Source organism: Wolffia australiana, chromosome 6, assembly GCF_029677425.1.
Source record: "Wolffia australiana isolate 7733 chromosome 6, ASM2967742v1".
Taxonomy (NCBI): domain Eukaryota; kingdom Viridiplantae; phylum Streptophyta; class Magnoliopsida; order Alismatales; family Araceae; genus Wolffia; species Wolffia australiana.
In genome coordinates, this window is record NC_135840.1 from 5,517,191 (window position 1) to 5,578,138 (window position 60,948).

A 60,948-nucleotide genomic window follows, 5' to 3' on the forward strand; every position below is an offset into this window, starting at 1 on the left:
ACGAAGACAAGAAAGTTCAATTTTTTAAATTATGAGTAAGAATAGTGCCTACACGTGGACCGTTAGCTCACATTAGATCATATTTTTGTATAGGACATAAGCTATCATTTTATTCGTTTATATTAATTTGTTTATTATACTATTTCATTCTTCAAAAAAGTAACATTGGTGCAACTAATCTATAAATTGTGTGTTTAGACTAACAAAAAAACTGCCCAAGTGTTATGGACTTTCCCAAATGAAAACCAAGTCACATTGTTCAAATTTCAAATCTGAACATCATGAAATTATACAAATCCCTCCCCCCTATTAGACTCCATTTTTCACGTAAAAATGAAACATATACTATTCCTTGGAAAATAAAAAATGTTTAATAAAAAAAAATTATGGAGCAATGTAGAAGTTCAAGTTTAGATGTGTTTCATCACAATACTCATTGTCGTCAAAAAACCCTTTGTCAGCACCAGCATTGCAACCTCATGCATTATTGGCATACAATCAAAACATCACAATGACAAGAAGCTCAATGCTTTTTGCACTGAGGTACGCCCTCTTGTATGTGATGACTGCACACCCATTAGAACGAGCACTTGGATGGGATACTCATAGCTTGTACAAAAATAAGCTCCTGCACAAGTCCAGGTATTTTAGGGTAAGTATGTGTGCCAAGGTATAACTACCAAATACATGCCCAAGTAGTTTGCGGTGATCAAATCCCTAAACTACATTTTGTATTTCAATAAGACCATTCATGCCAGCATTAGACAGACTACAAGTAATGTTGTTGCCATGTCTAAACCATGTGCACGAGATGATGATCATGGTCCTAAGTTCAACCACACAAAGTTATACTTGATGTGATATCCACACCACGTGTTTATTCATCCAACCAACTAGCATACATTTTCACCAAAAGTCTTGTTGGGTGCATTATGATGTCTTATATATCAATATTCCCTTGTTTGGTTTACGTGCTTCGTCTTGAGGGGGAGTATTTAGAAGCTCTCTTCAATTGGGCCCATTGGGCCTATGACATTTCACCTCTCCTCTAAGAAAATACTTTTATTATTTTTATCTTCCTTTAGGGGATCAGGGTCTGCATTACTTTTCATCTAGAATGTCAACAATATAAGAATTATCTTATAATCGGAGTATTAATGGGGACATCCATTGATTTCATTAATAATAATGTGCATGAGTAATTGCCAGTACTGTCAACAATGAATTCAAATTTGGTGCATTGATATGTCATTGATATTTGAGATAATCGATAAAACTTACCAAACATCGAATCACAAAAAAATATGACTACCTAGTGACGCGGAAGTGTTTTCTCCACATCGCATGTATATTAGGGTCCAGACATTTTCTTAGATGGCAATTTGAGGAAGAGAGGACATATTCTCTAAATTAAAAATGCGGAGATATGAGAACTAATGTGTGTACACAGTAATAATGAAATAAGTTAGCTCATTGCTGAAACACGATGGATAAATCAACTAATGATCGATGACATGTGTCGATGATATGGATCTATGTGGATGGTAGAGGTAGACAGATAGATGTGGATGGATGGGTAAGAATTGACGAATAATAGTACACTGTAAGCGCATGGAGACTCTCTATTGATCCTTATATCTTTCCAGGAGAAAGGTCATTCGTGACAATGGGAGAAACCCTTTACCTTTCTCTTATCATTAAACTTTGGCCAACAACAGGCATTGGGAAAAATTGATAGATGCTGAAATCACTTTATCTCCCTCAGCCACTAAAGTAGATGAAATTCAAATATTGTTTTTCACAAGATAGAGGGGTATATTTATAGTTCAGAGGTCGGAATGGATAAAGGAGAGATATACAAAGGTGTCATCAAAATGTCAGCCAAAAACTCTTCCTAGATCACCAAATATCTCACATTGAAATTGAATCCTTTTTAATTATTGGTTTTTTCCCCTCCTTAACAATCTACGTGTTGAATTGCTAGCAGTTCACAGAACCTTTGATATATTTCATGTGTTTTAATGATGGACAAACACATGTTTGTCAGCAAAAAGCTCCCTCTCAAATTCTATGGAAATCGTGCATCATAGATTAAACTATTATAATTCTGCAGATGAAAAAGCCCTACATGTCTGCACTTTCTTAGTTATATGAATTCCCACTTCACAAGATTGAACTCTTTTTGCACTTTCCAAGATTGTTTTTTACATTGGTACATGCATCCTTGTGTTTTTTTTTAAATAATGAATGTTAGAAAAGTTTGAGAATTATGCAGCCTTTTAAAATGAATTGGACGGCAATCATTGGTCATAAGCTTAATTGATTTCAATCAGTGATTAGCCACCGTACAAATTTGTCATGCGGGAAACTCAAATTATAACCATAAAAATTCGTAAATAATTTAAAATAATTCATAAAGATGTTAATTTTTGACTCTGGGTAATAAAACATCTTATTTCAACATTTAATGACAAAAAATATTTAAAATTATAGTCTGAGTCAAAAACTATATTCTTTATGAATACCATGTCAAAATATCCAAAAACCCTTAAATTCAGAATATTATCATAAATCATGGATTTAATGGTTTTAAGCTCGATAACACACATATATAATCATTTTTATAACAATACACATTGAAACTTTTCCAATTAATGTAATAACTGGTGATATAAAATTATGATACATGTATAAATAAAATGCTACCAGATTATAACATTCACATATGTATAAAAAAAGCACATATCTATGTGCATCTTACAACACTCTCGATGCATCTCTTCTGTGGTTGATATCAATCACAACTCAGGTAGACTTCACGAGTTCCCCTTTCCTCTCCCTGATTTATTTAGACAATCCTTCATCCCAGATCTCCCTTTAAGTTGACTATTTGATATAAAAATTTATTTTTATCATTTATGAATATAATTTTCACTTAAATAATGTTTATCATTGACCTTGAAGTAAAAATATGTTTACATGGCTCTAGAAATATATTAAATACTGTGAAAATTATGGTTTATGTGGTCACTATTAAGTTAGTTTTGCTTTTAATTCTTATAGTCCATTCTAAATCTATCCTAGCAGTATATTTTATTGTTTACTATAAATTTATTTTTATTATTTTCAATATTTTTAAGTTAAAAATTTGTTATCAGCAATTGGTCTAGACTCACATGGTCAAAACTAACTCAATAATGGCTAGGATATCTGGAAGGGTGAATAACAAACATCAAAATCGAAGGTTGAAGTAATATTTTACTAAGTAGAGTGTTGAGTGAAAACCCTTATCATACCACTTTCTTCTCGTCAATCATGCCTTGTTGTTTTGGATCTCCATCATGTTGAATATTACTTGGGGTAAGGGTGGTCAATTTTCAAAGTCTTAAGTATATAATCACTTTTATTTGAGCTATATTAAATTATATTTGAAATAGAGATAGCGATGGAGATGTGACATCATCCTGTATTTCCTAGCATAGCTTGACCATTTCATCCATTGTTGCTTATTCTAATATAAATTCGTCTCTATTTTGTTAACCCTAACTACTTATGGTATCCTTTACTCCAAAGTTTTTATCTTCTTCCTCTTCGTGATACCATTCTTTTGTGAAATATTTTATTGACTTTATTCTTTTATTTTTTTTCTACATCTTCTTATTCCACTTCATCTTTTTCACACTATTATGGCTTCCATTTTATAAAGAGATATATGTTTGATCCACACTTCATTTTTTCTCATAATAAATATTCCATGTTATTCGAATAACCCTTTTAAATAATAAATAAATGATAATAGAAAAAGATAAAAAGAATATCACGGGGTTTTTTTTTAGAAGCATGTATTGTACATATTGTAAGGACCTGTTGATCATTGTATTCACCATCTCTTTATTTTGGTGGACATATGCCTATATCATCAAACATTTGGTAAAATATTTTACATCCTTATTTTCATCTATAAACGTCTGGTGCATTTTTTTTCTCTTCCATGTCTTCTTTGGAGCAAACTATCTAAGTATTATTTATCTACCCATTATTATTTAGCTATCGTAACATTGTCTTTTGATCCATCCATCGTTCTCTTCTTTCTCTAATCATAAATATATAGGAGCACAATCACTGACATTTTTTGGTACATATTTGATATTTAGTGCCTGAATAAGTGGAAACAAATCCTGACATTTTACTTTTAGTTAGGAGAAAGATTAGCGGGGAACCCAAAGTGCTATATTCCCAAATCTGGGATATTTAGCTAGAGAGGGAGAAATGTCAGAGCATCTCCTATATTATAGTATCATTCACGTCAAGAAGTAGGCTTCACTCCTCATGGCCAACGGTAATTTTCAAAGCCATGAGAGAGTTTATCACAAGTATTCTAGTACTTCATAGGGAACTTTATACTTAGAGGTGTAATTGACACTTTTAAAAAATTCATGCACATTCTTTAGGTTTCCAAGGTGAATGGACAATCCAACAAAAATTAAATGGTATTATATAGAGATTTCAATGAATTGTGCAAGGGGGATAGATAACAACCTGATCATTTCATTATATTATAAAATTTCTATGTTAATTTAATACATAATGATTCTATATGCATCCTATCGAGCTTAAATGGGTAAAATGTATTTTATAATGGTATTTTATCATTTCTATATTTTTGGGTAATTTTGAGGGATTTTTTTCACTTCATATCCATGATGGATACAACTTTTTATGTCAATAAATATATATCTGATAAATTTATGAAACTTATATATTTTAGAGGTATTTATTTTTTATGTCATGATATATTTTGAAGGACTTTTCTGAAATAGAATAATATTATAAAATTTATCAAAGAGGTTTCTAATTTTTTATTTCCTTGATTTATCTCGATGATTAGTTTCATTAATCATTGTAAAAAGATGTCCTCGTGGCTACACAATTTGTGATGCCTGATAAGCACAAAATAAGGGTAAATTTTATGCAATTTTAAACCCTTGTCATTGTCAATTTTAGCTTATACAATAAAATTTATAAAAACTCTACTTAGGATGCGTAGTGGTAAGTACGAGTATCGCCCAAGGGAAGCTAGTAAGGAATCTAATTGATGTTCTTCTTGAATAATTTGGACCTAATTGGGTTAATTAAATCTTCAACAGAGATCAAATGACCCTAATTAGAGGATAAATTTAGAAAGGGGGGTAGAATAGACGAGAGGAGTAGAAGAAATAAGGGGCTCTAAATAGAATTAATTGATCCAATTGAAAGGATCAAATAATTCAATTAGAGAGATTAAGAAGAAAATTTAGATTCATTTTGGTTGGTTCTGTAGGTTTGATAATTCAGGATTACTACTCTATTGGATAATGAAAATGGGAAATTTAATTTCCTAGAAAGTTAACCCTTTTTATACATTTTTTTACAGTTTTCTTGATATGCACTTGGAATAGCTAGATAAATCTCTCAATTTCTCCTCTCAATCCTAGTCAGGGCTTGTACATGCTGCTCAAGCCAAGCGATTTAGAAGTTCAGACAAAAATCAAGACGAACGATTAAGAGATTCAACTAACAACATCCAAAATACACCAAAAAATACAAATACAAATAAGGGAAAAGTACCAAACAGGTTGATCCAAGCTGGAGCTCCTCTATGTCTTGCAGTTGTGATAGAGCACCATCAAGAATGACTTTTACCCCTAATTAGTATTTGATAGAGCACCATCTCGAAATTCGGCTTTTATACTTAGTTTAAATGGTAAAATTACCATTTTACCCCTAATTAGTAATTAATTTTTATCCATCAATGTAGGCTGATCTAAATAATCCATATACACAGATAGAAAGAGAAAATTGAGACGAGCAAATTCATAAAAAATCATCTCAATCGGACTTTAGGATCAAAAGTTATTAATAAATGAATTTAAACCAATTTTAACCATTGGATTTAAATCCATTTATTTAATTATTTTCTTTTGAAACACGGAATGACGTGTCGATTCCTCACTGGATGAAGAATTTTAAACTTTGAATGGCCGGCTCATTCTCGTTGCGCCACATACCTCTTTCCTGAAGTCAGAATAAAGAGAAAAATAGAAAAAAATAAACATCGTACAAAGCACTTTGCACGTGTATGTGCGCTTGGACTAGTGTCTCCCAACCCCAAGGTGCCACATCATCAACAGTACATGCGCTGTGTATGCATTACAAGGGAGGGAGAATTCCCTGGAAATTTGTAGAAAAGTCCCCTAAAAATATTTATGTATATGTCCTTTTCGCTTTCTCCCTCCTCTTTTTTCTCATAAAAACCATTAACAAATACTAAGTAATTGCAATAAAACCATGTAACTGTTTAAATAATAGTTTTACACTATTTTTGAGGGCATAATTGCAACTAAATTTTTCAAAAAGCCCCTCCAACTTTAGAAATTGCTATAAACTCATATTTTTCATATAAATATATCCTTTTCCTATTAAAAAATTCATTTCTTCCTTGAATAAATTCCCAAAAAATCTAATAAAATCCTAGAAAAAATCTAGAAGATTCTGGAACATTATAGAAAATTCAGTAATTCATCCCCATACTAATTTACTTCGAAATTAAATTTAAGCATACCTTTTAATTTAAAAATAATTATTTCAAGCTCAAATAAATCCCTAAAAATTCATAAAATTAACAGCAAATTAGGAGAAAATCAGAAATCACTTGAAAACATTAATTTCATGTAAATATGTGATAAAAATCCATATTAATCTCGTTAAATGCATAAAATTGTGCTAAATTTCTTGAAATAAAGACCAAATTTAGGGTGTTATCAATGCCATAATGTCTAGTCAATAAATACAACTACCTTTTTTAATGCACAGGGTTATGCGGTGTTAAGAAAAATGGTTCATTTGATTCATAATAAATGAGATGGATGCACCTAATACATGTCACGACTACTAAAATTGAAAAATAAATTTTAATCAAGTTGGTGCTTTTGGATTTGCTATTAGGATTTTGGGTTTTTCTTAAAAAATCTAGGGATTTTATCACAATGAATGTGATTTTGAAGGTAAAGTAAGCATTTATATGTGATAACTTTTTAGTTGTCAAAATATAATCATTGTGGATCACGAAGCACAGTTTTTGAGGATCTAAGGTCATACCTTTGTTGATAGTTGATAAGCCTGAAAATGTACTTAAAATATGTCATTGTTTAGGCTTTTAGACTTATGCAATAAAATTTATAATTTCCCTTAATCACTAAATATGAATATAGAGCAAGTAAGGGGTCGAACCACAGGGAGGCAACAAACGAGAATTTTTATCCAATTTCAATGAATTAATTCAAAGATGATTTAATTTGCAATTAATAAATCTTAATTATCCTTAATAATATTCTTTAATTAATCAAAATTAAGTAAAACTTAATTTTGATTTTTGATATTTCGGTCAGAAAATTAAAGATATGAATATTTTAATTTTAATCTCAGATTAATTCATATTATTAATTTCCCAATTATTAAAAAATTTTAAAACAATTTTTTATGAATTAAAATTGGGAATTAAATGATCAAGAAAGGGATTTTTAATTTTGACTTCAAGATAGATGAATTTTCGATTCAAATTTTATTTTCAGGTTTTTTATATATTAAGTTAAATTCCTAAACAATAAAAATTGAAATCTAGAGAGAGAAACTAAACAAATTAACCTAGAGAGAGAAAGTGGAGAAATTAGGGAAAAGATGAAATCCGACCCTAAATTAAAAATCTAATGAAGCAGAAATGTTTTAAATTGATGTAGAATTAAGGATCAAAAATCAGATCTTGAATCGGAATCAAAATGAAGCGCTAATTTCATTCTAAACAAACTTCTAGGGCATCTACATTTTTAGAATCGTTCAAGAGGATGATTGAAATACAAATCAGAGACTTACAAATTTGAGTTCAGAAGCAATATCTGTCGACTTCAAGAATCCCTCCTGTGTCCTTCCTGGCCAATTGCTTGGGGGAGAGCATCCAAAAGTGATTTTCGCCCTTTTCCAGACCTCCATTTAAAGATCCAACTGTCTGGATTGTAGAGGGGGAAAAGCCAAACCTACCCTCAAAATTCAGCCCAATCTGACATCTAGATTTCAAGATATCAAGGTTTTAGTGAGGATAAATCTGAACCATTGGATCGTTTTATTTTCTAAAAAATGATTTTTCCTGATTCGTTGAGCTTATTTCTCGTTTTCCGCCTTATGGGATCACGTGTCGGCCTTCGTTGTCCGCGTCGGCCGCCCGCAATGATTGGAGAACAATCATTGTCCACGTCACCCTGAAATAATAAAAAAACAAAAAGTCTCTCTCTCTTTCTCTTTTATATATTTTAAATCATAAGCCGCTTATTTTGACTATTCTTCTCTCTCTCTTCTCTCTTTTATATTTATATAATAATTATGCACTCATTCGCCCAAATTTTGGGTGAATGACGTGGATGCCCCTTAATATATAGATAAATATATTATAAAATGCTAAATAAATTAAATATATGTTATTTAAATATGTAAAAAATCATTTCTTGGCTATATAACGGTCAAAAAATTATAAAAAAAGAAAAATTCCAGAAAAATCATGATAACACTTGCCAACCTTAAGCCAAGTATTTAAAGCCCTGAAAAAAATATTTCTTCACTAAAATGAGGTTAAATTCCATGTAAAAAATGATAAAAAATCAGAAATAATAGTAAAATGAGAGTGTAACTGATTTATCTTTATTTTAATATGATAACATGAAAATATAGTCATTAAAATACATAAATATAATGTAAAACTCATTAATTAATCATGTTAATTTGCAAGTTATCAATAGTGTCTCATCAGATGATCATTAAAAACATTAATTTAAAATAACTTTTAAAAAAATATTTAGATTAAAAAACACAATCACAGTCTAATTAAAAAAAATCCAATGTCTCTACATGATCAAAGTCCAAAATAAAATATTTTCCAAAGGAGTTCTATGAAAAAGATAGTTGAATATCCATGAGTTCTATTCTTAAATTTAAATGAAATTTCCATCTCTACTATACCATTTGTGATGAAAATATATGTGGCTGACAAGCCAATCACACTTCCATATCTTGTTGCGTGTTCATTAATAGAACATATTCATTATAGAGCACATGTGATGCTTATAGTGAAGTTTATGAATACATGATCTGACTTAATGAATTATGATGATATAAAATATGGATATCACTAGTCTTTAATTATGTTTTATAAATATTCCTATTTGAAGGATACTCAAGAATGACATTAAAGTATCCAGATAGAATAGCATGATCTAGCCTCACTTATATGACCAGTCGCGTAACCATTAGTGTGGAGACACTAAGGATAGATAGTGAGTGCTCTTTAATGGAAATAGTTCATTGTATTGATCTTCTAATCCTAGAATGGTATTATACCAAACTTTCAATCAGGTTGATTCACTTTGGACGGCCATTTGTACTTTGACTATGACATATAAGTCTCTAATCATGGGATTCTAAACAATCTTAGCTTAAGTGCATCAGAAGTTCACGAAGATGTTTGAGTGGTCAAGATGGGATCATCCACCCCCGTTACAAGAGGAGACTGCTTAAGGAAGAGATGAAATCCTTGGCCAAGTATGTGAAATAACATAGAAGAGTTCTATGATTTTTGAATACATTAGTACTAACTCGGATGATCGATTAGGGTTTTGGAATTGACCTTAGCCTAAATCATGCTAGGAGCTTCAAGTGGATGAGAGACTATTCATACACAATTAACAATGATAAACACGTTCTATGGGTGAGTCGGTACACACTTCTTTGTATCTTCTAGAGCGCGAGGTGTACCTTGCCGCCCACATGTTGGAGAATCAACTTATCAATCGGGTTAAATCAATTCAAACATTAATTAATATATATGATGATATATTTAATTAATTTGAAAGTCCAATAAAGGTTATTGGGCTACTAGAGTCATTAACTAGACCAATACATGGGCTTAGAGGGTCACACGCAAGTAGTCTTTTAGACGTCAAAATATATACTTAAGTTTGTGGGGGGGTTTTATGAAAAGTACCCTTTTAGCATAAATTGGAAAAGTCTTGCACAAAATTCACCAAAGCCAGGATTTTGCAGGGGCTTTCCCCTTCTTCTCCCTTCTCCCCACAGTTCCACTCCACGCTCGATGCGATCTGGATGGCATAATGACAACAACGAAGGCTAAATGGAGTTTGTTAGGGTGAAGGAGGAGATTCTATGTGCCATGGACTGTGCAAATACATCTAGTGGCTGCACACATGACCAACTTGACTCATCCCACTCAAGGATCTAAGATATCATGGATGCAATTCGTACACAGGTAATTTATTAAATTTTTTTTGATGTCGTTGTGATACCGTTTAAGTCTTCTGCTACATGGAATCCTTATGTTTGTCTAGATCTAGGCCTCTAGAACCCAACTCTTTGAACAATAAATTGACCACTCTATGAATGTAAAAATGATTTTGGAATTCCTCCTACTTAAATAGGACGAGGGAAAGAGTAATTTCAGGATCCATCGAGTTTTATTGGGTTCCATCATTGATAGAAGTTATAAGGCAAATGAGAAGCGGAAGTTGTCTCCTCTTATTCCAAATCACTTTGATCATCGTGAAATACAAGGTGATGTGGTCTCCCTACAATTTATTCTCAATATCCATCCATCTGCATAAATTCACACACATCCAGTTATCTATATTTACTTATCCACACATATTCATATCATCCAAATACCCAATCTATCCATATATAGTTCACATATCCTTGTACCCTCATTTCACTTTTTTAAACATTCATACCCACTATATATTCCATATATATTCTTCACTCATCATCCTTCCCATCTCATCACATTTATTTTTTTATGCAATATCTTTTTTCATCCCCTAATTATAGTTTAAAAGACATTAAATCTTGTATTTTGTATCCCTTCCTTATGGAGGTGATTACTGCTCACTGGTAGCGAGAAATATTCTTTTATGACAGAAGGAATTATTATTTTTATTGCTTAACTCAAATATCAATTATGAATCAATACACCAAATTTTACTTCATTAGTTTTCTCAAGATATGCTTCATGAAATTTAACTGAATTGCCTCGCGATCAAGTCTAACAAAAAAAGATACACATGGGGAAAGCAAAAGAAGAGAGAATAGGGCATGAAAGAATGACTTTGCATGGGAATAAAAAGTGGGCACCTCCCCTTATTTATACTATATGAGACAATTCCACAAAAGTTTTTAAGAAACATTTAAAATGTCTTTGTCCTTCCAAAATATTCATTAAAGTCCCCGAACATAGATTATATCAACTAATGTCCAAAAGTCATATGTGTGTGACCCTCTCGGTCCATGTATCAGTCTAGTTAATAAATCTAAAAAGAATGAAATTTATTGTCCTACATTATTAATTAGATTTATCTGCATAGAGACAAATTAATAAATATGGATTTAACTAATTTGACAGGTTAAGTTTTTAGTATCTGGAACATCAAGATACACTTTGTTCTCTTGAATATAAAAATGAGTATGTCAACTATCTTACGAAACTTTTGCCATCTCCAATTGACATATACGTATAATCCTTGAAACAAATAAGACAATCCAATGATGTGCCATCAAACTCCAAACACCGTTCTGGTGAGTAATAATATACAGGAAAGCCATTAGAGAACACCTTCTCTCTTATTTCCACTACATTGGCCAATGATTTAACTGAATTTTATTATTTGATTCAATATCCTCCCATTACTATACTAGATAATCCCATCTTGCTCGCTCAACCATCTTCATTAGCTATTTTTCACACGAGCAAAGAAAATTTTAAATTCAAAGATTATGAACATTAGCTATTTCCACTACTTTCAAAGATTATGAACTTTTCCCAAATTATACCCAATATTTTTCCTTAGTGTCTCCCCATGAATGGTCACGGATCGGCCATGATATGGAACCCTAAATGTCCATCATATGATATCATCATAAATATCCAAGTTATTTCATGTATTTACGGACTTTGTTGCAAACATCAAACAATAATCATGAATACATATAAATGTCAATTAAAAATGATATGAAAGTGTGATTGGATTGACGATTGAATAATATCATTCAATAGGAGTAAATAAAATACATGATTAGAATAATTAATCATCAGGGTATGACCCCATCCTAATTCACTCATCATTGCACATATCGATGAACTTCATTATAAACACCACATTTGAATATACTTTGAAGCTTAAGAGGGACAAAGGCATGATAACCACATCCATTGAAGATGCACCCTGAGTGTCAATGTATGCTTAGACTCGCACAAGTTATTAAAATGAGTTTCATTAACAGTTAAGACATTTACTAATAAGACTCCAGTTCCTATTTTGGGAATGTTCAGTGGATTTATGAAGACTAAAAAATAAGTGGGCGGTTTTTTTCGTCAACGAGCTAATCTAACTACATATATGAGATAATATGTCTAACTCTCTGCTTGAAGTACTTCGGGACTTTTATCGTGCGGACAAGGTGAGAAATTTACTATGTTTTCATATTTTGATTCCGGCTTTAGCTATAACTGTTACTAATACAAAAAAGATTTGATGTTTAGCTCATTCGTAGAAAGACTGCAATGAAAAGTTTGACAATGTACACCAAATGACATGCATTTAAAATATAATCAATCTTGCTATAAAAAATTTATTGAAGCATTTGCCAATGAACTTGCATGTAGCTAGCTGAGCAACTCCTGAAGGGGTTTCTGGAACAAACTGTGGGGGCCTCTCGTAACACTGCATTGGGAAAGTTTTTGTGCATCTGAGGAAGTCAATCCACACAGTAAATTTTTCACTGCAAAATGTGAAAAATCAACAAGCTCAAGGAGGATTGCCCCACAAGATGAAACTCTATATTGGACATGCTAATCACATCCATTACGAATGAGCAAGTGTTGCTGAACAAGGCTGAAGAGACCTTGAACACTTCAAAAAAATGCTTTTAAATTATAGATGGCTAGTGGAATAATTTGTAAACCCAATAAAGATTCAAAACATAGATGCTCAACACATCCAAAATTATATCCATATGAAGCATTGTCCCTATTGCTGAAGGGTCATTGTATTTTATGAAGGATAGTATCATCTTTTATGAAGGACATTTAATAACAGTTCCTTCCAAATCTGGGACAATATCAGCCCAGGCCTCAAATTCTACACATACTCAAATTCTACACATACACATACTACATAGAGTTCTTGACAGACAAATTCAGAAGGAATAAGGCTCTCAGAGTCCGGGAACGTATCGGACGGGACGAAAGAACTGGGACGATGGACCCCGGCAGGACGTCGGCTATCCGACGGTGGGGATCGAGAGAGAGAGAGAGAGAGAGAGAGAGAGAGAGAGAGAGAGAGAGAGAGAGAGAGAGAGAGTTGGCGTAGGTTAAGGGGTTTGGGGGAGAGAAAAGCTCTGCGAGTTTTGTTCGTCGTTCTTCTCTGTGATTTGACAAAGTCTGAATCTTTGTTGGAGAAGAAGGTCATGGTGGCGGCCTCGGGCAGCAACCCATATGCCAAAGAGATGGCCGTGCGCAGAAGGATCACAAATATGTACCCTTCAAACCCATCTCTCTCTCTATCTATGCATCTCTCTCTCTTCCTCTATCTATCTCTCTTTCTTTGCCTCTCTCTCAATCTCACTGCTCTCTCTCTCGCTGTTCTTGCTTTCTCTCTGATCTTGTGTTCTTGTTCTCTCTTTCCCTGCTCTCTCTCGCTCTTCTCTCTCTCTCTCTTGTTTCCGCTCTCTTTCTCTGTTCTCTGCCTCTTTCTGTCCCTTTTTGATCCCCCCCTGATCCCTTTCTCAAACCCATTTCTCTCTCTTTCTCTTTCTCTCTCTTTGTCTCTCCCTGGTCTCTCTCGAACCCCCTTTCTATCTGCTTTTGCTCTATGTTTATTTCTCTCTGTCTACAAATCAATCAATTCGCCATTCATCCATCCATCTTTCTCTGTCCCCTCTTTGTCTCTTCCTGATATCTCTCTAACCCTCTTTCTATCTGTTTTTGCTCTATGTTTATTTCTCTTTGTGTACAAATCCATCAATTCGCCGTCCATCCATCCATCTCTCTGTCCCCTCTTTGTCTCTTCCTGATATCTCTCTAACTCTCTCTGTATCTGTTTTTCTCTATGTTTCTCTATCTGTCTACATATCTATCAATTCGCCATCCATCCATCCATATCTCTCTCTCTTTCTCTTCTCTGTCTCATCCTGATATCTCTATTACGCTCTCTCTATCTTCCTTTCTCTATGTTTATCTCTCTCTGTCTCCATATCTATCAATTCAGCATCCATCCATCCATCCGTCCGTCCATCCGTCCATCTCTCTCTTTCCCTTCTCTGTCTCTTCCTGATATTTCTATTAAGAGCTCTCTATCTTCCTTTCTCTATGTTTATCTCTCTCTGTCACCATATCTATAAATTCAGCCTTCTTTGTCTCTTCCTGATATCTCTATTACGCTCTCTCTATCTTCCTTTCTCTATGTTTATCTCTCTCTGTCATCATATCTATCAATTCAGCCATCCATCCATCCATCCATCCATCAATCTCTCTCTCTTTCCCTTCTTTGTCTCTTCCTGATATCTCTATTACGCTCTCTCTATCTTCCTTTCTCTATGGTTATCTCTCTCTGTCACCATATCTATCAATTCAGCCATCCATCCATCTCTCTCTCTTTCCCTTCTTTGTCTCTTCCTGATATCTCTATTACGTTCTCTCTATCTTCCTTTCTCTATGGTTATCTCTCTTTCTCACCATATCTACCAATTCAGCCATCCATCCATCTCTCTCTGCCTCTATCTCTATCTATCTATACTTTTCTCTCGCCATATCTATCTCTGCTCTCACTCTCTCTCTAGTAGATGCATTTCTCTAAATTCCAATCCAAATGCAGATTTAACAAAAGGGAAGAAGATTTCCCTTCGCTGAGGGAGTACAACGACTACTTGGAAGAAGTGGAGGATATGAGTATGTATGCAGTAGCTCCTCCCTCTCTCTTTTAGTGTAATTTCAGACCTTCGTCTTGACCCATGTCTTCAATTTCTCTATCTAGCATTCAATTTGATCGAAGGGATAGATGTTCCTGCTATTGAAGCAAAAATTGCCCAGTACCAGATCGAAAACGCAGAGCAAATAATCATTTCTAGAGCACGCAGGGTACCCAAATTCACTGAAATCCCAAACCCTAAATCCCAAATTCCAAACCTTTCTTTATGAAACTCTAATTGCAGGCTGAAGAGCTTGCAGCTTCCTACGCCGCAAGCAAGATGCCAGCTGCTCAGTCCGTTGACTCTGAACCTGTGAGCACCTCTAAATCAAGCATTAATTTTTTGAATTTCCTGAACTTGTGCAATTTTTTTTGAGAAAATATGAACAACTTTTGGAATAATCAAAATGAGCGCTGACCAGAAAGTTGCTGAATTTTCACAGTTTGTCATTTGAGCGGCAGGAAATTTTCATGTTTTTTCAAATGTTTTCAGCAATTAAAACATCAGGTCGATCTTCAGGCAAAATGTGCTGAACTTTAGGATAATGAAAAAACGTTGACCAGAAAATCATTCAATTTTCATGATATATGATTTGAGGTGGTGGAGTTTTCAAATTTTCTGAAATGTTTTCAGCAATTGAGTCAACCTTCAGGCCACTACGCGCCGACTGCTCTGCCTGGCGGTGGATTTGTGCAGCCAAGGCCTATCGGCGGTGCACCGCAGCCGACACCGGTCCATGGTGACATCAACTCCGTCGAAGACGAGGCGGCACAACGGCTTCGAGCCAATCGTGCCGCCAGAGCCGGTGGGTGGACCGCAGAGTTGACCCGGAAGCGTGCTCTGGAAGAAGCCTTCTCCAGCCTCTGCGTGTGATCTTTGAAAGTACACTTGGAAATATAATCATATTTCATCTATGCACACAATTATCGGAAAATGTAAGAAAAACTCAGAATCAACCCTGAATTATGCGGTTCAGGCTATACAGTCACCCCGCATGGATTTCGAAGAAGCCTTTCTGTTGCCTCTGCGTGTGATCTTTGAAAGTACACTTGGAAATATGATAAATTTTCTTCAATGCACAGAGTAATTGAAAAATGTAGGAATAATCCAGAAGTATGGAAACGCATGATCAACCATGAATTATGCGGTTGATCTTGGAAGACTCTGACATAATTGGAAAATGTAATAATTTTCTTCTATGCACAGAGTTCTAGGTAAACGTAGGGAAAGGAGAGAATTAGGGATATTGGGCATGATCAATCCTAGATTATGCGTTTAAAAGTATACAGTCGGCCAATGGATTTAGAGGAAAGTTGAGGCCTTCAAGGGCTGACTGGACAAAAACTTACGACTGGCCTGGTTAATCATCTTCTGGATCGAAATCTCGCACTTTGACGTCGGCATCTTCTCCATACTGAATGCAGTTATCAATGTACGATAGAACATACTGAATGCTGCAAAGTTTGAAACCAAGATAGATATCATGATGTGAACTCTTTCTAAAACGATGAAATAAAGTACTCGAATGTAGAATGGAATCTCTCGACTTTCAGGGTAGAAAATAGAATGGAAATAAAGTACTCGAATGTAGAAGTGTTGAATTATTTATTACCGACCGTTCATAGATAGACTCAAGCATTTTATTTGCATCAGACGCTAGCATTGATTACATAAATTATACCCTTGGCTTGTCATTCATCTTTAAAAGATTGATATTAGTAATGGACGACTGACCTGCTCTGCTTCCTCAAATCCAACGGCAAGAAATTCACCATGCTAAAATCATCAACCTGGCCAAGAGAATGAAGCTATTGATATCGCATCAAGTAATAAACTTTTCAAAAAGATGCCTATATAAAAAGCATGTTTCATGATCTGAAGCATAAAAGGCAAAAAATAATAATTAAGCATAGCCTTGCGTATTGAGTCCAGATAAATACAAATTTGAGACAACTAGTATGAATATATATAAATTTAACTAGCATCTCACCAGCTCTGCCAAGGCTTTATTTAATTTCGCGAACTGAGGTGCCATTCGCTGATTCAACTCTGAGACCAAGACTTTGGCCTCCGGATTTAAGAAGCTGCAAGCGAAGAAAACGAAAACCAGTATAAGAAAAAAAACAACAGCGAAAAATAGCCAAAGAAAATCTAGAAAAAAACATGATCTCCTTTTTTCAACTCACTCTTCAATATCCTTCTTGTTCTTGACAAGGTCCATTTTGGATAAAATATTGACGTGAGGTAATTCGAGCTGAACCATCGCAGAGAGAGAGGCCATGCACCCGCTTATATACTTGGAAACGTCAGTAATGAACTAAAGAAGGAAGAAATAATTAATTAATCAGAATAAAAAAGGAAAAAAAGAGTTCAGTTTTTTCGATACGGATATGATTTTTTCGATAATGCAAAAACAAACCTGAGAATCAAGCAAGAAAACAGCGCAGACATTGAAATTTTTGCGCTTCAGATGGTCCACAAAATTCTTAAGAACTGGAACGTGAGTAAACAGTTCTATTTGACCTGCACACAGCAAGTTGGAGGACGATTCCAAGAAACTCAGTCAAATAATGGGTATGCAGACAGACAATCATAAGACTTAAATCTATACTGTAATTGAAATAAGAGCAAATAAGAGTAGAAACATTAAGTTTCATGACTTGAGGAAGTACCTGGGCAATCGAATACAAGGTAATCATCATCCAAATAATTGGCCAGTTCTTCTTCCAGCCAATCGTCTAAATTCTCCTGTAAATGTCTAAATTACGCTAAGAAAATCCAAGCTAATTGGCCACATTCCATTTGATTTATTATATCTTAAAAAAAACTGAAACAGTATAGCAAAAATACTCAATGCACTAACAAATATGTAAAGTTGGCGATCCTGCGAATCGAAAATCAATTTTACCTCACGGAATAAAATAAATCTTGCATAAAGAAATTAAATCATGGGAAACCACTACGCAAGAACCAATCCGAGAAAGGTAAAATATTTTTATGCTCAAAAGAATGCATTACAAGCAAAAGATACTAGATGTATTAGAATTCCGAGAAAGGTAGAGCATTTCATAGAAAAAGGATACTCCATGCAGTAAATGAGTCCACCATTCGGTCCAAGATCAAGCTCTTCCATCACATCGTCGAGGGATATCAGTTCTCTAATATCTGCACGAATTTGGCTTACAGATTTAAACTTCTGATGGAATGAAATCATCATTAAAACGAATAAAGTCTCTAAATCGAGAAAAATAAGCGGATTTGGGTTCACCAATTGCCACAGGATAGTCAAAACTCTCGGCAGCAGGATCCAGGTTGATAACGTGGATAGTACGCCTCATTGTCTCGCAGTACTGATATAAGCTGGAACAGTATGTAGACTGGGAAATAGAAAATGTAATAAAAAATCAAAGTTCCGTATCCCCGAATGACATTAAAGTTTACGAGAGTATGATTCTTATACATCATCCAATCCTGAACGTCATTACGTCTGGAAATAAGCCAAATTTAGAACCCTCTGAGCCATCCGACCATCCCATGACTTCAATGCAACTCCGTAAACCAACTAGTATAGTAATTATCTTATACATACCGATAGAAATAATACATAAAAAAATCAAAATTTCGCACGCCCGAAATGAAAATAAAGTTTACAAGAGCATGATTATCATCCACATTCCAGTCCTCAATGTCATTACGTCTGAAAAAAACCAAATTTAAGACCCTCTGAGCCATCAGAAAATCCCTTGACTTCAATACACTGCATAAAGCAACTAGTATAGTAATTATCTTACACATACCGATCGAAACACGCTAGTTAAGCTCAAAAAAATTGGAAACCCGGAAGTAATCTGGACAATAAGAGTCTAAAATAAAGAGGGATTGCGACCTTTCCGCATCCAGCAGGGCCGATGACGAGTTGGGCATAACCCATGATGACGAATCCGATTTTTTCCGTCGGCCTCAGCGAGAGACAACGTCGGATCAAACCATTAGTATATGAGTGTAGGTCAGAACTGAGAGAACAGATCAAACGAGGATGAAAGGATCGCGGAATATTTGAAGGGGTTGGAGGCGAAGGACAAAGGCGGAAATTGTGGCGGAAAGCGCGGTCTGATATTTAGTTGCGGAATATTATATAACTTTAATCATGAGAAACTTAAAATTAGTAGAGATAAAGATTATTTCGAATCTACATAACATGGAGATAAAAATTAGTAGATAATAGAATACTTCGTATTTTACAGTTATATTGGTTTCTGGGTACTATCAGAAACCAGATTTTGCAAGTTTTTGATGATAAGTTAGGTAGCCAGTAGCATGTACCAACTGCATAAGGAATGGAGGTAGGACATAAGAATATGGATACAATCTTCTTATATAGGTTTTGGGTTGTACCATTATCCTATGTTGGATAGTATACTTCCTACAGCTCTTAAATTCTCACTTTTCATCTACCAAATATAGACTAAGGGCCTTATGCCAGTGAATGTGGGCAAGCTCCATGACCCATGATTGACATGATATTAATTCTTCCATGATCTTCTCTTCTTCCAGGCTTGGGGACGAATGATGGATGACATAAGCAGACGAGATGAACATCATTTCAGTCATCGGTCACATAGCCTAGTTTAAAACATAAGATATAACAGACTAAGGATGGTTGTAAACTCGTGAGCAGTTCAACCCGTCTCACTAGAGGACCCAAGAAATCACAAATTTGATGTGCTCAGGTGATTTGATCATTCAATTCATACATGCCGTTTCGATTCCATTACAAGTCTTCTGCAGCAGTTATCCAATTTGTTTCATCTAGATCGAGGCCATAAAAACCAATAGTGAATCCGTCAAGTAAGTTTTTACAGAGCAACCTTTGGGGTGCATCACTTAGGGGGAGTTCTCTTGTGTGTGTTTGCTCCTTTGTGGTATCTATAGACTTAAAAGAGATAATGTGCCTTTATTGTGAACTTTAGGTATCTTCTCACCAAACCTAAAGTCGTGATTAATGTCACACGGTATTTCTCGCAGTTTATGTTGATGATATTCTTGCGATGAGAAGTGACGAGGCAGGATTTTTTGCTACTACAGTCTATCTCTAATAACACCTTGCCATAAGATATTTGGGAACACTCACTATTTCCTCAGGATTGAGTTTTCTTATCAAACACTTGATCTCTCTCTGCCTCAAAGGAGATATGGTCTTGATCTTCTTTAGGAAACAGGATTCTAGTATTCAAACTTGAATCACCGCGGATGATTCAAGTACTCAACCACTCTTTGGGAATGATAATTAGTGATTGTTGGGGAAATAAATATATTTACTATTACTCATCTTGTCATTGTGCATTATATCATAGTACTCCACCAGTTTATGTAAGAACCTCGTAAGCCTAACTAGGAGGGTTCACTAGGAGTAGTGGCATAAATCAAATTAACTCCGTTGAAGGGATTTATCTACAAGCGTCATGCTCACCTACATTTTGAAGCATATTTAGACACGGGTTTGTTGGAAACAAGGGAAACCAACGTTTGATGACTAGCTATTACACCTATGTTGGAGGTAACATTGCCACCTTGCATGCTATAAATCATAATGTATTGTCATGCTCTAGTGTAGAAATTGAATATCGTGCCATAACCGAGATGGTTTGACCTTACTCTCTTTTGGATTGATCATATTGATATTGATTTTATTTTGTATGTTATCACTACATCACATGTTTCTTCATCCAACTAACTTAAAAATTTTGAAACTGCTCCATCCAATTAACTAGAAACAAGGGCGACCAAATTGATGGAAATATATGTGGTCGACAAGCCAATCACACATTCCACATCTCGTTCCATGTTCATTAATAAAACATATTCATTATAGCACACATGTGATGCGTATAATGAAGTCCATGAATACATGATCGGACTTGGTGAATTATGATGAGATCACTAGTCTTTAAGCATGTGTTCTAAACATTCCTATTCGAAGGATACGCGAGAAGGACATCGAAGTATCTGGATAGAATAGCACTTTCTAGCCTCACTCATATGATGAGTATGGTTGTTCTCATAGCCATTGGTGTGGGGACACTAAAGATAGACAGTGGGTGCTCTTTAGTGGAAAGATTTCACTAAATTGATCCATATGAATCCCTGAATGGTATTATACCGAACTGTCAATCAGGTTGATTCACGTCACGGTTGTGTAAGTGGTCCTTAGACCTGAGACACCAAAGACGTCTTATGGACGGACGGTTGTACTTTGGCTATGGCCAACGAGTCTCTAATCATGGGATTCTAAACGGTCTTAGTTCGGGTACATCAAGAAGTTTACGAAGATGATTGAGTGGTCAAGATGGGATCGTCCACCCTCGGTATAAGAGGTGAGAGCTCAAGGAAGATGATGCAATGAAGTCCTCGGCCAAGGCAATGAAATATCGGAGAAGAGTTCTCCGATGATTTCTGAATGCATCAGTACTAACTCGGATGATCGATTAGGGTTTGACAGTTGACCATACCCTATGTTGTCCAAGGAGCGTCAAGTGGATGAGGGATTATACATACACGATAACCGATGACGAACAGGTTCCATGAGTGAGTTGATATACACTCCTTTGTATCTTCTAGGACACGAGGTGTAGCTTGGCACCCCACGTGTCGGAATCTCGACCTATCGATTGGGTTGAATCGATCCGACGTTAATTAATCTATATGATGATATAGTTAATTAATTTGGAAGGCCAATAAAGGTTATTGGGCCACTGGAGTCGTTAACTAGACTGATACATTGGCCTAGAGGGTCACACGCAAATGGTCTTTTGGATGTTGGAAGATATACTGAAGTTTTGGGATTTTTTATGAAAAATACCCACTTAGTATAAATAGGGGAAGGCCCTGAACGAAATTCACCCAGGCCAGAATTGTTCAGGGGCCTTTCCCCTTCTTCTCTACTCTCCCCACACCCCTTCTCCATCCATGATGTGATCGGGACAACGTAACGACGTCGACGGAGAAAGAACGGGGCTCGTCAACGAGAAGGAGGAGATCCGACGTGCCGAGGACTGTGTGGATACGTCTAGAGGTGCACACTTGAGCAGTTTGACTCGTCTCGCTCTGGGATCGAAGAAATCACGAATGAGATTCATGTAAAGGTACTTCGTTTAATGTTTTTCGATGACTGTTTGATTCATTCACGGCTTCCTCTGCGAATCTTTTTTCATTTGTTCATCCAGATCTAGGCCTTTAGAACCCAACACAAATCACATGGGTATAGATCAAACATGTGATTTCTTGGATCCTCTAGTGAGACAGGTTGAGATGCTCGTGTGTGTGGTCTATAGATTGCCTTGTTCTATAAAAATTACTTGATGAAGTAATTGTTGGGTTCTATGGCATTGATCTATGAAAGAAATCGGATTCCTGAAGCAGAAGACTTGTAACGGAATTGAAAAGGCACATATGAATTGAGTGATTAAATAACCTGGGCATAGATGTTATTTCTTGGATACTTTAATGAGACGTGTTGAGCTGCTCACATGTGATGTCTCTAGAGCATAAATTTGTCTTGTTCATGGTGGAAGGTAAGGATCTAACTTGAGTTCCAAATACTTACATTGCCATATTATTCTCAACAGTTCTTCATTCCATCGATTCCGTCCATTACATCTATCTCTTCCATTTCCTTAACCTTTGATTATCTCGGTTCTCATCATTCAACTGTGCCTCGTCATCCAAAAATAATACACACACACACATAAATATATATATACTAAATAAGTATATATCCCTACTTATCATCATTCCCATCTGTTCACATTTCTGCACTTTATTCCTTGTATATATACTATCTTTTTAACCCATGTTTTCACAAAATCATTATACATGTTATAATTATTATTAACAACCTTATTATTTCTTTATATATTTTCGTATAATTACCCATTATCATCCCCTAATCGCCATTTAAATAATAAATAGTCCCCACTCTCTGTTCCATTTTGAGATAACACTTACTTTTCATGATCAAATTATATTTTTAAGAGTCAAGTTCATACATAAAATTTATTTATTGACTAAATTATACAAAACAAATTAAACCCCTAAAATTGACTTTATCAGTTAGTATTGGGAGAATGGACAACTTATCATAGAGGTTCATTGGAAAATTGGATTACCAACAATATAGTGAAAATGATGACACTAAGACATTGTAATTCAAACCTAATAAGTTAAAGAGTGTAAATCCACATTCAGGTGTCAATCATCATGTGCCTTTCGTGGCGCATAAGCTGGCCTTATTTTCAAAGATCGCCCCGAGGCATATCTTCCCTAAGAATTCATTTTAAGCTGGTTTAACAAAATATGTACCTGATGGCTTTATCAAGGCAGTCAATAAAATAAACACTATCCAACAGACAGCCACCTTGCTTGAAGAGACGCTGGCACTGGTTTGATGGTTAGTTACACAAATTTTTATGTCAACACAAATATAGGAACAATACATCAATGCATGCAAGTACACATGCCCATGTATAATTGGTCGAGAAAACAGATCGTATGAAAGTGGCATTATAATTCACACTGCCCCATCATCCCTTTGTTATTTTGTTATTAAAGCCTTATTACTTTGATTTTTTTCAGAGTCTATGACAAAGACGAATTTTGAGACAGATAATTACACTCCCAATCATGTCCCCTAGTTTTAGAGGAAAAAGTGATGCATGGGAAAATCTAAGGAGAGAGGGAGAAAAAACTGAAAATCAAAGTAGAAGATTGAACTAACTTCTAGCCTTGATACCGGCCGATCCAGAAAGTGGTTTGTGCTGAAATCTGAAGCGCAAAATTCATGATTATGTCATTTATACATCCAGCCCCTAAGATATATTAGAGTAAGCAAAAACTCTGCACGAAATTTCATGAATGGGGGCAATATTGCCCTCATATTTTTAAAACCCACTAAAGTGCCATTAGGAGGTAGGAGATGGATATGGGGCAACATTGTCCTAAAAAATTAGAACCCCACAAAAGTGCCATAATGAGGTAGGAGGATATGGGGCAACATTGTCCTAACTTTATAATCCCACTAAAGTACCACTAAAGTACCATTAGCAAAAACCTAAGATATATTAGATAAATAGTGCAACACTATTGTAATTTTTTTTACCCCACTAAAGTACCATCAGGAGATAAGAGAGAGATAGAGGGCAACATTTTCCACTAAACATTATTTTTCCTAAAATATTTTGCATCCTAAAACCTTCACATCATCACATCCAAGGCCACGTAATCGTCACCGTCATCCAAACGACGAACACGATGACGGATACTTGGCGCTTTCTAAGCCATATTATCGTCATCCAATATTTTGACCGTTGCGCGAAATTCTTGCTAACGGTATATATTACCAATCAGGCTACCGTTGGCGCCATTCATCATCTTTCCCCGCCAACTTCGCACCTCTTCTTCTTCTTCTTCTTCTTCATCTACTTCTTCTTCTGGTTCTTCGTGCAATTTGATCGCCAGTTCTTGGGAAATATTCTCGTTTTCGCTGCCATCAGATCAATCGAACGACATGGAAGGCGGATTTTCTCGAAAGTACGAGCGAAATTGCGATCTTGGCGTCCGCTTTCGTTTCTTCTTCTTCTTATTATTATCCGCATAAGAATTTACATTCCGCCTCGTTCTTTATTCTCATTTTTCCCATTTTCTTACATTCTTGATGTTCGCATTCCCGATCAACGGAAGCGGATAGAGTAGTTTGATTTTTTTCTGTCTTTTTCGATGTGGGCAGACGGCGAGAGATTTATTTTAAAGAAATAGATTGATTTTCGTCGATTTTTTTTAATCTTCTTGATGTGGTGAATCGACGTCTTGTTTCTTGACGGGAAGCAGCGGAAGAGGAAAGAAAGAAACCCGTCGAGGAGAACAGAAGGATTTGTTTTTTTTTTTTTTTAATCTCGATTTTTCTGTTGAAAAGAATAGTTGCTTGAATATGTATGTTTTTGAAAAGGGTGGTATTGTTTGGATCTCAGCTACCGAGGAAGAGGGAGAAGGATATTCGCGCCTGCACCCGTGAACAACGCCGAGATAATTGACGTGAGCGATTCTCTCTCTCTCTCTCTCACTCTCTCCCTCTCGCTCTCTCTTATTCTCTCTCTTTCTCTTAGATTCTCTCGCTCGCTCTCTCTCTCATTCTTTCCCATTTTTTCGCTCTTACTCTCTCATTCTCTCTCTCTTTTCACTTTGATTTTCTCTTCCTCTCTCTCTCTCTCTCATTTTTTCTCTCCTGTTCTCTCTGATTCTCTCTCTCCCTCTCTCTAATTTTTTCTCTCCTGCTCTCTCTGCTTCTCTCTCTAAAAATCTCTCTCATTTTTTCTCCTGCTCTCTCGGATTCTCTCTCTAAAAATCTCTCTCATTTTTTCTCCTGCTCTCTCGGATTCTCTCTCTAAAAATCTCTCTCATTTTTCGCTCTCTTGCTCTCTCGGATTCTTTCTCTCTCTCTCTCTCTCATTTTTTCTCCTGCTTTCTCTCATTTTTCTCTCTAATTTTCTCTTGGTCTCTCGCATTTTTTGTCTTGTTCTCTCATTCTGTCTCTCATTTTTTATCTTGCTCCCTCTCATTCTGTCTCTCATTTTTTCTCGCTCGCATTTTTTCTCTTTCTCTCCCTTGCCCTCTCTCATTTTTTTATCTTGCTCCCTCTCATACTGTCTCTCATTTTTTCTCTTTCTCTTTCGCATTTCCTCTCATTCTGTCCCTTGCGCTCTCTCATTTTTTTATCTTGCTCCCTCTCATTCTGTTTCTCATTTCTTTCTCTCTCCTCTTTTCTCGCTCTTGCTTCTCTCATTCTCTTTCTCTTTCTCTCGCTCTCATTTTCTTTCTCTAACTCTCTCTCATTCTCTCTCTGTCTCTCTAATTTCTCTCTTCCTCTGTTTCTCATTTTCGCTCTCTTGCTTTCTCTCGCTCTCTCTCTCTCTCTCTAATTTCTCTCTCTTCCTCTGTTTCTCATTTTCGCTCTCTTGCTTTCTCTCGCTCTCTCTCTCTCTCTCTCTCTCTCTCTCTCTCTCTTCCTCTGTTTCTCATTTTCGCTCTCTCTCTCTCTCTCTCTAATTTCTCTCTCTTCCTCTGTTTCTCATTTTCGCTCTCTCTCTCTCTCTCTAATTTCTCTCTCTTGCTCTGTTTCTCATTTTCGCTCACTTGCTCTCTCTCTCTCTCTCTCTCTCTAATTTCTCTCTCTCTCTCTCTCTCTCTTTCTCTCTCTCTCTCTCTCTCTCTCTCTCTCTCTCTCTCTAATTTCTCTCTCTTGCTCTGTTTCTCATTTTCGCTCACTTGCTCTCTCTCTCTCTCTCTCTCTAATTTCTCTCTCTTGCTCTGTTTCTCATTTTCGCTCACTTGCTCTCTCTCTCTCTAACTTCTCTCTCTTGCTCTGTTTCTCATTTTCGCTCACTTGCTCTCTCTCTTTCTCTCTAATTTCTCTCTCTTGCTCTGTTTCTCATTTTCGCTCTTTCTCTCTCTCTCTCTCTAACTTCTCTCTCTTCTCCTATATCACAATTCACAAACTCGCTTCTTCTCACTCGTTCTTTGCTAACTGGGCTCGATCTCGGATCCACAGGAGGTTCTTGTCCTGGATGAATCTCCAACCCGCGGAGGCCGACATCCCCACAATCCCCCGCCATCCTCCCATTCAAATTCACCTTCGATCAACCGGCGTTCGATCCGCCAACCCACCTCTCCTCACCCCCAATCAACCCATCTCCATCCTCCCTGCAATTCGGCTGGAATCTCTCCTGGAAATCCTTCAGAGCGAAGACCTTCAACGGAGTCGCCCCCTCGGACTGCCCTTCCCAATCAATTCTCCTCTTACCACGTCAATTCCGCTCAATTTCTTGGCGGAATCGGTGGATTTCAGAGGTTGAATCCACTCCAGCGGCCGCCTCCGGTGATTATCCTTCCGCCGTTGATCGGAAGCTCTGTGAATGTTGTGGAGGATTTGGGCGCCGGAGTTCGGGGAATTCATGGTTTTCTGATAAGTCCCGGTTTTCTTGTATTTGGGACTATGATCATGCCCGGATTTTCTGGAGATGGGATCTTGGATTCCTCCTGGTTCTTCCCGCCTGGCTATGGTGTTGCTCTACCCGTGGTGCATTCATACATGCCGGCACTCTATCACGGTCTGCCAGGCGTACAATCTCCAATCCCGCCTGTGACTGTGCATTGGGGGTTTCTGGGTTATGATCGATTTGCTGAACACATGATGATCCAGGTATTTGCTAAATTTTCAATTTTTTTTGAGAAATGTGTTTTTTAACTGTTTAGAATTAAATTTCTCTGTGTATCTCGCTAAATCTGTGTAGGATTTGATGAATATGGGTCAAGAGTCGTATTTTGCTCACTTTGGGAACACCCAAGTTGACATTGATGGCATGACGTATGAGGTCTGGTTAACCAACCCAGCATGGTTATGGCTTTTTATGTGGGGTGTCAATCTCCTCTTTTGTTTAAATTGCCGGTTATTTATTCACATCCGCAGGAAATTCTAGCTTGGGAGGAGCAGGTTGGGAGTGTGACTCCTGAGGTAGATGAGGATGCTGTCCAGAAGAGTCTGAAGAAAGAAAAATATAAATCTTTACCTACTTGCGAGGCCAAATCATGCTGCATCTGCCTGGTAAATTTCTTGTGTTCTTTCCAGTCTCTCATTAAAAAAGGATTTCTAGTCTTTTCTTAATTTTCCAATTAAAGAAGGGTTATTCATCATCAAACTATCGTGATATTCATGTTAGGAAGAGTATGCTGACGGCGAGGAACTGGGCATGTTGAGTTGTGGTCATGATTTTCATGCTTCCTGTATTGGAAGATGGCTGGTTCAGAAGAATTTCTGCCCGATCTGCAAGAAGACGGGCTTGCTCACCTGATATCATCACAATCATCTCTTTTTTTCTCGTTCTTCTGTAAATCAAAATACGAGGAAATTTTTCCACACTTAATCAAAAGTAAATCAAGTTTCAATGCCGTTTGATTCTTTCCCAGCAAAAAAAATGCACACCTTGTGCATTCTATCGATTAAAGATTTATTTCTGAGATGATCGCTCAAGATCATCTAACAACGGCTGAATGCATCTTTTTAAATTATTGGATGATTCTGAAAGGGAGAGCCAAAATATGTATAACAGATAAAGCCTGTAATTCGTGAATGAAAGGGCTCTTTGAATAAAGGTAATTTATCATTGACCTTGTTTAGTTTCCATCGTCATTATCTTAAGATAATTTTTATTGGGCATGTATCTCATGAAAAATATTTTTAAACTAAATTACAAGATGAATGGGAAACTAACTTAACTTTTTCATGGAAACTTTTGTATGTATGGGAAAGTAAATTAACTCTGAAGAACTTTTGTATTTATGGGAAACTAAATTAATTCTGAAGAACTTTTTGAGATGAACATATTTGGTGTAATGCAATGCTTATGGTTTCCAACGATGAGAGATTCTCTGAGACTTTTATCTTTGGCGTGAGTTTCTGATATGAAACAAAAGTTTAAAAGATATTACAATCCTATCGAGTGTTGAATTTATTTTGCGTTATTGCAAACTTATCCTCCTTTCATTCGATCTTGTTCAAAGATAAAACATAATTTGACTTATTAAGAGCGCTGGTATGCGCAGGACTTTTTACTGCTCTCATCCTTTCTCGTGCTCAGCTTTGTCTCTAAATTTCCACCCCTTATCAGTTCTGTCATTACTGGGTTTTCTCTGTATTCTAGAAAACAATTAAAGTTCTTGACTTTTTGGAAAAAATTATCTTAAACTTGTGACCCCATGGTATCTTATAAAATGCTGACAGTTTTTGAAATGCTTTATCCTCAGGATACTTGACTCTTTTCATAGAAAATGATTTTTTTCTCTCTCTAGGAAATCAAGACACATCTATCATGCCAGTTTCATTCATTATATTGCCTGTTAGTGCGGCATTTTTCAGTTCCTAGCGTCATTCCTGATTTTTCCGGGAAATTCTTTTTCCTTGTGTTTTTTTGTGTAATTCATAGATAATAGATAAGGGATACTCTTTGTACGTTAATGTATCCATCGGTCTTCGAACCAGAAGTTTTGAAAACCCAGGGTATTAGTCATGGCTTTTGATATCCTTCTTTCAGTAAGAAAAAGTATATTTTCTACTTTTTGGGGCGCAGAATTCTGAGAATTTTTGTGATCCGAGTTCCTAAGTTATATCGGTTATTTATATCTTCTGTTTTGTTTTATTCTGTATGTCACCATTGGAAAATTTTCCACATCTTGTCTGACATCATCATTGCCATGAAGGGGTTTTATAAAACAGACCAGATGGCCCAGTCCACAGGACGGTGACCTAGCCCATCGGATAGATGACAACAAGCAGAGGGGCAGGGAGACTGTCAAGTTATGGTCAAGACTCATTTTTATACCAACCACAATGCGTGGACATGACAACACCACGATATTCTCCATTTCATCTTTCTCCCATATATTATCTGAGTATAAATCTCTTATGGGATCTTGCTATGGAGAAAACTCTAACATGACTGGTATTCTGTTTCATTCCACTAAGAAGCGTGTAACATTTTTTTGGCAAGTTACCCACCGTTTGATATCAGAGCGAAGAAGTATCCCTTCCCGCTCATTCGGCAGCAAATGATGAAGGTTATTTACTTATGGTAAGCCAATAGCACCTGTAGTATGTAGTTTTGGAACTTATGCTACATGTCTTCTCCTTTATGATTGATATGCTTTCCATTGGTTTTCAAGGATGATGACATAATTGTCACTGTCGATATGTTTTCATTCTCTCTTGTCTGCGGGTAGGATGACGACGATGATTTTTTCTGTCATCACAGCACACCACTCTCCCTCTGTTAACCTCTCTTGCATGTTGAGAGATAATGTCAAAATCATTATCCTTATTGTCATTTTTGTGCAACTGTGATGATGATGATGAAATCGTTGTCTCCTCTGCAGGTAGGATGGTGATGCTGATCTTGTCTTGTCATCGCCTTTCATAACTTTCCTGCTGTTATACAGAATCAGATGAAGTGAGACGATGATAAAATCTTAATTGACATCATTCTCCTGCAAGTTTGTGCGATGATGATGATTTTATTATCTTCTTGATCATCTTGGTCGCAGACGAATGACAAGCAGAGGGCAGGGAGACAGTCGTCGATGAAGTGAGACGATGATAAAATCATTATTGACATCATTCTCATGCAAGCTTGTGTGATGATGATGATTCATCATTGTCGTCATTATCTTGGTCGCAGACGAATGATGATGATGACGATGATGATGTCCAGTGGGTAGGATGAAGATGTTGATGACGATTTTGTCTTGTCATTGACTCGTCATCGTCCTTGCATTGTCATCATCCATGTTGGCAAGCACTCTAATCCCTATGATATCTAGGGTTATTTTTTCTATTCAGCTTCTAGCATCATTTACTTTTTGATGAGGTTTCCTTTAAATAAATTCAGCCCTCCTTGTTGGAGGAAGCAAAGGATCATATTAGAAGTTCCTCTCGGCTATGTTCATCCTGCCACTGGTTTTCTCTCAGGAAAGGTCTATTTTCCCTGTTAACATCCATTGGCCAAGTCTTTCTTGCTGCCTATTCTTGCCAACAATTTTACCGCTGACATCTCCCTCTGATAAGTTCTTTGATAGAACTTACTATAGATGGAAAGGAAAAGAACTTCGTCTTGAGGAAGCTCGTGCGTGGATGTGGGCACATGGCAAGATAAGTATAAATAGCGAGGAGGGCAGGAGTTTCAGAACCAGTATTTGAATTCTCATTTCTGTTCCTGATTGGGGAATCAGAGCTTTGCTCGGCAGGATGGATGTGGGAGAGCTCTGCGACCAGAGGAGAGGAGATCACTTCTCTCCAAGACCTTATTGCTATCATTCTCCTTTGATCTTCTCTCTGACTCTTGTGTTTTCATACACTTGATGGATCACAAGGATTCTTGAATTGTTTCAACATTTGGATATGTTCTTGGAATATACTTATCGTCTTGATTTATTAGATATAACTACCAGGCTTTATCAATGACCTACGGTTTCCTCTCTGTCGCCTTCTGTAGTCACATTTAGTGCTAATGTTTACAAAGATGAATAAGTGGCCATAATGAATGATGATGATGTGTGATATAAAATAAATATGATGGATCGTAATTGATGGATGTATGCATGTCAAGAATAAGACAATAATGTAGGCACAATGAGCTAATCATTGATATTTAAATTCTACCAAGATCAATGTGTTTTGCGGTCACGGGAAAGTCCACTTCTCTTTTATCTTCTAACTTTGATCGACAATGAACAACAAGAAAACTTTGGCCGCGCACAAAATCACTTACAACAATTCTAAAAACTATATTCTAATATAAAGAAATACTTAATATATGTATTCCTACCTAAAAAACTAATATCTCTCTGAATATGATGTCAAAAATTCTAACACAATAATACGCTGACATTAAACTATTTTATTTATGAATATGATGTCAAAAAGTTCTATTAGCTTGTTATCATATCATAATTTTAAAAATAGATTTAATCCCTTCAAGATGGATAAAACCCATATATGACCATTAGTTGAAATAAACAAATAAAATCATGATATTAATCTCATACTGATTGTGTTATCAAGAACCTACCATAGCATGATACTTTTACAGAATGAGGTGTACTGCAAGAGGGGTCTGCAGGGGCGGAACTTACATAATCAGGATATGACAGGTTTCTTGATAGATACCAGAGAAGTGATCCAAAAATTACCATGAGAATGGAGTTGGATTTCAAGTGGAGGCACATGAATGAGATACATGGTTCAGAGCAGAACATGCAAAAAGTTTATGTGGAAGTAGAATGGTCCAACTCTATAATGATTGGAATGGACGAGGAAAATGTTGTTTGAAAAAGTTAATATCTCTGGCTGTAGTGATTGTTGAAAGAACTAAGATATGAAACATGGATTTGCATCGGAGGGGGAACTTGCATGGATAAATTCAAATAGCATGTTAGTCAAATGAGTTACACAAAGGGGTACCACCAATTATTGAGGACGACATTGAAAAGTGGATCAATACCATGGAATGCAACTTTGGGGTTAATAAAATTATGAATCAAAACTGTTGTGCCAACATTCTGCCACAACCTTAGATTGACATGCAGTTGTACCACTACACTGTTGCATCTCCGCATCGCCACCTTCATACTGTTTCACCCTCTTGTTATTGCGCCACTATGATACTGCCACCACACCACTTCTCTCTAGTATTCGTCCATGGATCCTATTAGTGCATTATCCTATCTACATGGATATTCATCTGCTGTTCTCTCTCAGTCAAGGTACTTCCTTCTTCAAGTCTCCCTACAACCCCCATCCATTTAGTACTCAGCTGACTCGATCTGCGTATATCTTCAAAAGACATAACTATGGCTCATGGGCTTTGGGCTTTTAGAATTTCCTCATCACCAATACTTTATTACATCACTTCATGGATGCCCCTCCATCTTAGGTCGTTCATGCATACTCGGCATGGGCCTAAATTGATTTGATGGTTATCACAAAGATGCTTCAAAGCATCAACCTTTTGCCAAACTCCTCACTCGCTACTAGTTGACTTGAGAACTCTAGCTTAAGTTAGACTCAATGTATGCCAATAAGACAAACATATCTCGAACTGTGGAGCTCTTCGAATCATTCCTCACCTATAAGAAAGGTGGCCTCTCTCTTGGGGGAACTTTGGGCTATTGCATGCAATCATCTAAGACACATCTCAGACTATGGAGCTCTTCAAATCATCCCTCACCGATAACAAAATGTGACCTCTCTCTTCGGGGTCACTTTGGAGAAATATATGTGATCATCTAAGACATATGAACCACTGAATACTGATCTTCAGACTCTCAAGCGCTTGCACCAAGAATTCTACGACAGTGCTTATCTCAGTGGTCTACATCTGATGATATCCTCTCAGATTCATCACCAGATATGCTCTTGTGATTGAGTTCTAGACCTCTCATCTACTTTCCCGACAATCCTCTATATCAGCACCAACCCTTTTGGGTCTGCCTCTAATTCTTCAATAGTGGACTCACTTATCACCTTTGATCTTGCCACAACCATCTCTTGTTTGAAGGAGGGTGGTCATGTCCAGAAGCCTGATGGTGGTGGGGGTATCAAAGGGAGATGTAGTAACTCCTTCCCCCCCATGTGGAAAATTCAATCGCCCATCCACCAAGTGTTGGAAGGATTTTAGAAAACTGAAATGGGCTGCAATGGTTGCATCAGATGCCCTGCTATGATACCATTGGTCCCCTCTCCACCACCTTGGGCCCTCTCTTTGAGAATTTAGGTGAATCTTATACTTGTGGAGTGCGAAGCTTGGATGAAGTGTATAGTGGATCCATCCTACATATCCTCCTCTCCTAGCCTAGCATCTCACTCGTACACTCCCATCTTAGAATACATATGCAATTCTTGCCTCTTCATCTCCTTGGATCATTGGCCCAAGGGCCTCCATTCATATCATTGGTACTCTCTCCATTCAAATTACATGAGTGGCGTGCAGAGGGTGTTGGCTCAATGGTGCCTCCACGGCTTCCACCCAAAGTGAGAGCGGGCAGCGAGCAGCGCTTAGGCGTAATGGAGAGAAGTTGTCGCACATAGGGGCGGAGGCTTGAAAATGGATGGTGGCTAGGACCGGTGGACCACGATTTGTACACAGTCTGAGGTGGGTTCGATCAGAGGGCCCCCAGGGCCCCCAGCAGCGGTGGTGGCACTGGAGGTTGGGGTGGCACAACAATGGAGTTTCTTCAGGCGGCATGAGGAGATCATGATAGGGCGACTGCAAAAGCGGGGTCCACACGGGACCCAAGATAGTGACAGTGCATTCGGCAACGCGAGAAAGCCTCAACAATGGCAGCGGTGGTGGAAGTTCATTTGGTAATGCGGGCGGCTTCATGACAAGGCAACCTCAGCGGCGGGAGTTTATATTGGTACAGAAATCTCCAGTGCAAACTGTGCCACATAGGCGGTGGCAGCAAAACAGGAGGACGGATCTGCAGATTTGGGGTAGGAAGACCTCGAGCTGGATCATCAGGAATGCGGCGATGACGCAAGGAGGGGAGCGGGGCAACATAGGTCTTCCATCTAGTGGTGTGGCGTCTCCATGGTGAGCTGGCAGCAAGGGCTGGATCTTTGGCAGTCTGGTCGTCAACATGATCGGAGGCAGTGGCGATTGGACTTCCTCGACACGGAGACAAAAGAAGCAAAACAAAGAAAAGGAAACTAAATGAAACCCTTATAATTTTCCAAAAAATTGTGACATTAACTTTGGAAAGATATGATTTTTCTACGTTAAAATATAGATTTATTTATATTTTTGGGCATTTATTTTATTTAATATGAATTTTAGAACATATCAGCGATGCCATAATGGCATTTAAAGCATACCGATTTTATTTTTACCTTTTTCTATCGCAGGATGACGTGGCCCAATAAAAAAATGGCGCATTTTTTGCATTAAATGTGATGTGTGGACCGAGGCAAAGACAATTACTAAAAATATTTCTTTTTTCTCTCTTTTTATTCTTTGACTGGTCAAAAATACCCAAACATAGGGATTTTAACGTAGAAAAATCTTATCTTTCCAAATTTAATGTCAAAAAATTCTGGAAAATTATATTGTGTCTCAAAATATTATGTTCTCTCTAAATTTGATGTCAGAAAAATGCTAAAAAATATGTAAAAAATGCAGGAAATTCAGAATATCATTACAGAATATCATTAAGCTTGATAACATGTATATATAATTGATTAAATTCATATAAACATGTAAATACAATCAGACTTAGCTACTAAAAATGCTTGATAACGTCCATGCTTGATATCTGACAATCCAGAACTCAGATTAAGCTGAAATTTTATGGGTACCTTCGTCTTTATATCCTCTATCCAACCATATGGTTGGTACCTTCGTCTTTATGGGTACCCTTGATGGACCATAAATTGAGCCCTCGATCTTCAAAAAAATCTTTCAGCTCAGTTCCTCTTAGATAGTTAGACTGAAAGAAAGTGAAGTTTTGAAGGTCCGTCAAGGGTTCCTTAGTATCTCGTGTGCTTGGAGAGATTTAACATAGATGTGGGAAGGTTGATCTGCATCAGGAAAATGCCTTGATCTTGGAAGAATATAGGGATCTAAGGTTTAACTATCTTGTTTTGTTTTGGATTGAATATTCTTCAACACAATTAGGTAGTTTAACTATCTTCATCATCCATCACCATCACTCCTCTACATCCATCATCTTACCTATCCATCTTTATGTACCATTTATTTCCCGTGTCTCGTACACCGTGACGATCTCACCAACTACCTCTCACCTTTCGTCTAAGAAAATATACATCACTATCTCTCTCATTTTAATCATCATTCTATCTCATTCTCACTATCCACATCACTACACCTTCCACCCTCTTCTTCATTCCTTCTCGTCTCTTCATCCTCACATATTATAAACCTTAGCTGATAAAACCCTAATTAGTTACCTCTCATCATTCATTCATCCCCATAATGTCTCACGCCACCATTCATTTCTACCCTTATCCTCTTGTCCTACTCAACGATCCACAACTAGTACTAACATGATATTCATTGTTGGGTTCTAGAGGCCTTTGACATGGATGAATAAATGAAAATGATTCGCTGCGGAAGACTTGAACGAATCGAACGACATCAACAAAAACATGAAACGATCACCTTTTCACGGATCGCATCCGTGATTTCTTCGATCCCAGAGTGAGACGAGTCGAGCTGCTCATGTGTGCAGCCTCTAGACGTATCCACATGATCTCCGGCACATCAAAGCTCCTCCTCATTGACGAACCCCGTTCTACCTCCTCCATCGTCATTACGTCGTCCGGATTGCATCGGGCATGGAGAGGGGTGTGAGGTGAGTGGAGAAGAAGAGGAAGGCCCCATAAATAATTTTGGCCTGGGTGAATTTTGTTTAGGGCCTTCCCCTATTTATACTAAGTGGGTATTTTTCAAAAAACCGTCCAAAAGACCATTTGTGTGTGACCCTTTAGGCCCATGTATCAGTCTAGTCAACGACTCTAGCGGCCCAATAACCTTTATTGGCCTTCCAAATTAATTAACTATATCATCATATAGATTAATTAATGTCCGATCGATTTAACCCAATCGATAGGTCGAGACTCCGACATGTGGGGTGCACAGCTACACCTCGTGTCCTAGAAGATACAAAGGAGTGTATATCAACTCACTCATGGAACCTGTTCGTCATCGGTTATCGTGTATGTATAATCCCTCATCCACTTGACGCTCCTTGGACAACATAGGGTATGGTCAACTGTCAAACCCTAATCGATCATCCGAGTTAGTACTGATGCATTCAGAAATCATCGGAGAACTCTTCTCCGATATTTCATTGCCTTGGCCGAGGACTTCATTGCATCATCTTCCTTGAGCTCTCACCTCTTATACCGAGGGTGGACGATCCCATCTTGACCACTCAATCATCTTCGTAAACTTCTTGATGTACCCGAACTAAGACCGTTTAGAATCCCATGATTAGAGACTCGTTGGCCATAGCCAAAGTACAACCGTCCGTCCATAAGACGTCTTTGGTGTCTCAGGTCTAAGGACCACTTACACAACCGTGACGTGAATCAACCTGATTGACAGTTCGGTATAATACCATTCAGGGATTCATATGGATCAATTTAGTGAAATCTTTCCACTAAAGAGCACCCACTGTCTATCTTTAGTGTCCCCACACCAATGGCTATGAGAACAACCATACTCATCTTATGAGTGAGGCTAGAAAGTGCTATTCTATCCGGATACTTCGATGTCCTTCTCGCGTATCCTTCGAATAGGAATGTTTAGAACACATACTTAAAGACTATTGATCTCCATATTATAATCTCATCATAATTCACTAAGTCCGATCATGTATTCATGGACTTCATTATGAGCATCACACGTGCACTATAATGAATATGTTCTATTAATGAACATGGAACGAGATGTGGAATGTGTGATTGGCTTGCCGGCCACATATATTTCCAGCATTCATCCCATCTTATTACTTCCACCTCTATAGTGATTACTACCATCACCTATTCACTACCCTGTATGCTTTACATGACTCTTCTCATCTTCTCAAATTCACCCAATCGAGAGAGTTCCTTCCGTAATATCTATTTCCTGTGGAGATGAGTCTTATTCATCACTAGCTAACTAAATTATTTTTTCAGTAAATTTTTATAATATTATTGATTAAACTCAATTTCACGATGACATAATTTTACCTTAATTTTGAGTTTATTAACCATTCCCAGTGGAGATAATCCATACTAATTACTAGTTGAGATTACTAAATGAGTTCGTGTTTATACTTCTATTGAATAATCTCAAAAATACCTACGACGCATCAAAATCATAATTTTTGAGCTTATCACCTTTCTCTCCTACCCCTCTCCATTCAGCATTGACAACCGCCCTCTCATGCACACCGTAACTTGGCTCCGTTCTAGTAGCGGATATGCCCTCCATTTCCTCACTGGCTCTTGTATCATCATTGGGTTCTACCTTTGCTCTACCTCTTTAGCTGACCTCCATCTTTCCTTAATTGTGCACACAAGTACATGCTCATACACCAGGCATCCCATTTCTCATTTTTTCATGTTTGATTGCCTTCAATTAACCTCCTATAACTTTGCCCCCTCTATATGGCCTCCAAATGAATCCCAATGGCGTATGAGGAGGCCCCTCGTGAACTTTTTTAAAAAAGCCGCCATGGTTTTAGAGATTAGTGAGCTATGGAAAAAGGGGCACATAGACTCTTGTCCCTTCTCCGACTACTACCAACATTGTGACATGCCAATGATATTCCCTTGAAGTAAAACCCTAATGGTTATATGACTCATCATAAGGTTTGTCTTCTTGCTCGTGTTCTTATTCTGGCTAATACCTTGTCTCATGCAGTTATTGTGAACTCCATCTGCATGCTTCCCTCCCTAGCCATCCATCACGGTTGGTCCTTCATTATTTGTATGCCTTTGGTTTTGTTCTCCATCGTGACTTAGCTGAGAAAGTTTTTTTATGGAGCAACCTCTTAGGCACGTTTGCTCCACCACACTCTCTATGGGCTGTAGCATATTCTGCGTGCTTGGCTTGTTAAGTTCAAAAGTCTTCTCACTACCATTGACTTCACATATTGTTGTATGCATCCAGTTGTCATGATTAAGACTACATATGGAAGGAGGGAAATTATCATAGTTTATGTTGATGATATTTTGATTACACGCAAGGTATCTCCTCTACCAAAGCATATATTCACAAGACTTAGATACACATGATTTGTAGACACTACACTACTTCATTGGGATGGATTTTTCCAAAGCTATCTTTCTCTCTACAAAAAATTTCTCTTGATGTCCTATAAGAAATGGGGCTTTTAGGCTGAAAACTTAAAACATCCCAATTCAGGCTCACTAAAATTTTCAGGATGATGACTCACCACTCCTAGAGGGAGCTAATTTCTATCAGCAGTTAGTTTGAAAAATTATAAAAGTTATTATTACTTGTCCAAAAATTGTGCACTCTATTAGTGTAATTGGCCACTTTATTCAAGCACTCTGTACTGTGTCCTAGCATATATTAGAAGAGTTCTAGGTAAAAGATTTATCTATAAGCACCATGATCATTGATAACATGCAATTGGGTTAAAAATGGTCATGTTTTCAATTTTTAAGTATAGAATCACCTTTCCATGAGCCACCTTGAAACACCTTTTGAAACCTATACGTGTATCATGTTCACCATTAACCCAATTTCACTCTTTCCTATAGGTACCCGTCAATTCCGCGCTAGTCCTAAATACTTATGATATGCTTCCTCCCAAGTTTCTTCTCTTCTTCCCCTTTCTGATATCACTCTCTTATGATATTGTTTCCTTTGTATCCCTCTCTCTTTGCTTTTGTCTATGTCCTCTCATCTTAATTTATCTTCCTATACTAGCTTGGGATGTATATAATGATGTTTATTTGATAAACCATTATCTAATCTCATATTAAGCTTCCATTTATGTTCAACTTGGTTGAAAAAAAAACCAAAAAAAAATTTAAAAAAATGGTGTGAGAAGGAAATTATTTTATGGGGTTTCTTATTATTTTGGAAGTATTTAATTTTTCTCTTTAAGATTGTTGATCAATTTATCATCCATGCTTAATCGACGTAGTCCACATTCATTTATTTCTTATACCATTGAGGTGTCATATACTATTTTCGTCCATCATGGGAGTAAGCTATCTAGGTACTCTTTTATTTTTAGTATTGGCAAAATCACGGTGCCAGGTACATCCACCCTGCAATTGTGGCCGTAGACCGATCCAGCCGTGCCTTGGACGCCACCCAGGGGGGTATTTTATAGATGAAATAGTTTGTTTGCAAGCGTATGTAGGCGTGGAACGAGCATAAATATCTCAATTACACTCAGATCCCACTCGTCCACGCCCATGTGCAGGAAAGGGAAAATATACATAAGTGATACCTGGCAGGTGCTTGGAGAAGGTCGCTCGTGCCGACATCTCTCCAGATCTCCCCGCGGCGGTGATGATGCATGGAGTGTGGGGAGCCCTCCCCCCCGTCGACAGGTGGCGGCGATGAGGTGCGTGGCAGGGACATTAGTCAGGCGAGAGAGCGAGTGCTTACGCCTCCCACACTTCATGCAATACGCCAATCGTGGGGGCCAATCTCGGGGAGATGTGCACGCGTGCCAATAGGAGAATGGGTAGCCGGCGTAGCAGATGCAATGCATGGAATGCAGACCAAGCCGCTGGATGTAGATGTCAACGTTGAGGTGCACGACAAATGGAACTATCAGGCAAGAGGGTGAGCTCGCCCGCTGCCAACCATTCATGCAATCCGCCACTCCCGTAACTGCTCCTTTGACAGTGTCCGACGCATGCGAAGAGCTAGCAAGCCAAGGCATTCAACGCAATAACATCCACAAGCTGCCGGAGGGAGTTCCTGCCAAGAAAAAAAGAAAGAGGTAGGGGTTCTTATGTATACCGCGTGGTTGGCAAGGGCATCTGCTGTCTGATTTCCCTTGCGTAGCTGGTGAAGAACACTAGTAGTGCGAGGGTGGTACCGCAAGATGTCCTACCATACGCGCTGAAGTCGCCGTTGGGAGCATTTACTTGCACGAAGCATGTAAACTAATACCTATGAGTCCGATTCCACGACGATATTGTGAAAGTTTTGTTCCTTGTAGAGGAGTAAACCATCACGTATCGCCATAGCCTTGGCTACTATATTAGTGTGAATGCTATAAACAGACGAAAATGCAAAGATCATACTTCATGTATGGTCACACAGGATATCGCCTCCCCCCGTTGGCCCCTTGTTCCCTTTGGCCGCACCATCCACATTCAGTTTGAGGGTGCCAATTGGTAGTGGATGCCAATGAACAACCTGTGGCTGAATGCGGGTGGAGGCGAGGGTCACCAAAATGCCCCAAGAGCAAAGGAGGTCGCATGCGAGGGCTAAGCGGTGGGCGCAAAGTGGTAGAAGATGGTGGTGCGCCGTATCCATTTCTTGACTTGTTGCATGATATTCAAGGCGCGCATGGGAGTTCCTACAAAACAAGAAGAATTTTGTCCTTTACATATCTCCCATAGTAAGTAAGCTATGATGACGTGGAGAAAGGGGAACCGTTTAGAGCGTGTTGGTGAGAGATACATCTGGCCAAAACACTCTAACACTGTTAGAGTAGAGGAGGTACCAAGGAGTGGACTCCAATGGTGTGTGATTTGGCGCCAACAGTCTAGGGTTGTCTCACTATGGAAGAAAAGGTGCTCTATAGTCCCAGCTTGGGGAGATGCGGGGCAACAATGGCAACATGAACTGAGGGAGTGACCAATACAGGTCACTCAATCATTACTCAGGAGGCCACGATGCAGGAGTCTCTAAAGAAAGAAGGAGACACGAGTAATGATCGCCAGATGCCATATGCGGCGACCCTAGGGCTTGATGGGGGATTTATCACGGAAATGCTCCCAAGAAGATCTACAAGAGTAGGACCCATCGAGGGTGAGCGTCCAAATAGCACACTCGTGAGTGGTCCCGATGGGAGTACGTTGAGCCTGCGATAACATGTCTAATGGGAGGCCATGTTGTTCCCAAAGGTGGCGCGTATTGCCCGTGAGTAACTGTACCACGGTCAATCGCAGGCGATGTGGTACAAAGTGGCGATGATGGGCTAAAGGCTCGTCTACAAGCCATGTGTCATACCAAGCACTAACCACACCTCGGCCGAGATGCCAACGTGTGACCTTAGCTATCTCTAGCCAATGTCGCTGCCAAGTTTGCCATCTGTGATGGCCCCAGATATTCATCTCTCTACAAGCCTACTCGCCATACTTGGTTGAGATGAAACTCCCCGAGGGGGAGTGCGTGGTATGCATACGCCACACGAGCTTCTTCTGAATCATGTCTTGGATGTTCGGAAGGCGTCTGATCCCTAGACCCCCCTCTTCCGTCGGCCTAAAAGCTTTTTCCCAAGAAACCCAGTGGTGGGAACTCTCTCCCTCGAGGTGACCTAACCATAAGAAACGTGCACACATTCGCTCCACAGAGCAGAGGACTGTGAGCGATAGTGAATGGACCGCTAGGGTATGCAGCGGGATACTCATGAGGACATGCCGAATAAGTTGTTAAACTTCCTGCAAAAAAGCTAAAATTGGGAAGAATAACATGTATCATAGACTAATGTTACATCTCATATTAACATTCTCCGGTGATTATTTAATAAATTGGATCTATAATTCATTCTTGGAAAATATCATACAGTTATCTTAAATCATATCATTGTTATTCATGTAATAAATTTTAAAAAATACGTCCTATTGTCCTAATGATGAGGAGAAAATGTTGTCCTATCCAGTACCCCAAGGATGGGACTAAATTTTGTCTATCCTCATTATCAGGCCTCAAGAAGACATTGTCTAGCTTCCAACTGATCAAATCTTGAGTTTTTTGTCTATCCTTAGGTGTAAGGCCTCAAAGTATGTGGCATTCTTGCACAGAGGCCTGCGTGCTAACTATGGAGACATTGATGGAAATATATGTGGCCAGCAAGCCAATCACACATTCCACATCTCGTTCCTTGTTCACTAATTAAACATATTCATTATAGTGCACATGTGATGCTTATAATGAAGTCTGTAAATATATGATTAAACTTAGTGAATTAGGATGAGATTTTAATACGGAGATCAGTAGTCTTTAAGCATGTGTTCTAAATATTCCTATTTGAAGGATATCCGAGAAGGACATCAAAGTATCCGGATAGAGTAACACTATCTTGCCTCATTCATATGATGAGTATGATTGTTCCCGTAGCCATTAGTTCGGAGACACTAAGGATAGATATTGGATGCTCTCTAGTGGATCCTCTGAATTGATCCGTACGAATCCCTGAATGTATTATACCAAACTGTCAATCAGGTTGATTCACATCAGTGTTGTGCAAGTGGTCCTTAGAACTGAGACACCAAAGACGTATTGTGGATGGACAGTTGTACTTTGGCTATGAGTTACGAGTCTCTAATCATGGGATTCTAAATAGTCTTAGTTTGGGTACATCAAGGAGTTCACGAAGATGATTGAGTTGTCAAGATGATATTGTTAACCCTTGGTATAAGAGGTAACAACTCAAGGAAGATGATGCGATGAAGTCCTTGGCCAAGGCAGTGAAATATCGGAGAAGAGTTCTCCGATGATTTTCGAATGCATTTGTACTAAATGGGATGAGTGATTAGGGTTTAACAGTTGATCATACCCTAAGTCATCCAAGGAGCATCGAGTGGATGAGGGATTATATGTACATGGTAACCGATGACGAACATGTTCCATGAGTGAGTTGATACACGCTCCTTTGTATCTTCTAGAGCATGAGGTGTAGCTTGGCACCCCACATGTTGGAGACTCAACCTATCAATTAGGTGAAATCGATTTGACGTTAATGAATCTATATGATGATGTAGTTAATTAATTTGTAAGGCCAATAAAGGTTATTGGGCCAATGGAGTCGTTAACTAGACTGATACATTGGCCTAGAGGGTCACACACAAATGGTCTTTTGGATGTCGGAAGATATACTTAAGTTTTGGGGATTTTTATGAAAAATATCTACTTAGTATAAATAGGAGAACACCCTGAACGAGATTCACCTAGGCCAGAATTGTTCACGGGCCTTCCCCTTCTCCCTTCTCCCCACACCTCCTCTCCACTCCCGATGCGATCGGGATGGCGTAGCAACAAGAATGAGGGGATTTGACGTGCCGAGGATCGCATGGATACGTCTAGAGGCTGCACACTTGAGCAGCTTGACTCTCGCTCCATGATCCAAGAAATCACGGATGTGATCCGTGCCGAGGTACTTCGTTTTAATGGTTTTATCGATGTAGTTACGTTTACGTTTAAGTCTTTTACTGCAGAACCTTTTAGATTGTTCATCCATGTCAAGGCCTCCAGAACCTAACAGCCATGTCCGTGTGCGTAACTCACGATTTGGACACTGAGTCCTTCAGTGCGACACCACAACACACACTACAGACGATGATTTCTGACCCTGATCTTTTAGGCCATCATCTTTATGGTGCCCTTGTCCATCAGTGCTCAAGCGCGATCGATCGAGGAAGGCCCACGCATGCTGGGTGCCCTTATGGCGTGCATGTGTGGGATGTGCAAGCTGGTCGATAGTGCCATGGCGTTGCGCGTGGAGTTGTGCGAGCAAGCCGCATGGTTGCACGTGCGTATCGCGTGCATCGCGTATGCGAGGTGCGAGGCGGAAGACCTTCTGCCAAGAGACTAAGGCATTGGCACATAGAGAGCGCCGAGACGGTATGGGCACTTGGCACCCGTGAGGTAGCGGTAGGAGCGCTGCGCCTAGCTTGAGGTGCTGAGCACATCGGCGTTTGGGCGGACCACGCGATAGGTGTCAACGCGGGTGCTGGCGGTGCGTGGTGCGTCAAGGCTGGGATGGGTGGCCGATGGCCGATCGCCATGCCCACAGGCGCGCAGCGCTCAGTCCGGGGACATGCGTATAGCGGCGGGGCCGACAGGCGCAAGGGTGACACTACTACGGGGCGCAACTACTCGTCTCGTTACTTCTGTATCATCCCTCCTCTTCCCCCATGTACTGTCTATGACTACGATGTAACCTCTTGATGATATTATTGCAATGATCCTATTCCCCGACGGGACTACATCCCCACCCTCTCCTCTAACCCTTCTATGCGTACTTAAGCTATTGTGAAGGCTTCCGCTGCAAGAGATCAAGGGTGCTTAGTGTTATGCTCCAAGCATTGAGGTCGGCACGCGCCAAATTTGAGCACTGTTCCTAGCTCGGGGTTTGACCGCATGACATTAGGCTTTAGAAAGGGTGTTAGATATATATTTATTTTTTATTTTTTAAATGTGTCAACGGTCATGAGCCCATGATATAACCTCTGTATAGATACAGGGCTTTATCTTTTTCATTCCTGGAAACCCTGAGTTTGTTTTCCCTCAATTACCTTCTCTTTCTTGTTGACTATTATTATTAATCAAGACGAGAATTTGATAATAATTTTTAATTGACAGCATAACCATGGTCAGCTCTAACCAAAGGTAATCACCATCATGGTCAACTCCTTCCAATTGTTGATCGTTATCCGCTATTTCCGTCCATAAAGAGAGATGGATGTGACTTGACTAGATTTTGTGGTGAAGAAGTTTTGTTCTATTTAAATCCCTATCAAAAATCATTCTAGCAAAACCCCTAAAAAAATTTCAATTTATCATGATCCTTAGAAAAAATTGTTCTACCAAGATCCCCATAAAAGTTTTCATTCTATCAAAATCCCTATAACTGAATGCATGACGAATGACAGGCTAACCAACAATTTGTAGACTGATGAATTGTGGTGTATAAAAAGAGTGGAATTAATTCCTAAAGCGTGTGGCACTCAGAAAATTGAAAACCTTCGACAGCGTAAACTTTAAGATAATGGTTGTTTGTTTCACATTAAATTGTCTGTTGGCAAGCGCGGCTGTGCTGAGTCCTGAAATTAAATAAACGCTGTATCATCCCCCAATCAATTTGAGTGATACGAAATCAAAGCAATATCTTAAATAAAAGCAATATTATCCGAAAGTAAAGTGTAGTCTGTGCCTGTCGTGTTTCTTTGTTTGATTATGAAATTTTAGGCCTGAATACGACTTAGAACGCTACCCCTCGCGTTGACTGAATACGACATTTCTGCGGTAGAACCCAACTTCAAAGTCAAATCATATTGTACACTATGAATAAGTATTGGACACGTATCTTATTAATTGTTTTCCCCTCATCCCATCCGCCAAACTCCCTACCTTTCAAGAATATAATATTTCTTTTACACTAGTAGCCAAGAAACGTCAAGTCTGATCTGGGGTGTTCCGTTTTCCTGCTTTCTCCCGATATCTTAGTAAAATCCATGAAAATCTTGGCCCTTCCTCCGTGGTTTATCATGCGTAATCTCATTAGTCATAAATACTTGGCAAAAAATTCCGTTTTCAGGCTGATGTAAATTTCGATTTACTAAAAGTAATTCTATAACAAATGTTTGACTGACCGCCGTGCAGAGAGAAAAGACATTTCTTTCAAAGTTATAGTAGGATCAGAAAAATACTATTGTCGTGGGTCCAGTCGGCAGGAGATAAGAGAAACGATATTTTCTATCATTTATCCAGAACCCGAAACTAATAAGGACGTTCATGTTTAAGTTTATGATTGTATGATTCTTTTACGTTAATGGTTTGACGATTTCATCCAATTGGCCAAATTCCGAGCATCGTAAGACAATAACAGTTCGTAGGTAAATCTAAAAATGAAGCTAACTGATCTTTCTAGATTACAGTACTTGGAAGGAACCTTGAGGATCTGTGCTTGAATATCGTTCTGGTACGTGAACCAATTTTTAAAATCAGTTATGTCACCATCAGAAAAGATTGCTTGGATGGAAAGATTGATGGAGATCGATCATGACAATTAATTGATGAATAAAGACAGAGATGGAGGAAGGAGGGCGAGTGAAAGAGAGAGAGAGGGGGGAGAGAGTGAGAGAGAGAGAGAGAGAGAGAGAGAGAGAGAGGAGAGAGAGCCTTTACGAACTAGTTAAGCATGTATTACGAGTACGGTTTCAAGTTCGCTCATTAATTTATCCACCAATATTTCATCGTAAACTCAGAACCTACCATAATAATCCTTCATTTTCTTTGGCTCACTAGTATAAGATAGTGTAACCCTACATTCCTACTCAATTTTCTAAAAGAACCTAAAGCTTAAGCTTATACATTAGGCTTAGTAAAGAGCCAGGCTTGGGCCTTTTCTAATCCTATGGCTCAGACCTCTATTTCGGCTTTGTAGTACCAAGCCAGCCTAGGGCCTTTTATAATCGAAAGTCTCAGACCAATATTTAATCTTCTAGTTTGTATCTTCAGTATTTTATTTACAGTTAGTGAACCTTTACTCCTTACATGCCTTGCTAGGCCCTGTCTTCCAATTCTACTTTTTCGTAAGAAACAAAGCAATATCTCATGCTTTTGGATATCTAGCTGTCAGAGAGGTTTAGCTAACATCATTTTGTTTATACAGAGATTGTTGGCCTTAGTCCAACCGAAAATTTATCTTAATGACCTCTCAAACCTGTTACTGATACAAAAACCACGGACAATAGATATTTTCCTGGCCAAGAACAATACAAACACAGGAAATAACCGAGCTGTTTCAGTGGATCACACATCTTGAAACAAGAACCTCATGAAACACATTTAACCCAAGAACAGCACTGAACTTCGGTTCCTTCTACGAGCTGTTATTCTTCTGTATTAACTATTAAGCACCAGTGACCCTTCTTATATCACACAGAGAGCTCTTCCCTTAGTTTCTCATCATCCATTGAACGCGACGGCAGCGATCTCTCCGCCTTTAGAGATGAAAGGGGTGACCGGGGCGTCGTAGGCGCTGAAGAGCCGGTAAGATGACGTGAGTGACATGCCCACGTAGCAGGCCGTCGCCGCAAACGTCATCCCCGTCGCCGCCGTGCCCAATCTGCAGAAGTTTCCGAACGTGCTACAGACTTTGCTCCATGTCGCTCTTTCGTTGCCCATATGAGCGAGATACACTAGATCGGCCGCCGCCGTCGCCGCCGCCAGCAACAAGTAGGTTAGCACCTGCAGATCTTCCAACGTTATCGCATGTGCAGACTATCCTCATTAATTCCGCATTGAAACATAGTACATGAAGATATAATCATGTTTTCACAGAGCTCTTATCATGGATCTTCGGAATAAGTTAGCGTTAATTGTATGAGCACATAAAGATCTGGTTATCGTGTTACATAGAGTTCCTATCATTTATTTAACGTAATTTTGTGTGCATACTACTATCATGAATTCACAGAAAGAGATAGCACACGTAGTTCTGATCATGTGATTTCATACATTTCTTATCACGAATCTACGGAATAAATTAGCACTTGCAGGTCTTCTTTCGTTCCTGTAAATGCACCAGACTATTCAGCAAAAAAATTCGCAGCACATGTTGATTACACATAGTTCTTGTCGTGGGTCAGAGACAAGTTAAAGCATATTAACTTTCTAAAGTTAGTCTGTGTGCATCATATTATCGTGGATTTTCAGAAAAAAACATAGCACATGCGGATCTAATCACGAGAATTCATATAGTTCCAGTCACGGGTTTACGAAAAATGTTCATAATTGTAACTCTTGATTGTACTGAGCTCACCTGATCGCAGACAAAAAGAGTCCATGCGGGAGCGCGATCCGACGAGCGTCGAAATTTTGCCATGTAAAGTGCGGAAAAAAAAGAGTAGCCGGCGCAGATTCCGCTTGCATACACCAAGAACCTATAAAGAAACGAACACCCGGGTAAAGATATAGATTGGGACGAGGAAGTCAATGAAGTAAAAGAAGAAGAAGATGATAAAGACGACGAAGAAAAATATAGGTAGAAAAAGAAATATTAGATTATAAAGACGACGACGACGATGAATATGATAGAGATGACGATAAGAAGTAGACAGATTAATATAAGAAGAAGATAGAGAGGATGATGATGTAGACGAATATAAGAAGCATAAATATGAGCACAAGAAGAAGAAGAAGCTGATGATGATGAATAATAATAAGAAGATAGAGAAGATGATGATGATTATTTTTTTGAGAAGATAATGATGATGACAGAGGACGAAGGAGAACATGAAGAATAAGATGAAGAAGGAGAAGACCAGAAATAGTCTAGGATGCAGAAGTAGTAGTAGTAGAAATAGAAGACGCTGATTAGTACATGGAGAAATATTAGAAGAAGATTTTTCTTTTCGATACAGAAGAAGATACAAAATAGAAGAAGATGATTAGAAGTACGACCAGAAATACAAGAAGAAGAACAATGTATGAATTAGACTATGTAGTAAACAGCAGAAGAAGGATGAGAAGATGATATTGATAACGGCAAGGAAGAAGAAAGAGAAGAGGAAGAGAAAGAATGAGAAGGAGAGGGAGAAGAACATGAAGAACAAGAAGGACAATAAGCAGAAATGGGCAGGACAGATTACTTGAGGCCGTTGAGATCGTTGAATGAGACGGTGCCATAACTTTCTGAGGAGTCTGTGTTCTTCAGCGTGATGACGAGAGCTGTAATGCAAAGCCCCATGGAAGCTACGCGAAGCACCGTTTCCGCCGGCTCATTCTTCGGAGTCGCAGCTTCGTCCTCTCCTCGCTTCTCCGCCGCCGCGTTCTTCTCCGTCGCCATCTCCATGAAGCGAGCAGTGGGCAGTGAATGGAGGGGATGAAGCGCGCAATGAACTGAGTTTGATCCCACCTACTCCATTAATGGGGGTGGAGTTGTTGAAGGTCGATAGGGCGAGATTGAATGCAAGATGGGGGCGCAGTTATTGTGGTGACCCTTTTGCATCGGTTTTCTCACAACTTGCTCAGAGCGACGTTCAATGCGCCCTCGCCGATCAGCTTGCCGCGTCGTAAATACGTCAACGCCGACTTGAGAGAGAGAGAGAAAAGAGTTAGCGGGAGCGATAGGGGTAGATGAAATAGTTAGAGTTGCTCATCTTGGTTAGGATCACTCTCTCTCTCTCTCTCTCTCCCTCCTTCCTCTCTATTTCTGAGTCTCTAATTATCCTCTCTATGTCCCTCTGTATCGCTCTTTCTATGTCTCTATCTATTTATTTATCTCTCCGTCTAACTCTTCACTCCACCTATCGTTCTATCTCTTTCACTCGCTCTCACTTTTATCACTCTCTCTCTCTGTGCCCCACGAATGAAAGCATGAAATTGTTCCAACGATATTGAAGAATTTGAAGCTCGAAGACGCTTACATAGAAAATTCCCATCACGAGGAACTCCAGATTAGTTCTTGGGTTTCACCTATCTATCGATGACAACTGAAAATTTTCACTGATAGAAGTAAGCTTTTAGAAGTAAACTAGATTTGAAGGTTGAAGACGCTTACATATAAAATTCCCATCACAAGGAACTCGATATAAGTTTTGGGTTTCACCTGTACATCGATAATAACAGAAAATTTTAACAGATAGATGTAAGTTTTTCGAAGACGCTTTTAGGAATAATCTAGATTTGAAGGTTGAAGACCCTTACATATGAAACTTCCATCACGAGGAACTCGATCTAACTTCATGGGTTTCACCGATACATTTATAACAACAGAAAATTTTCACTGACAGAAGCAAGTTTTCCGACGACGCTGTTAGAAGTAAATTTGAAGGTTGAAGATGCTCACATATAAAATTACCATCACGAGGAACACAATCTGAGTCCTTGGGTTCTACCGATACATTGATAACATTAGAAAATTTTCACTGATAGAAGTAAGTTTTTCGAAGACACTTTTAGAAGTAAATTTGAAGGTTAATGATGCTTACATATAAAATGACCGTCGCGAGGAACTCAATCTGAGTCCTTGGGTTCTACCGATACATTGAAAACAACATAAAATTTTCACTGATAGAAGTAAGTTTTTCGAAGACACTTTAAAAGTAAATTTGGAGGTTGAAGATGCTTACTTATAAAATTCCCATCATGAGGAACGCAATCTAAGTTCTTGTGTTTCACCGATAAATTACTAACTGTAGGAAGTTTTCACTTATAGATGTAAATTTTCCGAAGTTTGAAAAGTTATAGAGAGAGAAAGAGTGCTGAGATTGGCTGGCTCGTGTGAATGCGCGCCTGGTGTTCAGTCCAGGTTTGCTGTTTCCCCACCTCTCGTTGAATATTTTAGGGTTCTAGCTTCAGTTTGATGGACCCGTTGACAGAAAGTTGGACTGGTATTTATGTTTAGAGACTGAGAATTATATACATTTATACAAAAATACTACTTGAGAGCCAAAAGGACGAACCATATCAGTCTCTCGGGCTGATTAATAGATTTACAGGAAGAAAGAGACGAGTGGACGGTTATGCAGTTAAATATAACGTTAGATAAATACGTGAAGATAGAAAGGCAGTTGGAAATAAAGGGAAATGGAAACTCGTTTTCACTGGTAGATGTACTGGCATGGAATGACAGATGTGTAGTTGAATGTCAAGGAAGATAGAAATAGACTCGTACTGATACATTCAAGGGATACTGATGTTCATTCAAATAGATAGAAAGGGGAAGAAAAAAAGGGAGGTAGAAAGAGGGTTTTACAGACCTATTTTAAAGGGAAGTGGATATTTTGGATTAACTAATTAGGGTGATAATTAGATAGATATACATAAACGGAGATACGAAGGTAAATTATAGAAGAGATATATAGAGATAACTAGGGAGATGTGCGTACAGATATAGAGGTACATACATCGAAGGATGGACACATTCAATGAACTGATATATATTAGTGGGTTAATAGCACGAAATGTCCCAAACTTTTTCAAAACTATGAGATATAACCTAAACTTTTTTTTTGGCACGGTATAATCCCAAACTCTCTAAGTCGATGCCGACATATCCCGGTGATGACGTGGAATCCATCGTGGCTGCCAGGTGGATTTCCGGCCAGATTTTGACCTGGCGGAATCCACCTGGCAGCCACGATGGATTCCACGTCATAACGGGGATTCCACCTGCCAGGTGTTTTCTGATAAGAGAGAGGCGCATTCTAGAGAGAGAGAAGTTACCATCCAAAGATGGTAGGAAGTTTTTGGATTGTCTTGTAGAGAGTCGGCGAAGGCGTCCTTGCAAAGCCTTCTTCTTGGAGGGGACGAAGCGGCCATGGCATCAAGTAATCCGTTGGATAGAACGTCGTCCAGTAGCCCCCGAGCGACTCGTCTAAGAGAGATGGCCACGTAGAGAGATGGGGGAAGAGCCCCGCTTGGCCGCGAGATGGCAAGTTCGACAGCATGATGATTCTTGGCTTGCCCAAGGGCACGGGACGGCGATTACGGGAGTGTGCGTCGGGATCAGATCCATTTGATCCAGTCAATCAATTTGGAGTTCGTGATTCCCTTCAATCCTCGTCAGATATTTTATTCTATGAAGAAATCACCATTCACAGGAGGCAGCAATGTCTGTAATAGAAAGAATCAAGCATCGGTTTACACCATTGTACTCGGTCTGCAACGCAAACGCGTCGCGATGCTTCTAAACGATTGGGAGCTTGATGTCCCTTCCATGATCTGACGACGAATCTAGAATATGTTCTAGAATATGTTCTAATTGACGACGAACCTCTCCCTCCCCTCTCCCCTCCCTCTCTCTCTCTTGAACCCTTGATAAATCTCACTCTCTTTCTCTCTCTCTCTCCCCCCCTTCTCACTCTCTTTCTCTTCCTCTCCAACATCTAAGACGATCGCCAATAACCTTCCCCTCTCTCTCTGTCTATGTCTCTATTTCTGCGCCTCCTCTCTCTCCCGCGCGATTTGATTCGGTCGGGTCTCTCTAGAACGCCTCACTCTCCCTCTCTCTCTCTCTCTAGAATGCCTCTCTTTCTCTCTCTAGAATGCCTCTCTTTCTTTCTCTAGAATGCCTCTCTCTCTCCCTTTCTCTCTCTAGAATGCCTCTCTCTAGAATGCCTCTCTCTCTACTTCTCTCCCTCTCTAGAATGCCTCTCTCTCTCTCTTATCGGAAAACACCTGGCAGATGGAATCCCCGTTATGACGTGGAATCCATCGTGGCTGCCAGGTGGATTCTGTCAGGTCAAAATCTGGCCGAAAATCCACCTGGCAGCCACGATGGATTCCACGTCATCACCGGGATATGTCGGCATCGACTTAGAGAGTTTGGGATTATACCGTGCCAAAAAAAAAGTTTAGGTCATATCTCATAGTTTTGAAAAAGTTTGGGACATTTAGTGCTATTAACCCAATATTAGTTGACAGATTGACTAACAAACACACCAATGTGTAGATAGAAATCAATAGATATTGATAGATAGATGGACGGACAGATTGACCAATAATTACAGGGACATAGTAATAGATAGATATACTGACGTATAGTCGATATACGGATGGATACATATATAAACTGAAATATAGATATATAGTATATATATACATCTAGTCTCATAGATACATACAGACATCTATGTGTGCATACATAAAGATTGATAGATGGGCGAATAGATACACATATAGATGAATGCATGGATAGATGGGGGGGATAGATAGATAAATAGATGAATGGATGGATAGATGGGTGGATGGATGGATAAATATATGGATGGATGGATAGACTGATGGATAGATAGATAAATAGATGGATGGATGGATAGACAGCTGGATGGATAGATAGATAAATAGATGAATGGATGGATAGATAGATAAGTAGATGGATGGATGGATAGATAGATAAGTAGATAATATGAATGGATGGATAGGTAGATGGATGGATGGGTGGACAGATAGAGGGATGGATAGATAGATATATAGATGGATGGATAGATAGATATGTGAATGGATGGATAGATAGATGGACGGATGGATAGATGGGTGGATAGATAGATAGGTGAATGGATGGATAGATGGGTGGGTAGATAGATGGATGGATGGGTAGACAGATAGAGGGTGGAAAGATAAATAGATGGATGGATGGATAGATAGATGGATGGATGTATATACATAGATGGATGTAGATAAATAGATAAATAGATCGATGGATATATGTCCAGATAGAGAGACATAGATAGAAGGATGGATCTATAAACACGACCAAAAAAAATGCAAAGAGACGCGGAATGCTGCAGTCAAAATCTAGGTGCACCCTAAGTTCATGCCTCATGGTTTGGTCAACCTGATCTGACCCAGGCATACACAACCTAGACAAACTCTCTAATCACAAGCACCCAATCGGACGGCCAGATTTAGATCTCCGCTGCTGCACCCTCAGAAGGGACCACGGAAACCGACCCATCGAACGGTCAACTCCGCCTAAACAAATCCGCCGATCAGCCGTCGAAGAAAACTAAGACTTTTGCATCTCCTCCCCTGCCCAACTCCCCATCTGCCTCCAGAAATCCCCCCCTTTCCTCTCTCCAATCCATACCCAGATCGTTTTTCTATCAATCCAATCGACCCAATTCGATTTTTTCAGAAAAGCTTCAATCTCGGAGATGATGCGGATCGCTCGATTCCAGCTCCTCGGGTTTGTTGCCCTTTGTATTCTTTCCCCTGCTCTGTGTCTTCGATTCGAACTGCAATCCGGTCACACGAAGTGCATAGCTGAAGATATCCGCCCCAACGCGATGTCCGTCGGCAAATACTCCGTCGTCAACCCAAACGCCGTCGAAGGCCAAACGCCTCCTCCTCTTCCGGAGACCCATCGTGTTACTGTCAGGGTAGGTTTATCTTATGAGTTTAATTAGTTTCTTCTGGGCAGTTGATTATCATGGGTTTGGTTATTTGGATTTCTTGGGGCTAACGGTTTAGATCTCTCTTATGCGGTTGACTTTTTAGGTTTCTTCTCCCCATGGGAATAGCTTGCACTATGCTGAGAACGTTGAATTGGGGAATTTTGCATTCGTCACATCGGAAGATGGAGATCATTTGGTCTGCTTCTGGACACCTGAGCATAAGCCTGCAGTAACTCTTACGGTGGATTTTGAATGGAAGAGTGGGATTGCTACCAAGGACTGGCCCAAGGTCGCCAAGAAAGGGCAAGTCGAGGTATAAATCAAGAACTTTTGTTGACTTTTGTTTCTTTCAATTTTTTTTTAAAATCTTTGGTATCACCGAGAAAGCAGGAAAGGAATTTAAACCACAGAAGCCTGAAAGTTGCAAAGCAATGATGCTTTTTGAACATCTAGTTTAGGAATTTTCATGATGTTTTCATGAAATCATTGTTTGAAGCGTTAAAACTAGGCCATAGTTTACGGTCAAAGATTTTCTTCTCTTTGAAGTCCTAAACTATGAGTAAGAGATGAAAGCCATAAAACCAGAAATGTGGTAAATTATGTTGCTTTTTATATTATCTCTGAGGTGAATAATGACAATTTTGATAAAAGGTATGCATCGAAACATCTAAAAGCGTGGAGTTATTTTTTTTCAACTATCTTCTCGAGGGAAATCACATCGCACTTTCCCTTCAAATAATATAGGCTACTGAATCTTCTCTGTACGAAATTAAAAATATATGAGAATTTACATCGAAACAAATATATGTGAAACCTCGACGTTTTTTATTGGCCTATATTTTCTTTTGGGAGTATCACTCGTCACTTGCTTTTGAAAAGGAAATAAATAAATGTGTCTTCGAAATTATCCGCTTATCACAAATTTCTTCCTTCAGCAAAGTGTGTGTTGATGCTTAGTTTGACAAGATGATCGTTCAATTAAATTACATCAATTTTTTCGCTGGAATACTTTTTTTAAAGAATTTTTCTCTCGAATCGTACTCTCAAGTAGGCTTCGGGGATTCGGACAGATCGTTCGAATGTTCGATCGTATCAGGCATTCGAACTGACAAGATGCTGAGGATCGTTGAAGTGCAGATTGAGAAAAGAAGGAAAAATTTTATTTCATTCAAAAAGAGTGCATAAGAGAGCTTTTTCATCAGTATTTATAGGAGCCGTTTGGGCAGTCGCCCAATGGCTAGTTTTAACTAGCCGTTAGCTTTTTGCGGTGGGCCCCACTGTCTCCTAGTGGGCCCGATAAGGTAGTATTTCGATTTGGGCCTTTTTCTCTGGGCTTGGGCTTATTTCTCTGGGCTTGTAACACATATTTCTCAACACAAACGATCGAACCCGAACACCGATCTGCCCTGTTCAAATCTGATCCAAACCTGATCTGAGCATCTGTTCGGATCGGATTGTTCCACTAGGGTGGCTGTTCAGATCGAATGTTCGAATAAGATCCGATTCGAACACGTTGTTCGAATCAGATCAAATCGAATGTTCGAATCCGGCGGCGCCAGTGGCCGCCAGCACCAGCCAGCAACCATCCAGCGCCGGCCAGCGGCCGCCAGAGCCTGCCAGCGGCCGCCCAGCACCAGCCAGTGACCATCCAGCCGCCGCCAGTGCTGGTCAGCGGCGGCTAGCTCCGGCCATCAGCCGCCAGCTCCGGCCAGCGGTCGCGAGCGCCGGCCAGCAGCCGCCAGCGCCGGCCAGCGCTGGCCAGTGACCATCCAGCGGCTGCAAGCGGTGCCAGCGGCTGCCTAAGAGAGTCGCTGGCGGTTGCTGGCGCTGCTGGCCATTTGTTCGAAATTGTTTGAACTTGTTCAAACAAGGTCGAGCAAATGGCAATCAAACACAAACAAACCAAATTGTTCGTTCGAAACTTTCGATCAAACACGAACAAAGGGTCTGTTCGATCGAAAGATTCGAACAGATCGTTTGAATCGGATTTTGGTCGTTCGAATCTGTTGATCAAGATTCGAACGATCCGATCCGATCCAATTCCCGATGCCTACTCTCAAGAAATTATGCATAATATTACCTGATTTCTGAATATTTCAAGGATTTCTGGGACTCCATTCATTATTATTTTTTTGCAAAATTTAACCTTGCCAAAAATTGCCGCCGTTGCAATTGATCTTCTTGCGGTGTTTTATTTAGTCGATGGACGTAGAGATATCAAGTTTCATTTGATTACATTTTTTATCGCTTTTGAATATCTTAATTAGTCAATGTACATGAATATTAGATGAACAAGAACAGTAGGAGAAAGAATAAAGCTCTTTATTGCTCCTTCTCATGATAAAACGCTGCCTATTGGCATACACTTTTCGTATAGTTTAGCGTCGAAATTAATAAAATTTTTGAATGCAATTAGTGTGGCAAAAACCGATGTTGAAATGAAATTGTTCACCATACTCGGGAATTCAGTTTTGCAATACGATGAAGTTGATAACATCTTAGTAATTTAAGTTTTCTCTAAATAAATTTATCCATTTTTTGTTACCAACCCGTTGGGATAAATAATTCAGTTCAAGGGTTATTCTTCTAATACTGAATTTTTTATCTTATTCAGAGTCTGGAATTCAAATATTACTGAATTCCATTTTTCTGAAAGAATTCCTCTCTTTTGACGTTTAGTTGACACAATAATAAACTGGAAAATTACATTTATACTATCGATAATGAGAATTAGGAAGCCAACCCCTCACCCAAAGATCTGCGTCAGTTTAGAAGAATAACATTTGTGGTCTACTTTTGTCCCAGGGAATGGAATTGGAGCTGAAGAAGTTGGAAGACACAGTCCAATCCATCCACGACGAAATGTTTTATCTTCGCTCTCGGTATAGTTTATTCTATTACTTTCTAATTTCCTGGGATTTACCAATTAAGGTGCAAGATTGTCCGGAATGGGACGGTTTGGGACGGTTTTCGTCTAGACATGGTTGTTCTGTTTTGTTCGTTTTACACGAACAAACAATTTGCACAAAAGAACCGCACAGGGCATTGTTCTTTGTTCTGTTCTTTTCTTTTTTCAAAAACAAACAAAATTTGCACATTCGCACAAATCAATAATTAAATTCACACAAAGCGAACAAAAGAACCACACACAGATCTTTGCGATGTTCTGTTCGAATTGTTTTTTGTTCTGTTCAGAGAACCGAACAGAACAAAGAATTCGCACAAAACTAACAGAGCGACCACGTCTATTTTCGTCTCATCCCATGTCCCATTTTTTTGGTTCGCCGGAAACCGTCCCGTCCTGGAACCATCTTGTGCAAGAACCCGCCTGCCCGTCGGAGGTCAGGGATGGAAAACAATAGACATTCTGAATCATAGAAGTTCTAAAATTTGACAAAAAAGTCGTAAACGGCGACATTTTGAAACGTTGTCCGTCATCCAAGGCCCTGGATGGGATGGTTATTCATTTTGGGACTAAAATTTGTGCTTTTTTTGGATATTAGAGAGGAGGAAATGCAGGAGTTGAACAGGACGACTAACTCCAGGATGGCCTGGCTGAGCTTTCTCTCTCTAGGCGTCTGTCTCTCCGTTGCCGGCCTTCAACTGTGGCATCTGAAGACCTTCTTTGAGAGGAAGAAGCTCCTCTAAGAATACTCCTCTTTCTCTCTCTACCTCCATATTAAACTGTTGTTGAGTGCCAACTTTTTGAATGAACAGAAGCTCATAACGTTGGAAAGTAATATTGAAACTTATCAAAACTGAATAAATTAGGTTCTACCTCATCCGCCCAGAAATTGTAATTGGGCATCTGAAGACCTACGAGAGGAAGAAGCACCCTTTAAAACACAGTCTCTCTACATCTACATAAACCTCTTGATGAGTACTAACTTTTTGAATAAATACGAGCCTACAAAGTTGGACTTATAGCAGAAACCATCAAACTAAATAAAGAATGTCCTATTTCATCCTCCCACAAATGACATTAAACTTCTCAAGACCTTTCAAAGAGAGAAGGCCCTCTAAGAACAATCTTTCTCTTTCTACTTCCATGCTGAACTCCTGCAGTGTACCAACTTCTTGAAAGTTGGAAATTATTGTAGAAGCCTACCAAAAGTGAATAATTTAAGCTCTATCTCATCCGGACCTCCACGTTAAACTCCTCCTAAGTACCAACGTTTTGGATTAATACCAGCACAGAACGTCAGAAATTATTGCTGAAACCCATCAAAACTGAATAGATTAAGTTCTACTTCATCCGCCCTGAAAATGATTTTCATGGTCGGTTGTCATTGTAGATCACAACCCAGGAACAGCGAGAGTTCAAAAGATTCACTTCAGTTCTTCCTGCCCTCGCACAAAATCACATGGTACCCATGCCTGAAATGGATAAAATACATCTTTTATACAGCTGCATCAACAGATAGTAAGAGAGAGAGAGATGAGAAAAGAGAGTGAGAGGAGTGATTTACGTGGACTTAAATGGTGCGCTGGTCGCCCCGATGGGAGTAGCAAAGGCGACGTCTTGAAATGGGCCTGCCATCTTGCCCCGGGGGAACCATCCGAGATCTCCTCCCTTCTTCCCAGATGGGCATTCCGAGTATTCCGCAGCAATCTAGAGAGAGAGTGTGTGTGTGTATGTGAGTGAGTGCATGAATTTGGTCATATATAAAACATGCATCTTAAACATAAAATAAAAATAACATCAGGCAACTGAGCAGTAAGTTGGGAGATAGTTCCGATTGGAATCAGCAGTGTTGAACAAAACCTTATACTTTAAATAATAGGGGTTTGGAAGCTGACGGATTATTAAAACGATTGTAAAAATGATTGGCTTATTGCACAAGAGCTTTGATACCACGCCATAACTGATATGATCCCACCAACTAGGATGTCCCATTGGGGCGATCGAGCCCAACTCTTTGGTTTAATACAACTATTAAAGCCAGAGGTCTTATGGATAGGGCATGCTTTATAGAGAGAGAGAGAGGGAGAGCAACCAACAGGCATAAAACTAAAGTGATAAGAACTAGGGATAAGAACTAAAGGGCATGGATGATGAACTAGAGTAAAACCAACACGAGTAGATGATGAAAAAGATTTACAATCATAGATCACTGCTCTCTGTATCCTTCCTTATTTTACTTTTTCCTCCTATTTATTGTTCCTATATCTTCTCTCTCCTCCCTCTCTTCTCACTATCTCTATTCCCCAAGTTAGATTGATGGATCCTTACTTGACTATCCATGGCAGTCATCCCCCTACATGCATCTATTGCAAGGTAAATCATGTCCTGAGCTACCCGAAATTGCATGAGTTTAGGAACGATTTAAGAGCAAAAGCGAGTTTAAGAGTGTAATTGAAAGATTTAAATTAATGAACCTAGCGTCACAAAGTGAACCAAGCCATGCTAGTCAGAGTTTCTGCAATGTTGTTGCAGAACCTTTGGAACGTTGGATAACCTTTGCTCCTGCAACGTGCCGGAGTGAAGAAATTCAGGTTACAAAGAATCGTGCAAGAATCTCCACAAGGAGTATCACAATTGTTCTTTCACATCATTCCCATTGTAAGTCGCTAAGATTGAACTGAAATGAATATCAAAATGAAAAAGTGCACAAGAATTCGCCCCACAATCACAGTTTGCTAGAAATAGGAAAATTGGATAGAAACCCCCAACATAAACATACCTGACTAAACCCCCTTAATTTATAAGATTTAAGATTAGATGGGTAGCAGTCTTGGCTTGAATACCTTGGCAAATTCAGCTGGAGGAACCTTGTCACCATTTCCTAGCCAACCATCTTGTAGCTTTTTGTATGCCTCATTAATCTTCCCTTGCTTCTCACATAATATGTGCCTTGCTGTATAAGAAACATGTAAACTCAGAAGATTCGACAAAGAAAATAAATAACAACAAAGTTGACCCAACAATTCCAAAAGAGAAGCCGCAAGGCCACCTTGTTAGGAGGAAACTTTCAAATTTGTGATCGACTTATAACTACACAGTTATCGACAAGGAAGTTAGATGTTCTCGTAGAGAATTGCGATCAAATTACATATGTCAAAATTGAACATCAAGATCTAAGAATTCTAAATTACTCTCCTTCACAAGTCTTCGGTTTCTTGCATGAAAAATTAACAAAAGGGGCCATTCAGAAGAAAAAGGTTAGTCCTTGGAATTGAAAAATGACGTAAAAATGGTGATTTTTCTTTCTCTTAAGCTTGCGCAACCTCCAGGAGACAAGGGAACTGACAGACGAAATTCCAGGCAGAGAATCGCCAGTTCAGTTCTTGTTTTTCCCGAATACGAATCAAACCGGTATGCCAGAAATCCTTGTACAAGGAATCGATAACCGAAGAATGATACATCACTGAAACGCGATGATCGGTTGCCAAGAACTATTGAAAGAAGGCGATCTTGGAAAGAGCGTAACCTTTGACGTAAGTACAAGTTCCAAGGCCATCTGCAGACTTTCCGCCCTTGCCCTTTCCCTTCGCGCCACCATCGTCGGCTCCGCTGCTGGCCGCTTGCTTTCCTTTACCCTTTCCTCCCGAGGGCTCCTTCGCCTTGGAATCCTTGCCCATGGCTGGTTCTACAGTGCAGAGATGCCTCAGCAAGAAGAATTTATAGACTTCGTTCCCCTAATCTTCAATCAAAACTCGGGTTCTCTTCAAATCTTCAGGTTAGTGATAATGGAGATCACACAGATTTTCCCAATCATCAATTACAAAATTCATGATAAAAATAATTTTCTCGTCTCAAATTATGTTTTTATTTCAAACAAATAAACTGAATGAGGTGATCATATAAGTTAATTATCATTTACTTGAGATCTATTTTAAAAAATAAATACATTATATGGTGGTTACATTTACCTACGATTTATATAGTTTCTGTCTTATATCTAGACCACTAGATCACTAATGAAAGTGAACATCAT

General features: G+C 38.9%; 6 protein-coding genes across 16 annotated transcripts; 3 read left to right on the plus strand and 3 right to left on the minus strand.

Moving 5' to 3' along the window:
* Positions 1-13,434: 13,434 nt before the first annotated feature.
* LOC144704298 (cyclin-dependent kinase-activating kinase assembly factor-related / CDK-activating kinase assembly factor-like protein) lies at positions 13,435-16,002 on the plus strand. Its single transcript, XM_078576669.1, has 5 exons — positions 13,435-13,625; positions 14,964-15,037; positions 15,123-15,226; positions 15,301-15,369; positions 15,691-16,002. Exons 1-5 carry the CDS (start codon positions 13,558-13,560, stop codon positions 15,928-15,930), a joined length of 555 nt encoding a protein of 184 aa, XP_078432795.1. The 5' UTR covers positions 13,435-13,557; the 3' UTR covers positions 15,931-16,002.
* A 299-nt stretch (positions 16,003-16,301) lies between these two features.
* Positions 16,302-19,158, minus strand: LOC144704296 (P-loop containing nucleoside triphosphate hydrolases superfamily protein). Of its 2 annotated transcripts, XM_078576667.1 has the most exons (9): positions 18,944-19,158; positions 18,326-18,434; positions 18,141-18,222; positions 17,730-17,815; positions 17,477-17,580; positions 17,244-17,374; positions 17,048-17,141; positions 16,792-16,847; positions 16,302-16,511 (listed from the first exon to the last, which is right to left on the minus strand). In XM_078576667.1, exons 1-9 carry the CDS (start codon positions 18,986-18,988, stop codon positions 16,418-16,420), a joined length of 801 nt encoding a protein of 266 aa, XP_078432793.1. In that variant the 5' UTR covers positions 18,989-19,158; the 3' UTR covers positions 16,302-16,417. The 2 variants fall into 2 exon arrangements, with proteins under 2 accessions (XP_078432793.1, XP_078432794.1); XM_078576668.1 differs by lacking the exon at positions 18,326-18,434.
* A 5,336-nt stretch (positions 19,159-24,494) lies between these two features.
* LOC144704638 (uncharacterized) lies at positions 24,495-31,090 on the plus strand. 10 transcript variants are annotated; one of them, XR_013581874.1, is made up of 10 exons: positions 24,495-24,642; positions 25,080-25,143; positions 26,657-27,307; positions 27,399-27,479; positions 27,575-27,709; positions 29,362-29,732; positions 30,034-30,107; positions 30,202-30,242; positions 30,546-30,630; positions 30,733-31,090. XR_013581874.1 is itself a non-coding variant. In XM_078577123.1 (6 exons), the coding sequence occupies exons 1-6, from the start codon at positions 24,620-24,622 to the stop codon at positions 27,954-27,956; spliced, it is 1,086 nt and encodes a 361-aa protein (XP_078433249.1). In that variant the 5' UTR covers positions 24,495-24,619; the 3' UTR covers positions 27,957-28,053. The 10 variants fall into 10 exon arrangements, 1 of the variants encoding a protein (XP_078433249.1); XR_013581876.1 differs by having other exon boundaries at positions 30,034-30,242; positions 30,722-31,090; XR_013581873.1 differs by having other exon boundaries at positions 30,034-30,242.
* A 15,747-nt stretch (positions 31,091-46,837) lies between these two features.
* LOC144704308 (CASP-like protein 2A1) lies at positions 46,838-49,047 on the minus strand. Its single transcript, XM_078576688.1, has 3 exons — positions 48,761-49,047; positions 47,932-48,052; positions 46,838-47,357 (listed from the first exon to the last, which is right to left on the minus strand). The coding sequence occupies exons 1-3, from the start codon at positions 48,961-48,963 to the stop codon at positions 47,076-47,078; spliced, it is 606 nt and encodes a 201-aa protein (XP_078432814.1). The 5' UTR covers positions 48,964-49,047; the 3' UTR covers positions 46,838-47,075.
* Positions 49,048-53,612: 4,565 nt separating this feature from the next.
* LOC144704187 (transmembrane emp24 domain-containing protein p24delta7-like) lies at positions 53,613-57,750 on the plus strand. The gene is made up of 4 exons (XM_078576481.1): positions 53,613-53,995; positions 54,114-54,323; positions 56,816-56,892; positions 57,514-57,750. The coding sequence occupies exons 1-4, from the start codon at positions 53,771-53,773 to the stop codon at positions 57,656-57,658; spliced, it is 657 nt and encodes a 218-aa protein (XP_078432607.1). The 5' UTR covers positions 53,613-53,770; the 3' UTR covers positions 57,659-57,750.
* Positions 57,751-58,218: 468 nt separating this feature from the next.
* LOC144704188 (FKBP-like peptidyl-prolyl cis-trans isomerase family protein) lies at positions 58,219-60,615 on the minus strand. The gene is made up of 4 exons (XM_078576482.1): positions 60,442-60,615; positions 59,759-59,868; positions 58,480-58,622; positions 58,219-58,387 (listed from the first exon to the last, which is right to left on the minus strand). Exons 1-4 carry the CDS (start codon positions 60,590-60,592, stop codon positions 58,345-58,347), a joined length of 447 nt encoding a protein of 148 aa, XP_078432608.1. The 5' UTR covers positions 60,593-60,615; the 3' UTR covers positions 58,219-58,344.
* Between the last annotated feature and the right edge of the window lie 333 nt (positions 60,616-60,948).

Coding starts and splice junctions, on each gene's coding strand:
- LOC144704187 (XM_078576481.1), top strand. CDS start 53,771: ATGATGCGGATCGCTCGATTCCAGCTCCTCGGGTTTGTTGCCCTTTGT. Junction 54,324..56,815: donor CCAAGAAAGGGCAAGTCGAG/GTATAAATCAAG, acceptor CTTTTGTCCCAG/GGAATGGAATTGGAGCTGAA. Junction 56,893..57,513: donor ATGTTTTATCTTCGCTCTCG/GTATAGTTTATT, acceptor TTTGGATATTAG/AGAGGAGGAAATGCAGGAGT.
- LOC144704296 (XM_078576667.1), bottom strand. CDS start 18,988: ATGGGTTATGCCCAACTCGTCATCGGCCCTGCTGGATGCGGAAAG. Junction 18,223..18,325: donor TGACTATCCTGTGGCAATTG/GTGAACCCAAAT, acceptor AAATTCGTGCAG/ATATTAGAGAACTGATATCC. Junction 16,512..16,791: donor GATTTGAGGAAGCAGAGCAG/GTCAGTCGTCCA, acceptor CAAACTTTGCAG/CATTCAGTATGTTCTATCGT.
- LOC144704298 (XM_078576669.1), top strand. CDS start 13,558: ATGGTGGCGGCCTCGGGCAGCAACCCATATGCCAAAGAGATGGCCGTG. Junction 13,626..14,963: donor CGCAGAAGGATCACAAATAT/GTACCCTTCAAA, acceptor ATCCAAATGCAG/ATTTAACAAAAGGGAAGAAG. Junction 15,038..15,122: donor GGAAGAAGTGGAGGATATGA/GTATGTATGCAG, acceptor TTCTCTATCTAG/CATTCAATTTGATCGAAGGG.
- LOC144704308 (XM_078576688.1), bottom strand. CDS start 48,963: ATGGAGATGGCGACGGAGAAGAACGCGGCGGCGGAGAAGCGAGGAGAG. Junction 48,053..48,760: donor AACGATCTCAACGGCCTCAA/GTAATCTGTCCT, acceptor GTTTCTTTATAG/GTTCTTGGTGTATGCAAGCG. Junction 47,358..47,931: donor CTCTTTTTGTCTGCGATCAG/GTGAGCTCAGTA, acceptor GAAGATCTGCAG/GTGCTAACCTACTTGTTGCT.
- LOC144704638 (XM_078577123.1), top strand. CDS start 24,620: ATGGAAGGCGGATTTTCTCGAAA. Junction 24,643..25,079: donor GAAGGCGGATTTTCTCGAAA/GTACGAGCGAAA, acceptor TTTGGATCTCAG/CTACCGAGGAAGAGGGAGAA. Junction 27,308..27,398: donor CTGAACACATGATGATCCAG/GTATTTGCTAAA, acceptor AAATCTGTGTAG/GATTTGATGAATATGGGTCA.
- LOC144704188 (XM_078576482.1), bottom strand. CDS start 60,592: ATGGGCAAGGATTCCAAGGCGAAGGAGCCCTCGGGAGGAAAGGGTAAA. Junction 59,869..60,441: donor AACTTGTACTTACGTCAAAG/GTTACGCTCTTT, acceptor TTTCTTATACAG/CAAGGCACATATTATGTGAG. Junction 58,623..59,758: donor CTCCAGCTGAATTTGCCAAG/GTATTCAAGCCA, acceptor CTCTCTCTCTAG/ATTGCTGCGGAATACTCGGA.